This window comes from Quercus robur, chromosome 10 (assembly GCF_932294415.1).
Source record: "Quercus robur chromosome 10, dhQueRobu3.1, whole genome shotgun sequence".
NCBI classification, from domain to species: Eukaryota; Viridiplantae; Streptophyta; class Magnoliopsida; order Fagales; family Fagaceae; genus Quercus; species Quercus robur.
Window position 1 is genome coordinate 51,051,896 of NC_065543.1, and position 72,089 is coordinate 51,123,984.

Consider the following 72,089-nt stretch of genomic DNA (forward strand, 5'->3'; position numbering starts at 1 on the left):
ATTTAAAGTATGCACAGCGAAGTGAGTTATATATATATATATATATATATATTTTTTTTTTTTACAGAAAGTAAAAAGGATAAGAGAAATCTGGAGAAATTTGACTCTTGCGAGGGAAAAAGGATTAAACTTACGCAGAAGCTTTAGCAATTAGCAGCCATTGTTTTTTACGTACAGCAGCTTGCAAACCCAACAACTAGATCACTTTAACTATGTTTATGAAAGAGCTTATGTTCGGAGATCAAGTACGAGCTAACGAGCTTATGGTTATACATTTGGTTAATAATGTGCAAAAAATATAGATAAATTTCTTTGTCATTAATTTATTATTTTAGGAGATATTTCTCACTATACTTAATGTACGCGTAATGGCCACATAAAAGCGAATATGACAAAGAAAGAGACACTATTGGCTCCGATAACATGGGTAGTTATGTTATGACCTAAAAGATTTTTAAATTAAATGCACTTTCATGCTAGTTTCCAAACTGGACTTTCTAGACGGAGAAAATGGGTAAATGCCTCTTTAAAAAAAAAAAAAAATTCAGTATTTTGCTTCCTTTCTCAAACTAATTAGGGAAATGCCCCTCTTTTGAAACTCGATTTTCTCAAAATCAAGTTATGAAAAAAAAAAAAATTTGGAGCCCTATAGTAGCGTTTTAAAGAGTTTATAGTGACGTTTTAAGGACCTATAGTTGCGTTTTTTAACTCGATCTCCATAAAGTTGAGTTACATGCAATTTTTTTTTCTTTTTTTTACCTATAACTCGATTTCATAGAGATCAAGTTACAAAACGCTATTATAGGTCCTTAAAACGTCACTATAAGCTCATTAAAAATGCCACTATAGGGCTTAACTCGATTTTGAGAAAATCGAGTTTCAAAAGAGGGGCATTTCCCTAATTAGTTTGAGAAAGAGTGCAAAATACTAGATTGTTTTTTTAAAAAGGACAAAGGCCAATTTTTTCCCTTTCTAAACTCAAGAGATTTGTGTCTGTGGTCTACACCATGCTTTGCTAAAGTCCTGTTTTAAATACGATGGTAAGGGTCATATTTTATGTAATTGGCATATCCTACTGATAAAATGCATTTTATATGATATTATTGAAAACACAAGACTGCCTAAGAAATTGCTCAAGAAAAACTGAAACGGTAGATCCCGATACCCTACTCAATACCTATCGATGAGTTAATGAACCTCAATACCTTCTTGACACCTCTCGATCTATTGACTCTTAGAAATTGAATTTAAAGTTTAGTTTTTGATACCTGCTCGACCTGTCGATTTATATATCAAGAGTAATAAGTCTTAATACCCTCTCGACACCTCTTGATTTATCGAGTCCCATGAAAGTTGAATTTAAAGTTTAGTTTTCAGCCCACGATGACTTGGCTTTCTAGGGATTTGTGTACCAAGGTTCCAAAACATATAAAAAAACATATTTTATAGAAGTCATCAAGTACACAAAGAGACACACGCATAACAGGGGTTGTTGCGACGTTTTGTGCGCCTAGGGTTTTGTGCCAAGTTACTTCTGGTTCATCTAAGTGCAGATTAAAGATTTATACAAAACTACAACAATAAAAAAGATTGTTGTGGAGTTAGTCATGGATGTGAGATTAGTGCAAAGGAGAAGTCTTCTACAAGATCAAGTTCAATTGGTGATTGGAGCTGAGAATGTATAGTTCAGTAGGTTTTACTGTAGGTAGGTACTTCGGAATAAGCTTATAGGGTAAGATTTCTTATACTTGTAACCGCCTTTTCTTGTTAGTGGATTCTTTAGGAGTGGCGACATGACTTGAAGTTCACCTGGTAGGGTTTTATCTATGAGGGTTTTCCCATTGTAATCAAATCGTTGTGTCAAACTTAATTATTTTCCAATGCACTCTATTTAGTTTGGTGATTTAATTATGCCTTGATCTGATTTGCATGTAATATTAACTAATAAATTAACTTGAGTAATTGTTGGATTATTAATTGGGGTCAATTTATAACCAAAAAATAAGGAATACCAAGACTCCACAACGAGGAATGCCAAGACCCAACGCACTCAAACCAAAAGCCAACCATCATCTTCTCCTTTTCCAAAAGAAAAGACAACGTGCAATGAAATGATTGTTCACCCAAATTTGTACAGGTGCACACCTAAATTTGTATACATTCCCAAATGTGACCTCAGGTTACAAGACCATGCATAGAGGCATGCAACAAATAATGATATTACTCACATATATATTCACAAAATGCCCAAAATGACATACATATATTTACAACTCTAGGAGGAGCCAATTAAATGTGCAAAGGTAGACGTTTGAAGAGAATTTGAACTCTACTGAAAGTCTATTTAGGCTTCATCACCTTTAACCAGACTTTTATTTTAAGATGATTTAGTATACATTCTTTTAAAACCTATGTTTGGATAAAAGAAGATGAGAGAGAATGAAGAAAAGACGTTTAAAAGTTCGTATATTCCAGCCACCTCTTTTCTTCTCCAATCTCTGACCCCCATTTCTCTCTATTCCGAACACACAAGTGGGTTGATTCATCTTCATCTACACCTTTTTTTTGAGACCCTCTCCATTTGCCTTCTCTTAAAGCGGTTTCTGACTTTCTCTTCCTTTTCTCCAAGAAACATAAGAAATTTCTGAAAAAGTCCAATTCTTGAGCTTCTACCAGAAGACTCAAAGTGCTTGTTGAACTTCCGAACCAATATTATGAAATATACAAAGAGAGCAAGAAAACAAGCGAACCCACATAGACCAAAAAGGCTCCAAAAGCTTTTAAGCTGAAGTCGGTCTACTTCAATCGTGGTACCTTGTGCAGTACAAGCACTTCTCATAAGCAATTTGTCATGAATTCTTTGGAGTTCTCCATTCTCTGACAGTCTTAAAATAGCAGTTGACATGTCAATTGCTAAAGGTGAGTCTCGTGGAAAGGCCTGGTGATAAATGGAGAATATAAACAGGTTATTATAGCCAACCACTGCGATTAAAAAATAGAAACACACACACGCATACTTTAATTTGTATGATTAATGCGTGGTGCATGGCATAACCTAGTATGATATATTCAAAGATGTGCTCAAATAAATATGACTCAATATGTTTGGATTTAAGGTACTTGTAATAGCATGTTGAAAGAATTTGAAAACTTGCGGAGTCTTTTAGGACATCTTTAAGTTAATGCTTCCCAAATTCCTCAATTTGCAACAAAAGTATTGAATTGATGAAATACTTCAATATTTTCCGTTTTTAGAATTGATGTTGTGATTAATTATGAGTGTGAGAGAGAAATAGAAACCAAATTTAGCCTAATAGCCTATGTCTACAACTAAAACCATGAATTGACTCCATAAATTTATGATATTGAATTGTGTGTTATAATAAGCATATTGGAGGTTTATATAAAAAGACTAATTTTAACGTAATCAGAGATTAACCCTAGGCTACACAATTTATGATGAGTCGAAAAATGGTACAACTTGTATAGGTACATTGAACTTAAACTATGAAAGCATATAAAACCCTAATTTGATTAAACAACATTAAAAGCATCTAAAAATGTTAGGACATATGTGGATCATATTAAGAACATATCTCATTTAGAATTGGCTAATCTTTTGACAAAACGCATTTTACTTGTAATTTGGTAGATCTACGATGTGTTTAATATTTTAAGGAATAATAGTTTAAATCCAAGTATTGAAGCCATGCAAATTTGTCCAAGAATCAAGTGAAGAAGTGTTGTTCTTTAAAACTCAACAAATAGCTCAACAGATGTATCTATCGAGATTTAAAATGTGAAGCCCGACAGATAAGCTCGACAGCTGTATCTATCGAGAATAACGAAAATCAGTTTTTCAGAACTGTTTTTCACATATATCCAAGCTATGTGTTTAGGTTTTCTTTTCTCACAATCCTAGACATATATAAGAATTATTTTTAGGGCCGCCATAAGGCGGTTGCACTTGTTGTAACAAGCATATTGTGACTAGAGACATATGCCTTAATTCATCTTTCTTTTAAAGAAGGTGCTGCGTTTTTTATGCCGTAGGGTTTTGTGACCAAGGAGCTTCTTGATCTTCATCGTATGGATGAATTGAAGAACTTTGCAACCAACATCCTTCTCGAGTTGGTGTGTTAGTCACGTACTTGGATTCGTGCATCGATTGGTTAGCCATGTACTTGGAGCCGTGCATTGAAAATGAGAGATTGTCACTACATTACAAGTCCAATTGTATATTGGGGTAAGGGTTCAACTGTAGGTTGGTATAAGGTACTGTGATTCCTTTACTTATAACCGCTTGTTTTGATAATAGTGGATTTTCGAGAATAGTGACCTTAAATTTACTCGGTGGGGGTTTTTGCCTTGGAGGTTTTCTCCATTTGTAAACAAATCACTGTGTCAAATTTATTTTTCCTCTGTATTTAACTTAGTTGGTGATTTGTTTGTGCTACCATGCATATTGCATGTTAATTGACTTAATTAATTCACTTGACTAATTAATTGGTTAATTTACCATAAGGGGTCAATACATTCTTGACCTTTCAAAAAATAAAGAAATAAATGCCCTAAACCTAAAATAACAAAAATTACATAAAAATACAAAATATATTAATTACAAAAATTAATTTGAATATTCTATCCTACATCAAGAAGGAAAGTATCACCAACTGAGCATAAATGATAAGTTGGAATGAAGGCTAGATGCCATGTGCCCATGCACATGGTGATCAAATCTTAACGTTTCTAAGGACGATGCAAATCATATATACAAAATTAAAGTGGCAAACTAGGAAGAAAACCAATAAAGGTTAAAACTACCAATGAGATGCGTGGTTCTAGAACTCAACCAAGGTGGAAATTAAAAGGCATGATTAGAAGAAGAGTAAGATACCAAGTAGAGAACGACACTATACATGTGCATTTAGTGTAATTAGAAACATTAAGACCTCCTAAATTGGCTGAGAATTTTTGTTTTAGGCCATTTAGAGAGCCTATAGTCTATTGATGGAGAACTTGACCTAAAATTTAGAATCTATGCCAAAAAAAAAAAAAAAAAAAAAGGAACCAAGTATGGGGGACCAAATTAATCGACACGTAGAGATGAAGTGGATAATATAGCTAGAGTGGCGGTTGCATTGGCTGAACAATGATGATAGGCAACAAAAGACGAGAACTCTAGTTGTTGGACAATAACAAGGTCGGTATGGTGCGTAATACTAGAGACAGTTAGGCGTGTGGAAGACTCAATGCACATTCCTCCCCCATGCATAAATTGCTTGGGGTCTAGAAAGAAAAAGATTTGAAATGGAAGATTAGTAACATATTGTAACTATTTCAAAAAAAAGACTCACTTGTACAATTCAGTCCAATTAAATTCACGAAATCAGGGATATCACAACTAAGTTGTTTTGGTAAATAAATAAGTATAAACAAGCGCAGATCATATCATATCTAAACCTAGATGGAAGATAGCCCTTATAATTGGAAAGAACGCATGGTAGCGCATATGAGTTTTTTAAGGACTTTGTACACAGAAAGGAATGTATTAGGATAGTTAGGCTTGGGGATTGGATGGAATTGCCCTTTATCTAACTACACTAATCCTTGTAATTAATAGGGTGACAAAGTGACAGTAACATCTAACTATGATACCATGTTAGAATAAGAAAAACAAGAAAATTGTTATGATGAATTAAATATAAATAATAAATAAAGAAATAAATGAGAGAGAAAAAGAAAGCATTGAATTTATATGGTATAACCTTTATGACCTACGGCTGCGGAAACCATTAGTCAACTACATCTTTATTATTGAACATAATAAACTACATGTATTACAATTTACAATGAGTATGTTGAATGGTAAATTTTAGATGATCATATACTACTAATCATGGATTACCCCTAAGGTTATTAGTATAGTTAGGACGGTGTACAATTAGGATTAAAATTCCTAGCTAGTACAATTTTGACTATGATAATACAAGGGACTTTGACCTTGACTATATGTATGAGATATAACACTAAAAAAGATATTTTAGATTTAAGTAGCACATGAATCTATGTCCAAGCATTACATGTAAATGAATTATCAAATGACATGAAACAAAGACTGGTAATAGAACATGTTCACATTCGAGCTCAAAATTATAAACTCTAGAAGTACCAAAATAAACAATAATTGAATATCTAGATCGATCTAAAACTGATATACAAGAGAGAAAAAAAAAAAAAAAAAAAAAAAAACCCCAATCATGGAAGCTTTGACTAAGATGAGCTGTGACTTCTGTTGATCAATAGCCAAAACCTTACAACACCGAAACCAAGAATAAGACACGGCAAAACAGTACCAATTGTGAGCGAAAAAGAGTTAAACTTACACAGAAGCTTTAGCAGCCATCGTTTTTGACCCACAGCAGCAACCCCAACAACTATATATAGACCTTTAACTATGTTTATGAAAGAGATTGAGTTCAGAGAACAAGTATGAGTTAATGAGCTCATGTACTTATACACCTGGTACGTAACAGTGTATGGGATTGGCAGTGTTGGAACATACTAATGAGCTCATGTTTATATATGCACTTGGTACAACTACAAATTATTTTACAATATTTTTACAAATTGTTAGTATGACCAATTTTTATTGATTATCATCTAAACTCATCACTAATATTGCCTTTTCACTTATCCATAACTATTCACTATATCAACAGTTTGTAAAATGTTGTAAGATAGCTTATAGCTCTAGCATTTTCCATATTAATTTATATATGATGATTGTTTTTTTCAAACATTAGTATTAAGTAGAATTAGTTAAAGAGATACATCATATGTCAGTCTCCTGCGCACCTCATTATAGAGAAAACGAGAATTTATTTGATATTTATTATTTCGGGGCTATTTTTCTCACTATACTATAAATGCACTTGTAATGTCACATGGAAGCAGATAAGACAATGAAAGAGACACTAGTGGCTTTCATAACATGTGACATTACTAGACTCTATCAGGCTAATTAAGAATATTACAAATCTAGCTTAGTTGATGGTGTCTAGAATCAAACCCCTACCCCCACAAACTTGATTTTCTCACGGCAGTCAGGCTTTCATCCCTGGTAGGTGGATTTGTGGATAACCAAGTAATGGTCTAGGAGGTGCTTCATAGTTTCAAAGTGAGAAAAGTAAAAGCGAGACAAATGGCTATCAAATTAGACTTGCAAAAGGCCTATGATAGAGTTAATTGGAATTTTCCCAAGGTGGGTTGTTGGTTCAATTTGGGTTGATGTCTTCATCAGTTGGATTCTTGTGTGTGTATCCTCTATCTCTTTTGAAGTCTTGGTTAATTATGGTAAGTCGGAACATTTTAAACTGAGTAGACGATTAAGACAAAGAGACCCTCTATGTGACAAAGGAGGGTTAAAATACTTAAGAATTGGTCGAAAAGCTAGGGTTGGAATAGGGACTTGAAAGGTCAAATAAATGGGTGGGAAACAATGGAAAAAGAAGGATGGGGTAGCTTGAAATTAATGGATTAAATGGGATAAATGTAGGATGTCAAGATAGGTGAACAAGAGGAACATGTGTATATCGGCGTGTTTCGTCATTTCTATTACTCATGTGCACATTTTTAGGGGGATAAATTCTACCTCGTGCACATTCGTAGGGGGAGAAAGCCATAGGAGAGATGCATATACTAAGGGGGAGAAGACACATCTTTTTTGAGAAAACCTTGTTTTGCTTTGTTTTTTTTTTATGCTTGTTTTCTCGTTGCTTTATGGTGCTTTGTGTTATGTTTAGTATCTATGCTTTGTTGCTCTCATCGCATCGTGCTTATATGTTGGACATGCATATATCCTTATGCCATTGTGCTTTATTGGTTGCATGTTCGGATGATCATTTGCTTTGCTATATGGTCATTGTGGTCATTTCCATATAACTGTTTTGTGTTTAATCAAGTTGCTCATATGTTTCACAACATGTTTACTTTATCACATTTTACTTGTTACATTATACTTGTCCTTTTATCACTTGATTTACCTTGAGGGTCTAATGCGTTTTATACAAGTGTTTCAAGTTACAGGTATATATGTTCTAAGTTCATCACAACTTCTAGATTTAGGTGTGAGTGAGTTTTGCCATTGTTCCCAAACTCATGTTTAAGTCTAGAGTTTATTTTAGGGTGTTTTGTCACGGAATAGCCAGATGAGGAGATTGTAAAGTTGTGATTTACAACTATGTTTTATGTTGGCTTTATTCTATGACAAAAAGTATTGTATTTGCTTTAATTTTGTTCCTTGTATTTTGTGGGATTTTACTGTATTGGGTTTAGCATTAACTTGGTGAAGAATTAAGCATGAATTGAAGAACAAGTGGATTTTGCGAGAAGCTAACCCACGAAAAAGCCACATGAGAAGCACATGCGGGAAACTGAAGAGTCATACCCGCAAAACTCTCTGCCTAGAGGATTTTTAAGTGTGACTTTGTTACCCTTCACCCATACTATATAGGTTTTCTACAACACACACACCCATCTTTTGAGAGAGAGCTACTCATTCTTAGTGAAAAAACATTCTAGCCTCTTTTCTTTCCCTCTCCCATTGACATACCTTGAGAGGAGATTTGTACCCAAACACAACTCACACATTTTCAGAGTGTAGAAAGTGTTTTGGAGCTTGGGAAGCTTTAGGGATTTGCCAAAAGAAGCTGGTGAGGCTTGGCGGATGCAATCAGGCATATTGCGATATCTGGAAAGTTAGACAAGACACGGTTCCGAGAAACCTTGTTGGAGTAGGAGCTTGGAGGGCTTAGGTACATTGGGTAGATTAGGCTTGGAGGGTCTTTTGCTATTCGTGTTTCCCAACTTGGCGGAAGGTTTTTTGCAGAGTTCTTTGGTTTCCTCTTTGATAACACATCGGCGTGTTATCTTGTGTTTGCATTCTCTCTTCCCTTACTCTTATGCTTTACTTTTATTGTTTGTTATTCATGTTTATGAACTAGAGTAGTTATTGGTTTATTGCGCATCATTTACTTTTGTTCTGCACTTAAATAAATTAGAGTAAAAACAATCTAACCGTAATTGGGGGGTCTAAACAAACTCGTGTTTTCACACAAATTCGAGCTTTCAATGTGCAACGGCTAGGAGGAAAGAGAAAGGTGTGCGAGTTTATGACACGTCAATATCTAATTTACTTATTGCCTTATGATAGTATCTACCATCACGAAAAATGCTAAACCCACAATAAATTACACAACTTTTGTCACATTTACCTCTCACAACTCGCCACATGGCGAATTGTGGCAAAGGTTGTGTAATCTTTTGTGGTCCTACCATTGTTGCTATATTGTAACTTTGTAAGTTGTAACCCTTAAACGAAGCTACTCTGATGGGCTTCCCCCTAAAATAAATCAATTTAAGATCATATGACCCAATGGGCCACTTATCTTTCTTTTCTTTTTTTTTCTTATCTGACCAGTGACCCATGGGCCTAGCCCAAAAGGCCCATTGGGCTAGATATTAAACGGATAGGATGAATAGATTCTTCACTTGGTCTTAGCCCAAAAGCACTGGAAAAAGTTGCAATAAATACTAAATAGTACGAGTCTTTTTCCTCCTACAAACAACATATGGATATTGAAGGATATTGATAAAAAATAAGGTTTTATAAACATTAAAGGATATGCAATATAAGATTAGCAACAACAACAAAAAGGATATGCAATATGGTTTTCACTGAATGGATGCACAAGTTAAAAAGAATCAGAAGTTACCTCATTCTTATGAAAGAACCAGAACTAGAAGTGTCCTCATTCTTATGAGAGAACCAGAAAACAAGTTAAGGCTATGACATCAATGGTCTAGATTTTAAGTTAATTGCCATACAATTTTAAGAGAAGATTTCACAGTCTCAACAAGAATGACTATTTATTTTCCTAGGATCTTCCAGTGAGCCATGAAGAATGTAATTCAACTAATACAGGCATACAGCTTGTGAAAATGAAGAATGTAATGCTATGGACCAAAATTGTGGTACAGACAAAGGACTATCTAGCACTACCTCTTGTGAAATATGAAGAATATTTTTCATTTCAAAATTAAGCATAAGGATACAAGATAAGGCGTGCTTCATCAAATTCACTTTTTCGATGATGTTCAGTTTTACAATCACTTATTTTTAGATTGAGAAAAGCTATTTACCTTCTCTAGAGTACAAATTAGTGGCGGACTGATGTCTGTGTATTAGCTAGGGAGCCCCAAATTCAAGCCTTAACACAAACATATATATATATATATATATATATATATATATATATATATATATATTTGAAGCTCAATCCCATTACGAGAGCATTCGCGACTTTTCATTACCAGTTTTATCATTTTGTCCTAGAGTTCTAAACAGGAGAACCTTCTATGTTTTAGAAACTCTACAATCTTATTTGTACTCATGGCTTCAGCTAGCCATAGTAATCAAAATGGGTTGTATTTGTTTAAGGGTGAATTACATTTTTCCACACAAACTATTACTCCGATTATACTTAATCCCTGAACTATTAAAACGCAACACTCAAATTTTTAAAAATAGTAATCCTCTTTTGTCAATTCTGCAATTAATTCTAACAAAATTTAGTATTGAAAAACCAATTTATCCATATTGAAACATAATTAATTAATTATAACTTTAGGATGTCAATTGCGATGTATCTTATGCGTTTTAGTAATCCAAAGGTTAAATGTAATTGGAGTGATAATTAAGGTGAAAAAGTGTAAATTTATTTTATTTAAAAACAAATTGTGGTTAGTGGGTATTGTATTTTTATTATTAGTATTATTATATTTGTACCCAACTTTCCGCTAAACTTAATTATCTATCCCCTTCTCCTCCCAGCTTCACTTCATCAACCCTTCTCTTCTTTCCCTCTCTTTGTCTCTCTCTTCAATTCAAATTTTCATTGTTTGTTTTTAGACCCCTTACAATACAATTGGATTAACCTAGTTAATTAGCCATGTGATTACTTAGTCCAAATTTTAGATCTAGGTTAACACAATCATATAATCATATCAATGTAAAGTGCGGAATATAAAGAACACAAAGATATGATGACCCAAGAAACCACACCGGTAAAAACCTGAGGAGGATTTAACATAGCTATCCTCAAGGTAAAAAGCAAATCCACTATAGAAGAATTGAAATTTGTACAATAGAACTTAGACCACTAACATTCTATTGCTACCTTGAGTAGATAACTTACTACCACCACCCCATGATAGCTCCGAGTCCACGGATTACTTCTTTCTTTAGCCTTTGCAAAACACAAACACCCACGTTTGTGACTTTAAGATCCCACTCAAAGGTTTAGCAACACAAGCTCTCCTGTTTGTGACTCCAAGACCACCCTTGAAGGTTTAGATCATCAGCACCTTTGATAACTAGAGAAGGCAGCAACTTCTACAACACCGGATCTTGAGATTCTTCAAGTAATAACACCGGTAGAAAATATGAAAGAGCTTTTTAGGTATAAAACTCTAAATACAAAAGAGACACACTCTTCTCTCTCTAAAAAACCTTATAAAAACGTGCTTAAGATTTCTTTTATATACTAGGAGAAGTAGATCTGAAACCCTAATCCTTAATGGGCTTGAACTGCTGTTCGGGCTTAATTAAAATTCTGCAGATACGACTTTCGATCAGTCGAGCCTGTTCTTTGATCGATCGAACCAGGCAAATTTTGAAATCTTCTTTCTGCAGCTTGTATGTTCTTGTGTGTTCATGATTTGCCAATTGTTCTAATCTTTTAGTACCTAACAATCTCCCCATTTGGCAATTCGTGACAAAACTTTCATACAAAATGAAATGCTCAAATACAAGAACAACCCAAAACAATAAAATGCCCAATTACATCACAAATCCCAATCTAAGACTCCTAACCTAGAAGTTACAAGAAGAGGTAGAAGGTCTTGATCAGAATGTACCTGTCTTTCCTGAAACACTTAACAAACACATCACCGCATGTGTGGAAAGAAAGACATATAACCAATAATATGAAACAGAATATAAAAAACAAAAGTAAATTTTAACTCTCCCCCTAAGTTAGATACATTAAAAAGTTTTTATATTCTCCCCCTTTGGAAAAAATTTTATCTCCCCCTAAACAAAACAAATAGGATTCCTACATATTCCCACATTTCATCTAAATCTCCCCCTTTTTGTCACGTATTGACAAAGACAACTCATACAAAGATTAAACAGACAACATACACAACAAAAGTCAAGAGAAAATAGAGAATTAAGGGAACACAAAATTATTCAACTCTATAGAAAATAGAGACAACTCCCCCTATGAAGAGCAAAGGTTAAAAACAAACTTCTCCCCCTATAAAAATAGGAAAAACACAACAAGTTTTGGGAAAAATAGTTTTGGGAAAAATTTAGGAGGTGAGGAAAATAAAGACACGCAAACGAAACTTAAAAACTAAGTTGAGGATACACATGAAGAAAAATATTCTCTCTTTCAATAAATGCAAACTTGACACTATGTGACCTATAAAAAGTTGCATGAGTAGAGAAAATATTTGCACATTAATTATCCATCATATCTATTAAGAAAAATATTTTATGCAGTTCACAAATAAAAATAGCATATACTAAAAAGTACATAACTCAAAAATTAATCAATCAATTTTTAAATCAAGTTGAGTACCCAATTTAGCAAAGTGTATGCATGTTATGTGTGAAACAATGAGAGATATGACTGCAAAACTACAAGATGGATACAGAAAACAATGCAATGCATGTGAATCCTAAACATAAATGATGCATGAAAAAAAAATTTGGTCAAAAACTTAAAAACTGAAAATTTTTCAGTTTCGATCGGTTGAGCATCAATCGAGCACCGATCGAGCTAGGCAGATTCAAACCAAAATTTTTATCACAATTTGGATCGGTCGAGCAACAGATTCGATCGATCGAAAATCTGGAAAAATCAATTTTTTTGAAAAACAGAGCATTTTAATACAGAAACTCCTCAAAGTACAATGTTTTATGAATAAAATGCATAAGTATGAGATGAAAAGTTTTTCAAAAACCCTTGAATTTAACCCAGATCTTCCAAAAACAAGATTTTTAATCAATTTGTCCTCAAATCTCAAACTTTAAACACATTTTGCATCAAAATCAAGGAATTTTCAATCTTGGATGGCCAAAACAAAATCACACACAATCACATGTACAAAGTTTAGCAATGAGTAACTTGTGTAGTGTGTGCAACTAGCAAAAGTTTGAGATACATGTGAGGTGATATGTGAATAGCAATCAAACACAAAGTCTACAAAATTTATCACATAGAATTTGAAAGAGACTATCACCTAAAGAGTTACATCATATAACTTCCACATCTCCTAGATCATAAGCTTACAATCATGTAAGTTTTTTTATTTGCCTCATATTGTACACACCAATTTTAATTGAGCAGAAACTTATTAAAATAGCCGGGATAATGTACACACCAATTTTATTATTTAAACGGAGACTACACCTTATGTTCTTTTTGTGCATGTGTTACACTTTCTCGAGTACAAAATCTTACGATATGCACTAAGGTGTTCATGATTGACTAGTAAACAGTGGTAAGATAGTTATTTATGCCTTTCTCAAAAAGTTCAAGTTCGACAATCAAAGGCATATGACTTCAAGATTAAGAACAAGTGATCAAAAACTATAAACATCTCCCACACAACATGCACCACAAAGCTCAAACTAGTAAAGTGCAATAAAAGAAGCTCATCCAGGCTAAACAAGGTACATAATCATGTTATGTAAAGATAAAATGGTCAATCCTTGATTATAAATCCAAGATGTGAAATACAAAACACAAAAATCTTTTTGGTTTAAAAAAAAATTTATGACCAAAACTAAAAGCACACATTATGCTAAATGAACAATGCAAATGCAATGCATGACAGTGCTTAACTATGCTATAGAGGATACACAAACAAGAAATATCAATTTCTTAATTAACCATTAAGTACATGTACAAACTAGTACATACTCACACAAAATCAGAAATAACTTAGGACGTATATAACACATACTAATCAAGTTTCTCCACAATGTCAAGCATGTTCCAGATCAAGAGAGAGATATCACAATTCATGTAATCCTCAAGGAAAAGAAAAAACTAGACACAAAATAAAATATTTTTGCCTTTTTAAAATTTTTCAATGTTTTTGGATTTTTTTTTTTTAATAAAAAACAACCAAAAACAAAAACAAAATATGTCCATAAACAATTGAAAGAATTAAATCAAGGACAAGTAAACAACGCTCACCTTAGAGAATCTTTTCTCACCCATATAGCACGAGTCTTTGGCTTTGTAAGTGAAAATCCATGAGAGGCAGAGTGTATTTGAGGGATTACACCAATCTTCTGAGAGAGACTGAAATCCTGCAAATTCCTTTCACAAGCCAACAAGCTCATATTTTTCAAAAGAATATGAAACAATTTATATGGACTTATGGTAGGAGAAATATCATCACATATCCTAGACTGAAACACAGAATGCTTAAATTTCAATTTATGACAATTAGGACGAATGTGACCGAAGACACCACAAAAGTGACAAACAGGAACAAATTTAGGAACATCAGTATTCCTAACAGCAAATCTAGTCTTAGATTTTGGTTTTTGCCTCAACAAAGAACAATTTGGTCTAATATGACCAAGAGCACCACAAGGTGACAAGTAGGCACAAAAACAGATTTATTATGCTCTCTAACAGTAGGTTTAGACGTAGGTTTAGAAATATTAGCGTCTACATCAGAACTTTTACCTTTGTCTAACCTAGCAAAATAAGTCTTTTCTTTATTATTCCTCTTGAAAGGAGGGACATAAACTTTCTTAGTTTTAGGCTTAAGAGAAATAGAAACACTTCTATTATCAACAGCAGGCTTGGTACTAGTCAAATTTTCAATTTTAGCTTTAGATTCAACTAACTCTTGTTCCAAGCTTTTCATCTTCTCATCTTGAGAGGAAATTTGATTTCTCAAAAATTCATTCTTTTTATTAGATTCATCTAATCTAACAACCAATTCATATTTTTCAAGATTAGCCAATTTTAACTCTTCCTTCAATTTCTTAGCAGTTTTCATAGATTTCAATAATTTCCTTACGAAGAGTTTCATAGGCATCAATAAGATCAACAGAAACATGAGCAAAAACATGATCAAAAAGACACTTCAATTTATCCATGACAATAGGGGTCAAGGATCAGCTCTTAGATCAAAAGATCTAAAACAAAAGAGCTACCCGCTCTAATACCACTTGTTTGTTTCTAGACCCCTTAAAACACAATTGGATTAACCTAATTAATTAGCCAGGTGATTACTTAGTCTAAATTTCAGATCTAGGTTAACATAATCATATAATCATATCAATGTAAAGTGCGAAATATAAAGAACACAAAGATATGATGACCCAGGAAACCACACCAGTAAAAGCCTGGGGAGGATTTAACTTAGCTATCCTCAAGATAAAAAGCAAATCCACTATGAAAGAATTGAAGCTTGTACAATAGAACTTAGACCACTAACATTCTATTGCTACCTCGAGTAGAAAACTTGCTATCTCAAGTAGAAAACTTACTACCACGGCTCCATGATAGCTCTGAGTCTACAGACTACTTCTTTCTTTGACCTTTGCAAAACACAAACACCCACGTTTGTGACTTTGAGATCCCACTCAAAGGTTTAGCAACACAAACTCTCATGTTTTTTACTCCAAGACCACCCTTGAAGGTTTAGATCATCAGCACCTTTGATGACTAGAGAAGGCAGCAACTTCTATAACACCGAATCTTGAGATTCTTCAAGTAATAACACTGATAGAAAATATGAGAGAGCTTTTTAGGTATAAAACCCTAAATACAAAAGAGGCACACTCTTCTCTCTCTGAAAAACCTTATAAAAACGTGCTTAGGGTTTCCTTTATATACTGGGAGAAGTAGATCTAAAACCCTAATCCTTAATGGGCTTGAACTGTTGTTTGGGCTTAATTAAAATTCTGCATATACGACTTTCGATCGGTCGAGCCTGTTCTTCGATTGATCGAACCAGGCAAATTCTGAAATCTTTTTTCTACAGCTTGTATGTTCTTGTGTGTTCACGATTTGCCAATTGTTCTAAACTTTTAGAACCTAATATTCATCATCGTCGAAGACTTGGGGGAGGAAAAGAGAGACACACCCCATAAGGTACTTTACTAAATTTCCATGTTTAAAAGTAAGAGATTACTTCTTCCTCTGTTTTTCTCCTTCGTTTGTTGGAAGGAGATACATTTACTGATATCTAGTCCACAAGTTTTGACCTTTGCCTTTGCTTGTAATGTTGGCATCAATTTGTTCTCTATCCCATAATTAACTCTTTCTTTTGTTTCCCTAGTTTGCAGCTCTCTATTCAAATTCATATCTAAATGGAGAAGACAATGCTGATTTCCGACAAGGTAAAAATCATATCTTTCAAAACACACACACACACACAAAAAGTTACTTTTTTGTAGTGCTGAATTTGAAGTTCTGTACAATTTCTAGGATTCTTAACTCCTATAAATAATAGTAATAACAACCTAGCTCCATGTTAGAAAAACTGTTTCTAAAGTTGAATCCTTTGACTAAGATATGCTTTACTTACTTTGTCCTTGTGTGTACTTGCCTATTTGGTGTCTGCGAAAGAAGTCGACAGAGGAGGACTGGACCTAGATAAGTCAGTTGCCAAATGAAATGCTTATATCTGTTCTTTCTTTCTTGATGCCGAAGGAAGCATTTAGAACTAGTGTTCTTTCCCATAGATGGAAATATTTGAGCCCATTCTTGACTGGTAGTTTGGACTTTGATGGTCTATATACAATATGGGAAATTAAGGAAGGAAAGAAAAGATGAGTTTAGTGATTTAAGACTTTGATTTATTTTGTAATTCAACAAGTGGTTATGAGTTTAGTGATTTAAGACTTCTCTCATGATTTATTTGTTTGTTGTGGTTTTATCACGAATTGTCAAAGGGGGAGATTGTTAGGGACATATTTATGTAATTGGCTAATCCTTTAACAAAACACACTTTACTTGTAATTGGGTAAATCTAGGACGGATTTAATACTTTAAGAAACAAGTGTTCAAGTTAAGTATTGAAGCCATGCAAGTCTAACCAAGAAACAAGTGAAGGAAGTGATGTTCTTTAAAGCTTGACAACAATCTCGATAGGAAGACTTCTATTGAGATTTAATGTTGACACTCGACAGAAGTTCGACACAAGCTGTATCTGTCGAGAATTACGAAATCAGATTTTCCAAATCTGATTGCACACATATTCCTGTGTATTTGAGTAAGGTTTTTTTTCTCACAACCCTAAACATATATAATGATTATTTTAAAGGCCGTCACAAAGTGATGCAAAAGGATAATACATGCATTGTGTGACTGGAGACAAAAATTGCTCTAGTTCATAATTCTCTCTGTAGAAGCTACTGCGTCTTTATGCCAAGGGTTTTGTGACCAAGGAGCTTCTTGATCTTCATTGTTAATGAACTGAAGAACTTTATAGCCAACAATCTTCTTCAAGCTGGTGGAATTAGTCACGTACTAGGATCTGTGCATCATTGGTTAGTCACGTATTGAGATTCGTGCATTGAACGGAGTGATTATTGCTATAATACAAGTCCAATTGGGTATTGGGGTAAGGGTTCAACTGTAGGTTGATATTTCGGGATAGGCCAAAGGGTTTGGAAAGATTCCTTATACTTGTAATTGCTTGTGATTGATAATAGTGGATTCTCAGAAGTAGTGACCTTAAATTTACCCGATAGGGTTTTGTCTCGGTAGTTTTCCTCATTCGTAAACAAATCACCTGTGTCAAATTTAATTTCTACTGCATTTAGTTATTTGGTGATTTATTTGTGCTACCACGCTATTGCATGTAATTTGACTAATTAATTAATTTGGGTAATTAACTAATTTGCAAGGGGTTAATTCATTTTAACCCAACAATAGTAAATTTATTCAGAATTTGTTCCATGATTTTTCCCTATAAGGAGAAATGGTTTTCTAAAGAAATATGTATTTTTGTGTGTGATTGATATTTTGATTAATTTTTTTAAAGATAATGCTTAAGGAGATCTATAAAAATTGTTAATTATTTAATCTCTATATTTTATAACTAACCCACATTAGGTAAAATCCTAAAATAACAATAAAAAACCAATATTACAATACTTATATAAATATATATATATATATATATATTTATAAAATAGAATTTCTACTCTAACCTAATCTAAGTGTATATGTGTGTGAAACTCCCTCCTAGAGACTTAAACCCTGACCCTTGCCCCCCACACCCCACAAGCATTTACTTAAACTATAAGTACAATTAGGATTAATTCATCACTTGTACTTCAAGTAAGACTAAAAAGCATAAATGGCGGAGCTTTTTTGGGGGCAGGGGATGGGAATTAGTAAGGTTTTATATATTCTTTTCTAAAAAAAATACAAGAGGAAGGAAATTTTAAAAGCAAGATCCTGTGCCCGCCCACCCCCTCTCCCTCTCCTGGTGGAGACGATATATCATGTGCTTAGTGTAGGTTTCACATGTTAGTGAGACATAAGTCTCATAGGTCGGGCGCATACAAAACTTTCGCCTCCCAGTGGCATGATGATATTTTTCTCCTACTAAATGAGTAATAGCAAAATCTTAGAAGAGCTTATTTGATTAGCACTTGAGAGATGCTCAAGCAAGACAATCAGTTGCCATATATTAAAATTCTACAGAATTCTATAGAAAAACGAGTGAAGAGAAGGTTTTTAGTCCTTAATCTATATCTATATATATATATATATATATCTAAAAGCTGAAGCGTAACATTTATTGTTGCTGCGTTCCAGTTAAGCCACATCAACATCCATGTCATTATCATTTTTCTTTCCAATTTTCCTATAATTTTTTTAACACTTAATTTTTTTTAATAAATATTTACTCCTTCTCCAACATTTCTCCTTCCCTTACTTTTTCATCTCCCCACTACTATTTACCTTAATATCACTCTTCATCTTTCCCTTTATCTTCCCCTTTTTTTGTCTCTTCTTATTCACACCTCTTACTATAAATTTGTCAATCTCTTTTCCATTCTTTACATACTTTTCTCTCACAAAAAAAGGTTAGTTCTCTCTCCCTCTCTCTCTCTCTCTCTCTCTCTCTCTCTCTCTCTCTCAATTTTTTGGTGGATTTTTTATTTTTATTTTTCTTACATCTATGCTTTAGGTTAATAAATTTATGTGTTCTTTAGAACTTTATTTTAAGCTAATGCGAATTAGTTTTTTGTTTTAAGTTTTTTTTTTTTCTCTCTCTCTCTAATTGTTAATTTATTACATGTGTTTTTCTTTGAATTCTCAGTTTGGGTTGCTTTGAATTCACTTATTCAATTGTTCTATATATGTTATTTTTGTACATCATAGCATTTGTTCTATGAAATTCCTTTTAGACTTGATATGTTATCTTTTCATTTGATTTTTTTTTTTTTTTCGCTCCTCATGTCATGATAAATATGAAGTCAATAACTGATTGACTTTGATCTAACTATAATGTGTGATATCTATGTTGGTGAATGAGCGTGCAGTCCTACCTCAACCTAAACAGCCAGGTTTCTTCATAGAGAGAATCTCCAACAATGCAGATGCAACAATTTTTAACTTTAAGTAATAGAGTATCACAGAAAATTTAGTTACCATAACTATGCCAGAAGATAGATAGACCAAGTTGTAAGTGAAAGCTTCACTTTTTTTTTAATGGAAGCAATCGGGTTTTGGTTCCTTGGCCTCTTTTTGTTTCCTCTAGAAGTAATATTATTAATATTTTCTCTCCTTTTTTATTTTTAAAAAATTTAACATATAATGTTTTAATTTCATATGAATAAATAAAATTTTCCTTATAAAATTGTACTCATTTTTTAACATTTACACCTTCTCCAATATTTCTCATTATTGTCACATTTTCACCTTCCCACTACCCTTTACCTTAATTTCACTCGTCATCTTTCCCTTTATCTTCCTTTACTTTGTCTTTTCTTATTCTTATTCTCTTATTATAAATTTTTCATTCTGTTTTTAATTCTATATTTTTACATAATTTTCCCTCACAAAAAATGTTATTTCTCTCTCAATTTTGTTGGTGAATTTTTTTATTTTTCTTGCATCTTTGCTATAGGTTGATAAATTTTTGTATTTTCTATAACTCTACTTTAAGTTGATGTAATTTAGTTTTGTGTTTTAAGTTTTTATTTATTTATTTTTTCTCTTTGATTGTTAAATGTTATCTTATTGCATTATAAAGAATTAAATATAGTATATAAGACTATTATATTATTCTATTACATAGTATGATTTGGATAATTTGGTGTTTATTGTTATTTTTTTTTTCTTCTCATCTTAGTTTATTCAACATGTAAATTCAGACAAATCTTCCATATCATTAAATTGTTTATATTTTCTCTCAGTTTTTTATTTTTAAAAAATTAAACATATAATATTTTACATAATTCAATAAATAAAATTGTCCTCAAAACAAATTCCAATTTAGAAACACTAAATTAAAAAAAAAAAAAACTAATGATAATATCAAACCAAATATAACATAGAGAAACTAATAATGCATATTTAATGCAATAGAATCATCATCAAATTTTGGAAAACAATAGTTGCCAATGGAGAGAGAGGGAGGGAGATTGTAAATAAATAAATAAGAACAATACAAAGTAATGAATAGTAGATAAAGAAAAGAAAATTCAACGTCAATTAATAACTGTTAATTGGAAAACAAAGAAGCTGTAAGAAGAAGTAAAAAAAATAAAATATAGATGATCATATAGAGAACATTAAAAACTTTACAGTGCAATAAAATAAACTTTTACATTCACTTAAAAAATTAAATCAATAATAAAAAATTAAATACAATCATAGCAATGCATTTAAACTAAAAACTATTCAAACTCTAACCATAGAAACCATATTTCCAATTATAACTAAAAGGAAATATTCTCCAATAATAATAGAAATTACACAAGAAATAAAATTTTAAAATCCCTTTTTTGACCTTTCATTTAACCATATTTATAACAGAAATATAAAATTTTCATTCACCATTTCTTTGGAAAATCAAATGAATGATGCTACCTCTCATTTAAGGTCTTTGTTATGCAATGCATCAGCCAATAAATATATGATAATGGTAAGAAACGTTACAAATGAGATCATGAAAAAAAAATGATAAAATTATTAGTCACCACTCTCATTATGGAATAGTAGTATATGGTTTTACGCATCTAATGAAGTGGAATATATAGAGTTTACTTAAGGTTTGTTTGTATTGGGCGTCCGCATTTCAGCCCTTTTTTTTTTTTTTTTTTTTTAAACCAGCGTGTTATGCACTGTTTATTGGCCATGAATAGTGTATTTAGGCCAATGAACAGTGCTAAACAGTAAAAAAAAAAAAAAAAATTCTTGTTTTCAGTAAAATAAGCTGTATCTAAACGCACACTTAAAGTATATGTAAAGATTCATACAAAAAAAAAAGTATATGTAAAGGTTTAAAAAAAATGTATATATAAGGTTTTAATTAACTTAAAAGATAATGAAAAACTAATTGTTAATAACTAAAGCAATAATAATAATAATAATAATAATAATAATAATAATATATTTAATGAGACCCTCTAAAAAAATTATCACATGCAACGCGCGAGTCTGCGACTAATGGCTAGTAATAGCCAATGCAACATTTTAGAGTCTTTTTATCAACCAAAATGACCTTTTAAGCGTGCCTTTTCAAATGAAATTCTTCATTGTTTTTTAATAGATTTCCATTTTTTACATACTTAATATTTTGCACAACATTTTCACAACAAATTCTAAGTGGTAGGTTGTTATGGGTTGTTATTAGTGGGGCAAAAAAGTAATTTCAGTAATAGGTTCAAATTAGAACTAATACAACTAACCACCTATAATATGTTGTGAAAATATCGTGAAAATGTTGTGGATGTAACACTTCTTTCTCTCATGAGATGTAAACGTATTTTTTAGTTAAGTAGCCACATGACTGAATTTTAAGAGATGAACTTAAGGAACAGCATCTAAAGTACTATATATAATTTTTGTCCTAAAAAACATTACTGGTTCTATTTTTTACGTTGTGTTTCTAGTTACATATAAAAATTTGCATTCTGAATTTTAATTTGTTTCAGATTTTCCATCCGTCTTATTTCAAATAAAATTATATAAAAAGTTGCTTTTTGAATATCAATTTGTTTCAAATCTTTTATCAGTTTTGCCACATTGAAAATTATTAGATGTATGTCTTAAAGGGAATTGATTCCTCTTCTCGGCCTCAAATTTTAAAAGTTGAATTGACGCTGCATGCCACAAATTTTAAAAGTGGAATAGGTGTTACATGCTTCAACTTTTAGGAGTGTTTTAAATATATATATATATATATATATATATATATACATACATACTTTAACTTAATCTAAGTGTAAATGTGTATAAAACTTTCTCTTGGAGATTTAAACCCCTAATCTTACTCCCCTCCCCTTTACACCACTTGGATCCTGACCTTTGCCTCCCCTCACCCACAACTTTGTATTTGTAGAATGACCATCATGCCAATAATGCGTGGTGGTTCAATTTTTAAGAGTTGAATAGGCATAAATGAGTATAATGTAATCATATAAATAGATGCTTCCAAATTTTGATAGTATTTAATTATTCTATCTATTTTGTCAAATTGAATCGCATGACAAATAGGCCAAATTTATGTAATTGATTTGTCTACACGGTCATCGATTCTTAATTCACACTCATTTTTCAATGTGGGATTAATCCACTGTTTTTTCTTTTGAAAATACTAAGTATTTTAACACACACACACGGAGAGAGAGGGAGAAGGTCTTAAAGAAACAGACAGTGATGTATATCCAAAATTGAAACAAGTGTTAGGCGAGTCATATAAAATAACGTAAAAAATATCATTTCTTATCTCAGTATTAATTTCTATAACCAAAACAATCATTGCATGATATTCAAATAAATCATATGAAACGATGCTTTCAAATTTCAATCTGTATCAAATTTACCATCAGTTTTGCCAAATAAAATGTTGTCTAATGCGAAATTGGTTTTCATTCTTAACCTCAAATTTTAAAAGTTGAATAGACATTACATGTCTCAAGTTTTAAAAGTTGAATAAATCACAATATGGATCTTGTGAATTGACATCAAGGTGTTTTTTTTTTTTTTTTTTTTCCTTCTTATTTGCCAACTTTGGTGGTTTTTTTTTTTTTTTTTTTAACTTGGATAAGAAAAGGCCTAGAATAAAAAGAAAACTTGGTCCTTTAGCTAACATTTTTTTTAAAAACATTTTAAAGTTTTTTCTTTTTTGGTTAAAAAGAAACTTAAATCAAATCACTTAAACAAGACCGCATTTAGGCATAAAAGAAAAAAGGAAAACCAAATCCAAATTAAACAAACTGTGGACTTGAATATTTAGTAAGCGTTTGGATTGGGCTGAAAGTGGCGTTGTGTTTTCAAGCTTTTTTTTTTTTTTTTTTCCCTCCTGCGCATGAACAGTAAAATCACATGATTTTACTATGCAGGGGACAAAAAACACTGTTTACGCACTGTTCATGTATTGTTCACGGGTCCCACGACACTATTCACACATTTAAAAATTATTTTGCTACAGTGTTTTCAGTTTTCAGTTTTCAGTTTCAGCAATAATAAGTTCAATCCAAACGGACAGCTTTCCCTCTTTGTAGTAGTTGATTATCCCCCATTGCTAACTTCTCTCCCTCTCTCAGACACACAAAAATTTCTTTTTTGAAAATTGAACAAACAAAACAACCACCCCAAAGTTGTAACGTTCAATGCAACTCAGTACAGTATATAGTACAAGGCGGTGTAGTTGGTTACTTTGGGAGACCAATTAGGTCAATATGGAAGGAAAAATAAAAACATACTGAACACCCCAAATATTATATTATCCAACTATTGGGGAGGAACTTGAGTTATTTTACTTTCTAAAGTTATCATGCTATTAATTATTAAACTAAAATGCAAATTGCACATTTTCAGTTTGTAATCAATTTGATTTCAATCTCTAATGTTTGACAAATTTGATTTTAGTCCCTCGTGTTTGAGACTATTTTTTAATCGCTATATTAAAATGTTTTATATCATTTTGAAATTACAAATAAAAAATGTAAAGATTTTTCCTCTTTTACCAACAAAAAATATCATTTAACAAGGTATAGGCTCTAAGTAGAGGCATGACTGCTTTTATCAATTGGATTATGGCTTTTATTATTCATACAATTTCAGGCACAGTTGGTGATAAGAAAATGTTTATATAGTTCATTGTATCTTCCAATGAGTAAATGCATATAATATATCTATAGGCGTGCATTGCATTAATAATTTATATAGTTTTTTATTTGACGAAAATATTAAAAAAATAACTTATATGGTTATTTATATAAATTTGATATAAGAAACCATTTTAAGTTAGAGTACTTATTATCGAAATAATATTAAAAATAAAGATAAACATAGAAATACAATTAAACATAAATATAAACATAACAAATAATATTATCTCTATAATTATAATTATTGATGATGCTAAAAATCTTCAATAAGCCACACAGTTCTCATGTACTCTAGACAAAACCTGCACAACAAAGAAGAAGAAAAACCCTACAGAGAGCACTGGTGTGGTATCAACCAAAGACCCTCCGAAGGTTAAGTTAGAGAACTTTCACAACTCTAGAGTGTCAAAGTTGGGGTAAATTATGCGTACCTTGTTTTTTGAGGGCTTAGGGTTTTTATAGTGGTATAGAACCGACTTCTATTTCTTGGGCAAAAATGTATTTCCTTATGGGGAAGATCCTAATAAATGTACGTATTTTGCGAGATTCTTCTCATATAAGGATTCCATTTACTAGGGTCAATCGTAGGGTGCAAGATATTTCCATTTAGGATTCCTTGGAACTCACTTAAGTCGCGTGGGTGCCACGTGGCCTTGATACCCGTCAGCCTTGTGCCCTTGTACCTAGAATCCATCCATCATGGAGGATCATCCGTCCACTATGGGGGACCATCTGCCATGTGATCTCTCCGTTCAGTACCTCAGTACATCGTCTTGTTTTTGATTACCCATTATCTTAGTACCGTCACCTATGGCAGGTTTGTTTGAACAGGTATGTCAACCTTAACTTTTATCCTCTTCAATTGCCCCCTCACTCCATGGGTCTGTTGCCTTATATTATGGACGGAACTGTGGAGTGACAGTCTAGCTCACCCCTTAGGAAACACGCTCTGATTGACAAGCCATCCTAGAGCCATTTAATGCAGTAGGGACACATAGCATGTTTTTAGTGGTTACTCACTTGAATTGAAGCGTCCCTTCATCTCCCGCATCGTTCCCTCTATATATATGTTGCTTCTTTGTTTCATTTTTTTACTTTTCGCAACAAATTTCAAGTCAGAGCGCTACCGTCTTCTTTATCGCACCATCATTCCGTTTACTTGGTGCGACCATCCTTTACGCCTTCCCCGTCGCCTTCTTCGCATCGTTAAACTGTAAGTATCCTGCACTTTATGCTAAATTCTCCCTTTTCATTTATTTAAATATTGTCTGCCTGTCGCCTGCGTAGACCTCTAGAGTCTTAGGGTTTTACCCATCACGTATAGGTCACAGATGTCTAGTGAGGCGTCGAGTGAACAATCATGTGTCTGCGAAGGAGCAGGCTACAATAAAGTGTTTCCATCTGGTCAAGATGACCCCGGCACCTCTTATGATGAAAGGGATCCGTCAGCCAACTCACCTTCCACATAGGAGGATGAGGACTTGGATGTGGACGGGTCAAAGGGAGATTCAAATGATGATGATCTAAACATTGGTGAACCCCCCATTCAGTCCGTCATAGGTCCTGATGGTTTTAGGGAGTTCATTATGCTTCCGTTGTGGACAATAAATGATTTAAACTCTTCCATCAAACAACAACACTTCAACACGCTTAGGGAGAAATACTAGATTCCCATCGGCATCCCAATGCGTCTACCCTTTAAGCGTGAAAAGTGTTACTACAAGGGTACTGAAGACGTTGGAGTGTATGAATAGATGTTGAATGTGGGACTAAGATTCCCTCTAAGTGCTCTTCATCGTTGTTTTCTTCAATATCTTGGACTAGCTGTCACCCAAATCTCTCCAAAAGCCTGGAGAGTCTTCCTAGGTGAGAAAGTTTTGATTTGGGGGATGTCCGACGGGGCACGTAGGATAACGATGAAAGAGTTCTTCCATTGCCATCGTCCATCTGAGATTACCTAATCAAAAGGCATGTATAGTTTCGTACCAAGGAGTCCGTTGCTTAGCCTAATGTGTGACATCCCCGACTCAAACAGAAACTAGAAGAGTCGTTACTTTTTTATCCAAGGGGACGACTAGATGTGCCACCCTGGTGATCAAGAGTATCTGCCTATGGACAAAACCTGGGGTATAATGCCCCCGTCTGGTATGTGTCCGTTTGTCTTAGGTTTTTATTTCCTAGTGTTTATTTCGTTTGGTATTCTAACTGTCTCTTATTGCAGCGCGAAACCGCCTAGAAGTCACCCTTGAGGAGTGGAGCTTCTTGGAGAAGATTTTCACTACTACCAAGCTGTTGGAGAGGTCGTGGATTAAGTTGGTTACCTTGGACACCCTCCATTGGTACTGTGATGGTCCTGAACCAACTGAGGTTGCCCATCACTACAATAGACAAGTGCACAAACGTAAGTCCTTTGCCCAATACTTGCTTTCCCTTTTAGCTTTTTAGTAGCTTATCTAACTCCTTTTATCCGTCCATCTTTATGCAGAAATGGAAGATAGCAAGAAAAGGCTTTTATCAAGCAACAAGTTGTTGCTAAGAAAAAATTAGAAGGGAACTTAACTCCTAAGATGGGTCAAGCTAACCCGTCCAGCAAAAGGAAACCGTCCAAAAAGGTGGACCGTCCACCTAAGAAGCCCAAGGTGGTGACAGAGTCAATTGTTGGTAAGAACCTTGCCACTAGTAAGTTGCCCCCTAAGCCTGGTCTGGGGAAGGGGAAAGGCCTGATGAAGGGTCCTAATCCCGTCACAGAGAAATGCCCTATCCTCCTCCATGAAGACTCAGGGTATGCGCTCAAGCAGTTGTCGTCCATCATCAAGGACGACGACTATGAAGACTTGGACAATCATGCTAACGAGGCCATGGGGGAGACAGGCCTATTTAGTTTGGCACAAGTATGCTCATCCATCCCCTTTTCTCTGTTCCGTCCCTTTTTTTCTGTTCCGCCTTATTGTTGTCGTTCTAACCTTCGTCTTTGATTCTTGCAGGGGGTCGTCATGATGAAGGGTTTAATAGACCGTTATGCGTCCCACAGGACGGTGATAAGCTATCTGAAAGAGAAGGTAGAGGCAAGGGAGACGAAGTTGCGGGAACTAATGGCCTGGAAGGAGGTCCAGGTTAACAAGCTTAACCTAACAAGGCAACTTTTGGAGGAGTCAGAGAGGCAAGTTGAGGCACTGAAGAAGATTCTCAAGGACAAGAAGGGAGAGATCTTGAAGGCAAAGGGTCACCTCCATCAGGCTATGGAGGATGCGATATAGGAGTTTCATGACTCTGACGCCCTCCTAAAGGAGCTTGGTGGCTCCTTTGCCAACGGCTTTGACGATTGTTTCCATCAGGTCAAGGCCTCTTTCTCGAACCTGGACCTTTCCCACATCTCCATTGACACCCAGGCCCAGACTCCTGCCCAGCATGTATGCTTCGAAGGAACCGACGAGCTTTTTGTTGATGAAACCAACCCCGACCCTCAAGGTGACGGGGATGCTGCCCCTGCTGACCAAGAAAAATCAGTTAGGGATGGTACCCGTTAACTTAAAGGGGACCAGACGATTGAGAAGAATGAAGAACCTCCCACCAGCCAGTAGAAGTTTTTTTTTTTTTTTTTTTTTTTTTTTTTTGTATATCATTAACTTTTTATTCTTGAGAAAACAGTATCTATTCCTTCTGTCACCCATTGTTTTTGGGTTTCTTTGGATGTAAACATTTGCCCTTCATAGGCTTTTTAATCTATTGTTTCTTGTTTTGTTTATTGCTCGAATATACTTCGCATATATTTATTTGTTAATCTTGATGTTTCCATCCTTTATTAATGGACCCGTTTACTTGTGGACCTGATACTGGATTCGTCCACTCTTGGATTTGATACCGTCCTACAGGATGAATCATTCCTTTAGTTGGACTTGATATTTTTAGCTCAACTTCTGGGATGAACCCATCCATTATTGGACTCATCCACCTTTGGACTTAACGCTCTTTCTGAATTGGATTCACCAATCTTGAATCACCCCCTTTGGGTGAACCCATCCACGTAGGAACCTATTAATTACCAACTCACCCCTGGGGATAAACTCGTCTACTTATGGACTTAATAATTTTGGATCACCCCCTAGGATAAAGCCATCTACTTATGGACTTAATAATTTTGGATCACCCCTTAGGATGAAGCCATCCACTAATGGACTTAATAATCTTGGATCACCCCTTAGGATGAAGCTGTCCACTTGTGGAATCAATAATTTTTTTTTAAATCATCCCTTGGGATGATCTCGTTTACTTATGGACTATGATTTGGGATAACCAGTCCACTAATGGACTTTAAGGCATCCCGTTCACATAGGAAATTGGTTGTAGACATGGTTTTGTAGAGATGCACATATGCTCATGATACTTCTGAATAACTCCTCTTATTATGTGATAAATACGCATAGAAATTGTTCTTTAGAAATGAAAAATTGCCCTTCGGGGTTAAAAGTAATGTAAATAGTAAAAACTAACTAAAGGGAAATAAACTAGAAATGAGGAGTGTCGTTGTTCGTGCCCCTATCTACTAGTAGTACTTCTTCAGGTGCTCCGTCTTCCATGGGTGATGCAACTTTTGCCCATCCAGTGTCTCCAGGAGGTAGGTTCCCTTCCTATGCCATGATGCGATCCTATACGGTCCTTCCCAATTAGGTCCTAGCTTCCCTTGAGTGGTGTCTTTTATGGAGCTCGTCACCTTTATCAAGACAAGTTCTCCAACTTGGAAGTCCTTGCGTCTGTCCTCAGAGTTGTAGTGCTTGGCCATGAGGTCCTGGTACCGTGCTAACCTTTGTTCAACCGTTACTCTGATCTCATCCACCAGATCCAGCTGCAAGTGCATAGCTTCATCATTGCTACTCTTGTCATGGTTTCCCACTCTATAGCTTGTGAGTCCCACTTCGGCCAAGATGACTGCCTCACTTCCATATGCTAGTCGAAACGGTGTCTCTCCTGTAAGCATCCTTGTCGTCGTCCTGTATGCCCATAAAACACTTGAAAATTCTTCCGGCCATATACCCTTTGCCCCCTCAAGCCAAGTCTTGATGATTTTGAGCAAGGATCGATTCGTGACCTCAACTTGTCCATTGGCCAAAGGGTGTGCGGGTGATGAGTAGTGATTCTTGATCCCTAGCTATGAGCAAAAGTCTCTAAATGCATCGTTGTCAAACTACTTCCCATTGTCTGAGACTAGTACTCTAGGTATACCGTACCTGCAAATGATGTTTTTATATACAAAGCTTCGCACATTCTTTTCCGTGATGGTAGCCGGGGCTTCAGCTTCTACCAACTTGGTGAAGTAGTCTATATAGACCACCAGGAATTTTAGTTGTCGAATTGCTATTGGAAATAGACCCATGATGTCCAATCCCCACTGAGCGAAAGGCCATGGGGCCTTCATTAGAGTGAGTTCCTTTGTTGGTTGCCGAATGAGTTTGCCAAACCTCTGACACTTGTCGCAAGCTTTGGTATACGCAATGGCATCTTTCTGTATGGTAGGCCAATAGTATCCCGCCTGGATTAGTTTATGTATTAAGCACCGTGATCTAGAATGGTTTCTGCAGACTCCTTCATGTACTTCTCGCATGACATAGTTTGCCTCTTCGGGGATAAGACACTTTAGGTACGGGCAGGAAAAGCCCCTTTTTTATAGGACATCTTTAATCAGCACGAACTGTGTTGCTTGAACCTTCAGCTTCCTTGCAACCTCCTTGCCATCAGGTAGCATGCCGTCTTTCAGATAGGAGGTTATTGGCATCGTCCAATCATTCTCGGAACCTATCTCATGCACATTGATACTGTTTATTAATGGTGAGATTTGAACGAAGGACAGTACCTAATTAGGAATAAGCATATGTTCTGCTGATGTAGCCTTGGCAAGATGGTCGGCGTGCTTGTTCTCCTCCCTTGGTATTTGAACAAACTTTGCTTGAAGGTCTTTTACCTGATTCTTCACTTGCTTAAGGTACTTCTTTATCCATTCACCCTTGCACTCATAGTCACCGTTAACCTGACTGGTGACTACTTGAGAGTCGCAATATACTACCACATTCGCGACTCCTGCTGCTTTGGCGAGATCTAGCCCAACTATTAAGGCTTTGTACTCCGCCTCATTATTAGTCATGGGGAAATCTAGTCGAACCATACATTTGACCTCGTCCCCCTCTGGGCTATAGAATACCACACCAGCTTCGCCTACCAGCTTGTTTGATGATCCATTCGTTTAAACACTCCACCTTGGACACTCTTTTGCCCCCTGTCCTTCCATGTTGGTGAACTCTATGATGAAGTTTGCAATAACTTGTCCCTTAACGGCCGTGTGTAGGCGATACTGTATGTCAAATTCTCTCAACTCGATTTCCCATAGTGCCATCCATCCGGTGGATTTAGGGCTGCTCATCGCTCTCTGTAGAGGTTTTGTCCATTAGAACAATCGCCGGGTGTGCCTGAAAGTAAGGTTTGAGCTTGTCAGTAACGATCACCAGAGCGAAAGCTAGTTTTTCCATTGGAGGGTACCTCTCTTTTGCGCCTCAGAGTGCTCGGCTTGTGAAGTATATGGGTTTCTATACCCCTCTCCTTTCTAATTAAGGCAGCACTGACAGCAGCTGGGGAGACGGCTAGGTAGAGGAACAATTCTTCTCTTGGCTTGGATGGGCTCAACAATGGCAGAAAAGAAAGATATGCCTTCAGGTCTTCGAAAGATCAATTCCAGGCATGTCTTCATGGCTTTAAGCGAAGATGTCCTAGTTCTCCCTCAAAAATGCTGTAAGCTCCTGTCATGTTGGTGGACTGGCAAGAGTGTCAATCCTGGTCGTTTGCTTTGGCCTAGAATTATCAAAAAGTACTGCTTCTAGCCCTTCCATGGATTCTGCCACCGTCCGTTGTTCTTTTATACACATTGTTTGTAAACGATCATCCATCTCTAACATGGCAATGTAGCACTCGCACGTTGCTACTTGGTTTCCTTGTACCTCTTCCACTCTGTACTCGATGGGGAATTTGATCATCAGGTGGTAAGTTGAATTTACAGCCTTCCACGAATTAAAGGTAGGACAACCCAGGATGGTGTTGTAAGCGAACGAACAGTCAACAACCAGGAATGAGACATCTTTGGTAATTTGTTGAGGGTAATCACCGACTATTACAAGCAAAGTGACCGCACTGAGGGGGTATACTCTTGTTCCTCTGAATCCAACGAGCGGTGCGTTGGTAGGAACCAACCATTCTCTCTCAATCCTCATTTGCTGGAACACTGGGTAGTAGAGGATATCAGCAGAGCTTCCATTGTCCATAAGGACCCGATGGGTGTAGCCTTCCTACTCGTATGCTAACTACGAGCGAATCGTTGTGTGGGTGATGAAGACGTCGAGCATCTTCCTCTATGAACCCAATTACAGGGTTATCGATTCGTGCCATCTTTGGGATGAAACCCATCAGCTAGATGTTTTGCACCATCTGTAGGTAGGTTTTACGTGCCTTCCTAGATGAACTGGAAGCTATGGTTTCCCCTATGATCATCCTTATGTCTCCTAGGGGGGCCTAGGATGCTCGTTTTCCCTTTGGGCAGCCTGCTCTTATGGTGGGTCTGTTCTCTCTTTGCTAAAAAACCTTTGCAGCTTTCCTTGTTTGATAAAAACTTCTATCTGTTGCTTTAAGTCATAGCAATCGGACGTATTGTGGCCATGATCACAGTGAAAAGGCAGTACTTATCTCTGGACCTCTTACTAGGATCTCCTTTCACCTTGCAGGGGAATGTCAAGGCTCCTTCATCCTTGATCTGTATTAGGACTTGGTCAATCGGGGCAGTTAGCAGGGTGAAGCTTGTGAACCCTCTAGTAGGGGGTTTGGAACGTCTATCCTCCCATCGTTCTTCGGTCCTAGCCATTTTCTGTCCCCTATCTTGTCGTGCATTCTCTTGTATTTCCCTCTTCTTAGGCTTCTCTTCTCGGGCCAGCAATGCGTCTTCCACATTCATGTACTTAGTAGCCCTGTAAAGTACATCCAACATGGTTTTTGGGTCATTTTTGTATAAGGAAAACAAAAATTTCCCCTTCCATAACCCATTATTAAAGGTAGCCACTAGTATCTTATTGTCAGCTTCGTCAATCGAGAGGGCCTCCTTGTTAAAGTGGGTTATATAGGATCTCAGTGTTTCCTCCTCCCATTGCTTGATGCTCATTAGGCACACAGTGGACTTCCTATACTTGTGCCCCCCCTATAAAGTGTGAGGCAAACTACATGCTTAGCTCCTTGAAGATACTGATGGAGTTAGGCGACAACCTACTGAACCATACCCTCGCAGGACCCTTCAGCATAGTTAGGAAGGCTCGACACATGACTTCGTCTGCCATGCCTTGCAAGTGCATGAGGGTTTTGAACAACTCCAGATGATCTAAGGGATCCTTTGACCCGTCGTAAGCTTCTACCTGTGGCATACGGAACTTTGGTGGAAGGGGGAATGACATGATGGGTGCGGCAAAAAGCAAGTCTATCCGATGGACTAACTCGTTAGGTCGCTTGACACCCCTCCTCTAAGGCCGTTCATCATGAAGTCCATCCATTCTTTCATCATCTGCATCTTTGCGATCACGTATGTGGAACAGTATCCGCGGCGGATGGACAGCTTGTATCATGTCGCTCTTGTCTGCTTGAGGCGTTGCTACCTTCCGACCCCTCTTGGTTCCTTCTCTCAGCGCTGGTACCTTACTAGTTCTCCTCCTGGGTGTTAAGCACATCGTTCTTTTGGCACAACTACTCCTCTAGGTCATGATTTTGCTTAGTAAGGCGTTCTACTACTGCTGCGAGAGTCTAAACTTGTCTCTCAAAGGCAGTGGTGCATGGTTCGTCCCCTTGATTATTATTGGTGGTCGCCATCAAGCATGTAAGTACCATGCAACTTTTTGTTTGGGAAGTGGTAGTATGGCTTACTTCCTATTTTCCCATAGACGGTGCCAACTGATAATGCCGAAAATCGTCAGTAAGCCGCATAATCCTCACGTGCTCTAAACAAAACCTGCATAACAAAGAAGAAGAAAAACCCTACAGAGAGCACCAGTATAGTACCGGCCAAAGACCCTCCAAAGATTAAGTTAGAGAACTTTCACAACTCTAGAGTGCTAGAGTTGGGATAAATTATGCGTACCTTGTTTTTTGAGGGCTTAAGGTTTTTATAGTGGTATAGAACCGACTTCTATTTCTTGGGCAAGAATGTATTTCCTTATGGGGAAGATCCTAATAAATGCATGTATTTTGTGGGATTCTTCACATATAAGGATTCCATTGACCAGGGTCAATCGTAGGGTGCAAGATATTTCCATTTAGGATTCCTTGGAGCTCACTTAAGTTGCGTGGGTGCCATGTGGCCTTGATACCCGTTAGCCTTGTGCCCATGTACCTAGAATCCATCCATCAGGGAGGATCATCCGTCCACAACGAGGGACCATTTGCCATGTGATCTCTCCGTTCAGTACCTTAATCTGTCATCTTGTTTTTGATTACCCATTATCTCAGTACCATCACCTATGGTAGGTTTGTTTGAACAGGTCCATCAACCTTAACTTTTATCCTCTTCAATAATTATTATTGTTATTAGTAATGGATTTATATATGAAGAGAGTGGATATAAAAATGCCTTCAATAAAGATGGTCCTATCACCAACTATACTTGAAATTGTACGAATAATGAAAACTGCAATCCAATAAATAATGTAGCATGTACATAACAACAAGAAATTCAATAGTCTATCCTTATTGGAAAACCCGGTCATAAAATATTCTTCCTTCATCCATGCAAAAAAAAATGACTTGCATTGAATGAATTTTCTCAACATGTGGATTGAAGTTCACATTGTACAATAAATTAGCATAGGTTGTAGCCTACATTGTTCATGGATTTTTAAATATACAAGGAGTATATAATCAGCCTTTTGCAACCTAGCTTATCAACTAATACCCCATTAATTTTTCATAAATTATCTCCTTCCTTCCAATTGCTTATTAGATGATGTGGACAATTAGAACACAAAAAAAGGCATTTGTAACAACATGCCTTCCCAACCTTTTTAATGAATTTAGTGCAGTGACTATACGATAATACCGTTGTTGTCTTAATAGGGGGGACATAATAACTTAATATATGGAGTGAGTTCTTCCTATAACTTCCCTGGTTTTATCTTCCCTGCCCAGGCAAAAGAAATTAGTAAAAAAAAAAAAAATGTAAACCATTGCAAACCCATTTTAAATTATTTATATCTCATCCTACCTCAAATTTGTTTGAATCTACTTCTAGACCAAGTTAATGTTTAGTTGGCTTATGGAAATATCATAGAAAATTTATGATGTAAAATTTACGTTATTAATTAAAGTATGATAGTGGTCAATTAAACACTCAGAGAAATAGTAATATCCTACTAATTGAATTTTATTATAATTTTAACATATTTTGCCATAAAATATGTATATTTAAATGTTCATATATATTTTGAAATGTTTGCCAAAGGCCTTGTAGCTGAATTGGCACCTCCCCATGCACAAAGTGCTTGCAAGTCTAGGAGGGAAAGGGTTCGAGCTGCGAGGTTAGCAACATGTTGTAATTATTTCTCAAAAAAAAAAAAAAATTGAAATGTTTAAAAATTCTTGTTAAAAATAATTTCTTCCTCAACCTAGGTTGTATTGTGGAGTTGTTGAACACATCCAACTTGTTTAAATACAACATGTTTCCTCTCTTTGTTCTATCATGCTTGTGCTTAAAGCCAGCATGTATCCATAAAAATATTAGTTCATTTTTTATGTTTAATGGGCTTGAGTTTTATGAAGGATGGTCTTTCACCAAAGCTAATTCAAATAAAACAAAGAGGACTTTAGCCAATATATATTTTGATGAAGAGTGCAATGAATATAAGGTGGAAAGTTAAATGAAAAAAAATACTTTAACAAAGTGCCACATGGCATTATTGCATGGTCTCCTACATGAGATTTTTTCTTTCCTATTTAAAATTTTAAAAAATACATATATATTTAGTGCACATCTATAGATAATTAATATATGCATGTAATCCACTAACACATTCAATGAACTAAAAAGCTCACATAAATTCAAACTTTATTGAGTTGGAAGCCTAAATAAAAGTCTCAAGGAATATGCTACTTGGCAGAACCTTATGCTCTACAGGCGTGCATTACATTAATCATTTATATAATTTTTATAAAAAATATATATAAAAATAACTTATGTGGTTATTTATATAAATTTGATATAAGAAACCATTTTTAGTTGAAGTAGTTATTATCCAAATAATATTAAAAATATAGATAAACATAGAAATACACCTAAACATAAATATAAACATAACAAATAATATTATTTATATAATTATAGTTGTAGGGTCACAATTTGTGGCCCAAGCCCAAAATGTATGGAGCCTTGGTCGAATAAACCCAATACAATGAATTTGTAGATAATGGGTCAAAGAACTAGATCCTAATGACTTGGACAACGGCTAGTCTTGAATTGCATGACGATCAAACACGGACAAAGAATGCTGTTATCAATAAACCTTCAGTCCGAGGAGGTTAAATCTGTATATAATGATCACCCTTGGATATCAGAATGATTTAGATTGCTATACTATTTTTTCTCCCTGTTTTTCAATCCCCCTTCCATGAAAAGTCTTTCACCTTATATATCCTCTTTTCAATCTGATGGTTTTTAGACCTCTTAAAAACACGATTGGATTAACCTATGTAATTAGCCAAGTTGTTACTTAGTCCAATTTAACAAATCTAGGTTATCACAATCACAACAATCACATCATGCAAAGCAGCGGAAAGATAAATAACACAAAGATATGATCACCCAAGAAACCAAACCGGTAAAAACCTGGGGAGGATTTAACCTAGCTATCCTCAAGGTAAACTTGAATCCATTATCTTGAAAGAATCGAAGTTCATAAAATAAGACTTACAAGCCCCCACGCTCAACTTCTTATTACTACCCACCAGTAGAACTTACTGACACGACCACGTGCAAACTCCGAATCCACGAACTCCTTCTTTCTTGGATTCACCACCAGATACAAGCACACCCGCTTATATTTCTTTAAGCTTCAATGGCAGCAACTGAGTTGATCATCAAGGTGTAGATAAAATCTCCTCCTTGAAAACCATAAGTTTGTGTAAAGGAAAGCTCCTCTAGATCTTACAAGAGATTTACACAAACAGCAATATGAGCAACACTAAAACGTGGTTAGGGTTTGCCTTTTATACTTAGGACAAATTAGAAAACCCTAAACGTTTTAAACAAACTAGGGCTGAGTTAGAAATCTACAGAAAAACGCATTCTGCTCGAGATTCGATCGATTGAGCCTAAGTTTCGATTGATCGAGCCAGGCTGAAATGCATAGTAACTTCTGCATCAGCTCGATTCCAACTTTACGTAAAAGATACAACTTTGAGCAAGTTTAAACACTACTAAACACATTGTTTTGATCATGGTTTGCCAATAATACACATTAGAGTTCTAAATACATAAAAAACCTAAGTCTTTAGAACCTAACAGAATCATCTTCACCCTCCACTTGTTGATCATCTGAACCCCTACTTGAGTACTTGTCCCATCAGACACCTTCTCTAACTCTCTGTGAGTTGCGGTAGCCAAGGTAGCACTGTTTAGAGGTCTTCTCCACATAAATGTGGCTAGAAAAGTAGCTGCAGTGCATTTAATGCGGTGGTGTTAGCCTTCCCTTAGATATTTTTAGGTTTTCTTCCTTCTCATATGTCCATGAAGCACATTCCTGTCATTGAACCTTCCTGGAAGGTCACTTTAATTGTTGGATTATATATTTTGAACTATATTCATTAAGTCCGAGGAGGATGTACTCCTTGGACAACCTTTCATTTGCTCTCTATTTATGGAACTTGGTCTGGGAATATCTAATAATTATTTGCTTCTCCTCGAACCCATTTATATCCTCGGATAAAGCCCAAGGCCCAATTTACGATCTTGGGCCCTTGCCCCTACAATAGTTATTATGAGAAATTACACTTTACTCCCTAAATTATATCCCATGTTACACTTAACCCCCTAAACTATGTGATTGCATGCTTAAAGCATCAGCAGTGGGGCATGTATATGCCAAATGTTAGGAGCATTTGGAATTTAAGCCCCAAAACTGCTCAACAATGGGAAGGCCAAATGCTAAAAGGCCAAATTTATTTTCAAATATAGCTACAGTACCATCTCAAATGTAAGATGGTACCGTAGCTGAATTGCATAAAAAATATTTTTTTAATACTCTCATTCCTCTCTCCTCTCTCATTTTAACTCGGCAATTTCTCTTTCCTCTCTCATTTTTTCTCTTTCTTTTCTATCTCTTCCTTCTCTCTCTTTCTTTCTGCTCTCTCTTCTTCTTGCTTTCTGATTCTTCTCAATATCTTCACTCTCTCCGACAACTCTCTAGATCGGCGTTGGGTTTTATAGATCGATGGTGGGTTTCTAGATCGGTGGTGGGTGGGTCTCCGCTTTTTTCCTTCTTCGGTAACTCTCTCTCTCTTTCATTTTTCCTTCTCTGCGTGGGTCAACAAAATCAACTTCCTTCAAGCTTCCCAGCGGCGAATCCGCTTCCTTCGAGCTTCGGCGGTGGTGGGTCTAGTTTTTGACCATGGGTTGCTGTGTTTTTTTTTTTTTTTTGTGTGTGGTGTTGATGGGCAGAGAGGGTGGTGGTGGTGGTGTTGATGGTCGGAGGGCAGTAGGTGCAGCGGTGTGGTTCTGGTCTTTTCTCTGTGTTTTTTTTTTTTTTTTTTTTTTTTTTTTTTTTTTTTTTTTTTTTTTTTACGGTAGATTATGGGTTGCTAGTGGTGGTGGTGGTGTGCAGCGGTGGTGGTGATTGTGGTTCTTGAACAGGAAGAAAGAGAGAGGAAGAATAAATAATGTTCTTGGGCTGTGGTGTTTGGTGTTTGATGGCCTGGGTTTTTTTTTTTTTTTTTTTTTTTTTTTTTTTTTTTTTTGGTGTTGATGGTAGATTATGGGTTGCTGGAGGTGGTGGTGGTGTCAAGTGTGTGTAGTGCAGCGGCGGTGGGCGGTGGTGGGCATGTGCTGATGGTGTTTTCTGTAAAATTTGTTGTTGTTGAACAGAAAGAATGAGAAAGAAAGAATAAATCACAGTGATTGGAGGATATATTATTTTATTGTGTAGAAATATTATTTTATTGTGTAGATATATTATTTTAATGAGTAGAATAAGAAATAAAAGTTTGGGATGTGGAGGTATTGTAAAATGGTATAGTATAATTGATAAAGTAACTTTTTGGGATGGTAAAATAAGATGAGATATGAAAACCGGATGGAGATGCTCTTAACCCCCTTAAACTATTATCCTCTGCACACTTTGCACCCCACCATTAGCTAGATGTTAATTTAGACAAAATTTAGACTCACGTGACTTGCACATGACAATTGCAATAATGAAAAATACCGAATTGCCCCCATTTTAATTTATACAAACATCATAAGACCCTCTTGTGTTCTCTCTAAAATCTTCCCTCACGTATACGTATAATATTTTGTTTATCTCCTTATTTGTCTTACTCTATCCCAAATTAGTTTATGCCTTAGTCCCAAATCAAGTCCAAAAAAAACTAAGACCCATAAAGACACAACAAAAAAATGCCACACGTAACACAATATAATACTCATTAGAAAACAATTGTACATACAACTATACAAGCAATATTCTATACCATAATAGCATGTGGGGACGAATTGAACACATCATTCCAGCCCACAACTAACTTTGTCAACAGAAGTTAATAAATCTACCCAAAACAATTCACCATGCGTCCACACCACATAAATTGTTATCACCCAATATACTGAAATAATATTCACTTTACATAGAATTCTAATGGTTCGTGTTTTTCAATTTGGAAACGAAAGACTGGGAGGGACTGAGGAATTGATGAGAATTGAGAAGTTTGCCTTTGTAGTTGATGAAAGCGAGAGACTTGGACTGTGGGAGTGAAGTCAAAGACGATGAGGAAGAAGAAGCTAAAACAGAGAAGGAACCAAATTAGTTTATGAGCCAAGGCAATTTGATATTTTTTATTATTGCAGTTGTCATGTGCAAGTCACGTGACTCTAAATTCCATCTAAATTAACAGCTAACTAACAATGAGATGTTCTATCTTTTCAGTAAAAAAAAAAAAAAAAAAAAAAAAAACTAACGATGGGATGCAAAGTATGCAGGGGATAATAGTTGAGAGGGATTAAGTGTGCAATCACATAGTTTAGGGGGTAAGTGTAACATGAAATATAGTTTAAGGGGATAAAGTGTAATTTTCCCCAAAATTTAAAGATAAACCTACCATTTAAACAAATAAGAATGAAAGATGTTTGGACTTTGGAGTGTAAATATGTATAGTTCTATATACCCCCTCTAAGGTTCTTCTAATCTAAGTTTTTGAAGTGATATTCATGTGATTATGTTTATGAGTTTGAATTTGGTGGACTTATTTGATGAGTGTGTTTATGGTTTTTATAAATGGTTGGACATTTAAGGTTTATTTATGATGAAAATTTGAGGTTTTGGATTTCTAATTTTTATTGTTATTAAGTTTATTTTAGAGTAAGTTGAGGAATTAGAGTAGCTTTATCATGGTGGATATGGTGATATATCTTGTTTCATGGGTTCCTTTTGAATATGTTTTGTAAATCATATGGGAGAAAACTTTTAAGGTGGATATAGTGATATATCTTGTTCATGGGTTCCTCTTGAATATGTTTTATAAATCATATGGGAGAAAACTTTTAAGGTGTTGGGAGTCTTGGGACTTTATTACAAAGGAGTGGATAGGATGGACCCCCAAATTTTTATTATTATTATTTTTTAATATTGAGGTTTGCCTAATAATCATGATGCGGGCTTAATAACTCATGGACTTCACTTCATGTTATTATGGGCCTTGTAACCTGGATCATCTTCTACTTCATAAATTGAGTTTATGACTCATGTCTTCTTTTGCCTCACAAACCAGGCTTACGACATATGTTCCTCCATACTTTATGGAGTGGGCCTTATGAGTTATGATTTATGACCCTTGTAAAGTTGTGATTTACAACTATATTTTATAGGCGTAAATGCACTTTTAGTCCCTACATTTTGGTTTTTTTCCATTTTAGTCCCTACATTTTATTTTTTCCACTTTTAGTCCCTAAAACCAATTTACGCTTTCCGTTTTGGTCCTTTCCGTTAGCTCACTGCCGGAATTTGCTTAGGTGGCAGACGGACTATTAAAATAATAATAAAAAATTTTATTTTACTATTAAAAATGCCACGTCAGCTTATAAATTAAAAAAAATTATTTATTAATTTTAACTAAATAAAAAAAATTAAAAACAAATCATTTAAAAAAGAAATTAAATTAATTAAATCTCAGAATTCAAACAATAACACCACAACCAACCATGGTGTTCATCACAATCCCAAACCACAAAAGCCTATCCCTAACCCTAGACCCAAACACCACCACTCTCCATTCCCTCAAACTCTCTCTCCACCACCACACTCACATCCCAATCCACCACCTCCATCGGCTCTACCTCTCCCAATCCCACCCTCTCCCATCTCAAAACGACGCCGTCCTCCTCTCCGGCCTTCGCGTGGTACTGGACGAACCAATTCATTTCGGAAATCGTTTTCCACAACCGGCTCTTGAAGCACAAATGCCGGGTTATGGAGCCGGAATCGGCTACGGCGTTTTACATTCCGTTCTACGCTGGATTCGCGGTGGGGAAGTATCTGTGGTCGAATTCGAGTGAGGAGGAGCGCGATTGGGTTGGAGGTTGGGTGAAGAGAGAGAGATCGTAGATCTGGGTTTGCTTACCCAAATGAAAATCTCTAAAGATCTCTTTCTTAGACCAAAATCTCCCTCTCTCTTTCATCTTTCTAAAGCTCTAAAGTCTCTCTCTCAGATTGTGGATTTGTAAAAATCTCTAAATCTCTCTCTCGGATCAATGGTTGTGAAGTGGTGGTTGGTCTGGTGGTCGGTGGGGGTGGATCGTTGGATGGGTTTGATGTTGGTGTGGGTTGCAATGGCTTGATGGACTGATCGGTGACAGTGGAGGGGCTGAGGTCGGCGGTGGTTTGGATTTGGGTTTAAAGTGTATTTACCTCCAATCTCTCACAGATCAGTGGGTCTCTATTAGATCGATGGGTTTAAAATTTCTGGGTTTGTTTACAGGTTTCTCGAATTTGGGTTTGAAATATATGGGTTTGATGTTTGTATGGAGGGTTTGATTTTTCATGTGATGTTCTGGGTTTGTTAGAGATTGAGGGTTGGGTTTGGGTTTGTGTTCTTTGTGTTTTGAATCTTTGAAGGTCTTTGTATTTTGTAAATATGTGCCCTTTGATTTTATGTGTTCCGTGTTGGCATGTTCTTGATTTCTTTTTTAATTTCCTCGGCAACCAAACATATTATTTGAGGAAGAACATGAACATGTTTTTCATGATGACTGGAAGAACATAATGTAAAGAATTTTTTTTTTAATTTAATTAATTTAATTTCTTTTTTAAATGATCTGTTTTTAATTTATTTTAGTTAAAATTAATAAATAATTTTTTTTTAATTTATAAGCTGACGTGGCATTTTTAATAGTAAAATAAAATTTTTTATTATTATTTTAATAGTCCGTCTGCCACCTAAGCAAATTCCGGCAGTAAGCTAACGGAAAGGACCAAAACGGAAAGCGTAAATTGGTTTTAGGGACTAAAAGTGGAAAAAATAAAATGTAGGGACTAAAATGGAAAAAAGCCAAAATGTAGGGACTAAAAGTGCATTTACGCCTATTTTATATTGGCTATATTCCATGACAAAAAGTGTTGTAATTGCTCTAATTCTTTTCCTTGTATTTTGTGGGATTTTATTGTATTGGGTTTAGTATTAAGTTGGTGAAGACTTAAGCTTAAATGAAGAATCAGTGGATTTCGCGAGAAGCTTGCGAAAAGCTAAGCTTGCGAAAAGCTAAGCCACGAAAGAGCATGTGAGGAGCACATGACTGGAAGCTGAAGAGTCATGCCAGGCTGTCGTTTTCGCGAGTGTCTCGCGGGTAAGGCCTTCTGGAGAGACAATCGCAAAACATTTTGCCTGGAGGATTTTTATGTGTGAATTCCTTACCCTTCACCCATACTATATATACTCTCATTACCCACAAATGTAAGTTAGGCTATTCAGAGAGAAAAACCTTAGATAGAATTTCTACAACACACACACCCATCTTTTTGAGAGAGAGCTACTCATCCTTAGTGAGAAATCATTGTAGCCTCTTCTCCATCCCTCTCCCATTGTCATACTTTGAGAGGAGATTTGTACCCAAACATAACCCACACCTATTCAGAGTGTAGAGAGTGTTTTGGAGCTTGGGAAGCTTTGGGGAATTGCCAAAAGAAGCCGGTGAGGCTTGGCAGATGCAATCGGGTTTATTGCGGGATCCGGAGAGCTAGACAAGACACGGTTCTGAGAAGCCTTGTTGGAGTAGGAGCTTGGAGGGCTTAGGTACAGAGGGTAGATTAGGCTTGGAGGGTCTCTCGCTTACCCATGTATCCTAACTAATTGTCTAGTGGATCGATTACCGCTTGGAAGGCGACAGAGAGGTTTTTCGCCGAGTTCTTCGGTTTCCTCTTCGATAACAAATCTCGGTGTTATCTGTGTTTGCATCTCTCTTCCCTACTCTTGTTCATTTCATTTTACTATTGTGTTGCTTTAAATATAGATTAGAGTAGCTCTATTGCTTGTTTGCTTGCATTTACACTATTCCGCACTTAGTATTAAGTTAGTGTAAAATCAATCAAGCCGTAATTTGAATTGGAGGTCTAAACAAGCTCGTGTTTTTAACACATTTTTGAGCTTTCAATTGGTATCAGAGCGGGTACACTTGATTTGGTTTCATTACCTAAGTGTGATCCTTGACCCCTTGTGTTTATTTACCATGGATAGTGCTTTGTATGCTTCTATGGATGTTGTTGATTGTAACATGCCATGTGTTTGTGAAAATGCCTCTATAAGTGTTTATCCTCATGATTGTGATGCCATGTTACATGATTCTATGGGTGTTGTTGATATTCCTAACATCAAACTCTTGAAGAAAGATGCTAAAAAGTTTCAAAAGAATTTGAGCAAGTTATTTTGTGAAAATGATGATTTGATTGCTAAGCTCAATGAATCCAATAAATTGGTTGAAAAATATAAGAAGCTTATTGAAAATTCTCTTGAAAAGCTAAATGAGTTTGAATGTCTGAATATGGACTTAGATGCTAAACTTGTTTTGTCTAACAAACTAGTTGATGATCTTAAATGTGAAAATGAATCTCTTAAGATGCATGCCAAGTGTTTGATTGCTGAACCTATTGATAAAAATGATGATAATATCTATTGCAATCATGTTGTGGTACCCAATTTTGTGCCTATTGTGTGTTCTACCTCAAAGAACAAATCGGTGTACATTCCTCCACATAAAAGAAATCAAAAGGTGGAGAGTAAGGCTGTTAAGTCAAAGCCTCTGTTTAAGTCTCAACCTAAGGCTTTGGATGGATCTAAGTTTATTCCAACTTGCCACCATTGCGGTGTGATTGGTCATATAAGACCTCAATGCTCCAAGTTGAAGAGAGAACAAAACCATGTTGTTAGATCCCTTCCCAAAAAGTCTAGTGGACCTAAACACATTGTTTGTCACCATTGTGGTGTCTTTGGTCATCTAAGACCTCATTGCTCTAAGTTTTAAGCTCTTAAAAGAATTAAAAGAAAAGAGAAACTTGAGCTTCTTGGAAGTTGTGCTAAAAAGGATAAACCGAATTTGAGTGATAATAGCATGTTGTTAAAGAAAGTGTTTAATGCTCTTAACTCCTTGTCTATGTGCATCTCCAGTTCTCATTCTTCCAACCCTCGTCTCACTTCTCATGAGACACTCATTCCAAACAATTGTTCTGTTTGGATGAAGAAGGGTTCCTATAGTTGAGCTTTTGCTCCTTTGGTCCTTGATCTAATTCTTTCGATCTTTGTAGGACCCTTCATGCATTAGATGCTTCATTGTCATGCATTTGTGCATCTTGCATCTCTTTATATGCATTGTTTTGTTTTTGTTTTGATCTTACTTTTATGTCTTTGTTTTGTGTGTGTAAAAAATCCAAAACCACATAAAAAGTGAAAAATTCAAAAAATTTGATCATATATGTTTGAGCACTTTTCACATGTGAGTTTGGCCTAGTACTTTCGTACTAATGGCGTAATGCATTTACGAGCTTAGCTTGTTATGTATGCACATATATCTTTGTGGGAGAAATCTTGAAATTTATGTGTGATTGTTGTAAATAGATCTTCAAGCTTGTCATGAATGTTTGATCAATAGTCTTGTTTGTCTTGATACTTGCATAGACTTGTGCCTATATATCTTCCCACTTTTATTTTTATGTTTTTGCAAATAGAGCTCACCAAATGTAAATCTCAAAATGAAAAAGAGATTATGAGCTGCAAAAGTCTGTCGCACATACTAGTATTTGACTAGGAAAAAGGGAAAGCGGCCTTTTAAATTGAAATGTATGGTGCTCAAAAAGCCAAAGGCTAAATCACAATGTTGAAATATCAAAAATTTCAAGCACTGATCTCAAAAGGAAATGTATTATCCAAAAAGGATCAAATGTCATGAATTATGCAAAAGCCAAATGAAAAGCTTCTAAATTTTCTAATCATTCTTGTGGGAGGTCATATATGCTCATTTCTATAATTGAGATAAACTACTTGATTTGGTATCAGTTGTGTACAAGGTTGTCAAAATCGCGATCCGGATCGTAAAATCGCACGATTTTACGATCCCACCTCACCAAAAAGATTAAAATCGTAGCAGGATCGCAAAAATGTTAGGATCGTTTGTAGGATCGTGTAGGATCGTATAGGATCGTAGGATCGTATGGGATCCTACCGATCCTACCGATCCTACCATTTGGCTTTTTTGGCTTTTTTTTTTTTTTTTTTTTTTTTTTTTTAAGTGAGATTCATTTGGGTCATTTGGGTAAGTCCAGTAAAATAATCCCCGATCCACCTAAAGGTCCAAAACCCATAAGCCCAATGAATTGAAGTCCCAAATTTACCCCTCTCTCAAAATAAAATCTCAAAAAAACCTATACTACTTAAGTTAAGTTTTCAAAAACAAAACCTAAATATTTTAGAAACACTAAGCTCCAGCACGCAGTAGCTCTGTCCACGCCTCCACAGTCTCCTGTCAAAAACCCAGCACCTCTCAGCCCTCTCAATGGTGAGCCATCGCTGCTTTCAAGCTTTCTTAAGTATTTAGATGATTACGATGATTACGCCATGGATGTTGATACTAGGAAGGATATAGATGATGAAATGAGATATGACAATGATAGTGACTAGATTAGAAGAACTTTAGAATGAGAATTCTCTTTTGGATTTCATATTTGTAATTAGCTAGTTTACCTTAAATTGAGAATTCTCTTTTTGAATTACGTATTGTAAATTTGTAGTTAGCTAGTTTTTATATGCTAACTAGCCTAACTTATTTTGGATTTGGAACTTAGAATTTGGAAAACATTTTCCATATGTGTAGATAATATTTTGGTACTTAGTTGCTAATTAAACATGTACTGAACTTTTTAGATACATTATGTCAAAAGTTAAATATATTTTGTTTCGTTAGAATAACATAAGAACAATGTAGTGCGTGCAAATTACATTTTATGATGCAATTTTTTTTTTTAATGGATGGATTCATATTTTAAGTGATTATATAACATACAAAGTCACTATCAATAGGATTTTTGCTTAAAATTTGAAAATAGGTAGGATCTTACGATCCACGATTCGATCCTACGATCCACGATCCTACCTACCTCCCACGATCCTACGTAGGATCCCGATTTTGACAACCTTGGTTGTGTATGACTTGATTGAATTGATCATTGAAGCTTCACTCTAGTCTAAGGACTATTCCACACTTGATCGACACACACAACACACAAGTTTAATGTTCAATGAATGCCTATTTCATTTGTGTGGTTGTACATGTTCAAATGTGATATGTGTGTGCTCAACCATATGTGAATCAAACCAAAAAGATTTTTTTGTTATTTTTGTTTGCTTTTGGAAGTGATTTGTATCACCTATATTTTTCAAAGTTTTTCAAGTTGTTTTTGTGTGAAGAAACATGTTTTCTAGGTGTTTTCCTAACCCATTTCATTTGTAAGCTCAACTGGGAGTTAAATGGTCCAAATCTCATGTTTTTCAACTTTGTACAAAGAGTTTCGCGACTATTTCGCGAGTAACTCGCGACTGTTTCGCGAGTAGCTCGCGAGTAAGGCTTTTCACCAAATTTTGCTACATTGAACAGGTTCACCGCTCACGCTTTCTTTCTACATGAATTGAGCCTAGCAAGCCAATTGGGCTGGTTAGGCAACAAATCTATACAGCCCATCAACATTCTTGCAAGCCCAAGCTCTTTATTGTACAAGTACAGCCCAAATCAGTTAACAAGCACCAAGCTAAACCGCTAAGAACATGTCTATTAAACTCTTATGCAAAAAGAACACTAACATTTTTCAAAACACATCCAGTTAGTATGAAGTGTTTGCTTACTGATGTGGCTAAGCCCTTGTGTGTTTTTCATGCAACATGTAGTCATTTAACTCTTGGCATTGTGGACAAAGGTTTTATTGACCAAAATACATTAATTTCTTTGAGCTAAGGGTGCTTTTATTTTCTTATTCTTAGACTATGTATTTAAAATTCAACATGCAATGAAACTACCATTCACCCAAATTTGTATAGTGCAAGCCAAAATTTGTATTTATTCCCATGTGAAATAAGGTTACAAAAGCAAATACATATACAAGCAAGGAAAACTTTAAAGAAAAGCCAATCAAAAGTGTAAAAGTAGACATTGGAAGAGAATTTGAAGTCTAGTGAAAGTCTATATAGGCTTCATCATCTCTACCCAAACTTTTATTTTAAGATAATAAATTATATGATCTCTCTATTGCAAACACACTTGTAGGTTGATGCACCTTCATCACCTCTCTTAGAGGGGTCTTTGTCTTTCTTTTCATTTTCCCAAACATACATAAGAAATTTCTGAAGATGTTCATATATTGAACTTTGACCACGAGGCCCAACTACACCTGGGAACTTGCACGCCAATGTTATGAAATGTACAATGAGAGCAAGCAAGCAAGTGAACCCCCATAGGGCAAAGAGACCCTGAAAGCTTTTAAGCTGAAGCTGGTACACTTGAGTAGTTGTGCCATGTGCAGTGCAAGCACTTCTCATAAGCCATTTGTCATGAATTCTCTGGAGGTCACCATTCTCTGACAGTTTTAAAATGGCAGTTGACATGTCAATTGCTAAAGGTGAGTCCCGTGGAAAGGCCTGATGATAAATGAAGAATATAACCATGTTATTATAAGCTAGCGGCTACTAGCTACCATTAACACACACACACACACCCTTTTGGTTGGTTAACACATGATGCTAGGAATGTTAACATAGAGAATGATATATACAAAGATTATGCTCAAATAATGCTTGTACGTTTTTAGACCCCTTAAAACACAATTTGTTTAACCTAGTTATTTAGCCATGTGATTACTTAGATAAATTATTCAGATCTAGGTTAACACAAGCAAATCATATCATGTAAATAATGTGGAAATATAAAGAACACATGTTTTGGTAACCCAAGAAAACCAAACCGGTAAAAAAACCTGGGGAGGATTTAACCTAACTAGCCTCAAGGTAAAACAGATCTACTATGAAAAAATTAAAGTTTGTACAATAAGACTTAGACCACTAACATCTTATTGCTACCTCGAGTAGAAAACTTACTACCACGACCATGTGACAGTTCTGAGTCCACAAACTACTTCTTTCCTTGATCCACTGCAACCACAAGTACTCTCACTTGTGACTTTGAGACTCCACTCAAAGGTTTCAGATCTTCTTTAAGTTCTTTATGTAGCAACTAAAGCGATCACCAAATTCTTGACATGAATCTTGATCCTGATAACCCTAAGTGTGTATGAAGGTAAACACCTCTAAATCTCACAAGAGATTCAACACACAGCACATCAAAGACTTCTAAAACATAATCTGCACGAGGTTCGATCGATTGAGTATAATTTTCAATCGATCAAGCCTTGCAAATTTAGACCAATAAATCATGCAATCACTCGATTCCAACTTTACAAATAAACACTCTTTGAGCAAGCCTAAACCTAGACTTTATGTTTTGATCATGGTTTGCCAACATAATACATAATGAAGTTCTAATACATTTAGTTCCTAAAGTCTTAGAACCTAACAAACTCCCATTTCAGCAATCCATGACAAAACACATCACAAAATTGAAATGCCCAAATTATACTATATAGTAATCAATCACAATCTTATGATATGCACTAATGATTGGCTAGTTAATAGTGATGAGATGGTTATTTATGCATTTCTCATTAAGTTCAAGTCCAAACAATCAAAAGCATGTGCCTTCAAAATCAAGATCAAGTGATCAAAAACTATAAACCACTCCCACACAACATGCACTACATAGCTAAAACTAGCAAAGTGCAATAAAATAAGCTCATCCAAGCTAAACTAGGTACACAAGTAGGTTATGTAAAGATAATATGGCCATCCTTGATTACAAGTCCAAGAAAAATAATGCAAAACACATTTTTCCTTCCTTCCTTCCATTTTTTTTTTTTTTTAAAGAATAACAAAAACAGCCTATTATGAAATGCATGAATGTTATGCAATGTAAATCCTAAAAGCAAAAAAAAACAAAACAGCAAAAGAAGAATAGTCACAAAGAGTATTGAGATGAAGTATAAGAACCATGCTAGAAAGACTCAATTGGATTAAGCTTTTTGCATCCAAAACTTTTTAGATGCAACTCTTGCATTGGAGTTATTATTCATATTAGAATGATGAGCAACTCTAGGATTAGTATAAAGGTTTAACGCTTTTACCAACTCACCAATAACTACCATAAGATCTTGTGCTTGAGGCACAGGTACTTTTGGCTTATTTGCTCGCTTTGCAACTTGCAACTTGAAATAGTTAGGGCGAATATGCCCAGTCTTTCCACAAAAATGACAAATCTATAAAGGTCTATCATGTAACTTATCCTTAGGGAAGGTAGGATTCTTAGGCTTAGACTCTTTAAGATCAACCCTAATCTTCTTAGGAGGTGGTGTGACTTCTACTGGTTTGACAATCTCACTCTTGGGGGGCTCAAAAGAAGTAACAAAGTTTGTGGAATGAGTTTCAAACACAGAGATGCTATCTGTAAAACCTAGACCAATTTTTTCTAAGACAGACTTCTGAATACTCAACATGTGATCAAGTTTAAAACTAGCAGATCTATTTGATTGTTCTCTAGCAACAGATAATTCTAGTTCCAAGTTCTTAACCTTATCAAGCAACAACATGTTTTCAATCTTCACCTTATTAATCAATTCATTAGCATCAAACAATTTCAACAACAAATTTTTCTTATCAAGCTCAAGGGAAGCAATTTTCTTTAAACCTAAGTCAACGTTCATTGCATCCTTTGTAGCAACCTTGCAAAGCTTATTAAAAGCTTCTTGCAAATCAACACTCTCAGAGAGTTCTCCATCAGAAGGGTTTTCTTCAACCACAACACTTTCATCAACTACAGCAGTAACTGTGAAAGTAATGAAGTTTCCATCCTCATCACTACCAAACTCATAATCAGAAACTTCATCATCACTAAGGGTTACAACCATAACTTTACCCTTTGATCTCAAGAATGTAGGATATTCTGATTTCACATGACCATACCCTTGACAACCAAAACATTGTTGACCCAAAGAATTATTAGAGGTTTGACCTACTTTCTCTTTAGATTTATCAGTATTGTTTACTTTAGTGGGTTCATTCCTCTTAAAATTCCTAGGTTTGGCATTGTTTTTACCTCTTACCCTTCTATTATTGTTCCTAAGAAAGTTTCTAAAGTTCTTGGCAAGATATGCAATCTTTGTAGAAGAGAGTTCATCATCAAATCCATTACTATCAACATCATCAACTGACTTAAGAGCCATTGATTTGGATTTGTTTGTCTTAGATAGGTCTAGCTCATAGGACTAAAGAGATCCTACAAGCTCATCAATAGGGATGGAGTTCACATCCTTGCTTTCAGTAATGACAGTCACTTTGGGTCTAAAGTCCTCAGTCAAGGATCTAAGTATTTTCCTAACAGTCTTAGGTAGATCATAAATTTCATCCAAATTATAAGCAGAGTTAACAATATCATTCAGTTTAGCATAAAATTCATCAAAGCATTCATCATCAAACATTCTAATAATTTCAACTCTAGAAGTTAACTGCTGCAGTTTGTTAATTTTAACTGCCTTTGTGCCTTCATGCACAGTTTGGAGAATATTCCATGCAGTATAAGCAACCTCAACATTTGAGATTCTCTTGAATTCCTCCATAGAAACAGCATTAAAAATAGAATTCATGACTTTGCTATTAAACATGGCTGCTTCTTTCTAAGAAGTTGACCATTCACTTACAGGAGTAGTCGGTTTCTTCCATCTGTATTCAACGAAGTTCCAAACTCTCTCATCAATAGACTTCAGGAATGCTTTCATCCTTACTTTCCAATAAGCATAGTTGTTCCCATCAAAGTGAGGTGGGATCACAAGAGAGTGACCGTGTTCCATGACAACAGGGGTCAAGGATCAACTCTTAGATCAAAGGATCTAAGTACAAGAGCTAACCTGCTCTAATACCACATGTACGTTTTTAGACCCCTTAAAACACAAGTTGTTTAACCTAGTTATTTAGCCAAGTGATTACTTAGATAAATTATTCAGATCTAGGTTAACACGCAAATCATATCATGTAAATAATGCGGAAATATAAAGAACACACGATATGATAACTCAGGAAAACCAAACTGGTAAAAAAACCTGGGGAGGATTTGACCTAGCTATCCTCAAGGTAAAACAGATCTACTATGAAAAAATTGATGTTTGTACAATAAAACTTAGACTACTAACATCCTATTGCTACCCCGAATAGAAAACTTATTACCATAACCACGTGACAGTTCTGAGTCCACTGACTACTTCTTTCCTTGATCCACTACAACCACAAGTACTCCTACTTGTGACTTTGAGACTCCACTCAAAGGTTTCAAATCTTCTTTTAAGTTCTTTATGCAACAACTGAAGCGATCACCAAGTTCTCAACATGAATCTTGATCTTGATAACCTTAAGTGTGTATGAAGGTAAACACCTCTAGATCTCACAAGAGATTCAACACACAGCACATCAAAGACTTCTAAAACGTAGCTAAGGTTTTTCTTTTATACTTGGAGTAAAACATAAAACCCTACATGTTAAACGGGCTTGGGCTGAGTTGGAAATTCTTCCAGAAAAATTAATTTGCACAAGGTTCGATCGATTGAATCTAATTTTCAATCGATCGAGCCTTGCAGATTTAGACCAATAAATCCTACAATCACTTGATTCCAACTTTACAAATAAACACTCTTTGAGCAAGCCTAAACCTAGACTCTATGATTTGATCATGGTTTGCCAACATAATACATAATAAATTTCTAATACATTTAGTTCCTAAAGTCTTAGAACCTAACAATGCTGACTCAACATGTTAGGATTTCAAGTAAGCAAGCATGTTGGTCAAATTTTGAAGATTGTCAAAATCATTTAATTAGGACATTTTAAAGTTAATACTCCCCAAATTTCTCTTTCTTCCATGAAAATAATGAATTGATAAGATACTTCAATATTCTTTGTTTGTTTTTGTTAGAATTTATGTTGTGATTATGAGTGAGATTGATAAGAGATAAAGATAGAAAGTGAAAATAAAATTAACTTGATTTGGCCAAACAATCTACATCTACACGAACCTCTACATACGTACTATATTGAATAGGGTGTTACAACAAGCACATTAAGAGTTTATATAAATAGATTAACATTAGACTAGCTATAGAAGCTAATTATAGACTAACCATAGAATATGGCATAAGTTAGGATATGTAGTACAATAGTACGAGTACATCCAACATGGACTAACATCTCTAACATACCTCTGCAAATTAAGGGAAAAGCTTGAGAACACCATAAGTTTGGAAAGAAACTTAATGTGTAGTAAAGCAAGCAAGACAAAATCAATTGTAGAATAAATTGGCCTTGACATGAAGTGGAACGTTGGAGATAATTGTTGACATTAGCGGAGGAATGGTGGCTCAAGGATGACATGATTAAAGATGATGTTGATAGTAGAAGAATGGTACTCAAAGAACAACAACACTAACAATAAGAGACCATTTTTCAAGAAGACAGAATTTGATCATTATGTTAGTTATTAATACACATTATGATTCTACTTATATATGAACCTTTACCATTTAAAGGAAATATGAAAGTGGTAAGGTTCTAATGGAATATGTAAATTTAGGAAATTTTATAGAGAATTTTTATAGAATTTAAAGTTGATTATATATATATATATATATATATATAGAGAGAGAGAGAGAGAGAGAGAGAGAGAGAGAGAGAGAGAGAGAGAGAGTAATTATGTGAAAATTGTGAGTTTTCGAAAGTTTATGTATCAGTAATTTTCTTATAGAAGTAAACTGAAAGCTTGAAATTGTGTGAAAACACAAGAGCTATTTAGACCCCCAAATTAAAATTACAATTCGGTTGATTTTACTCTAACTTAAACTAAGTACGGAATAGAGTAAATGTGAGCGAACAAATGATATAACTCTAAGCCATATTCATCAAATATCAGCAATAAAATAAAAGCTAAAACAGTAGGGAAGAAGAATGCAAACATAAGATAACATCCTGATGTGTTATCGAAGAGGAAACCGAAGAACTCGGTGAAAAACTTCTCCACCGTCCTCCAAGCGGTAAATCGATTCACTAAAGAATGATTTGGAGTACACGAATAACAAAAGACCCTTCAAGCCTAGTCTACCCCATATACTTGAACCCTCCAAGCTTCTGCTACCAACTGACTTGATGAAGTCTTGTCTTCTCTAGCTCTCCAGATCATGCAATTCAACCTGATTGCATCCACCAAAAAAATGGCTTCTTTCAATACTTCCTAGCAACACCAAAACCTCACTTTACACTCAGCATGGGTGTGGTAAGTGTTTGGACTATCAACCTCTCAAGGATTTGGATATAAAAAGATAGGAGTTGAGGAAAACCACAATGGATTGTGTAGAGGATTGTGGGTATGAAAATCTCTAACTTTCAAGGGTTATGGTTAGAGTTTTCTCTCTAAAAGCACTCCTCTCAATATGTGGATAATATGGGTATATATAGTGTGAATAAAAACATGGTGTATCAGATATGACAAAATAGCAAAACAAAATGTTTCCCGAGTATCTCGCAGGAAGGCCTTACTTGCAAAATACTTGCAAAAACCAGCTGTCACCATTTGTCATGACTCTTCGTATTTCAGCACATGGCTTCACTTCACGGGAAGACTTCTCGCGAGCTACCCGCGAAAACTCCTTTGATCTTAAATTTGTCTTAAGTCTTCACCCTCTCTTTCACACACAACCCATACAATGAAATCCCACATAAAATACAGGGTACATAAGATTGAACAAAATTACAATCAAATTTAGCATGGAATTAAAGTCAACACAAAATAGTTGTAAATCACAACTTTACATAAACTAAAAGTAAAAGATTTTGGTTTTATATAGATGGAGAAAGTTTGGCTCCAAACATGTTTGGAGGTTTTTTTTCAATCAAATATGTGACAAATTATAAGACTATCCATGTGTATTATTTAAACAAGTTATATATCTCATTAAAAAAGTTATGTGACTAAAACTACAAATGAATAATCTCTTCAATTGCCATATAGTATGTTAGAACAATATAGCTGCAAACATGTTTGGAGTCACTTTAGACTATTTAGATTACAAATAATAAATTATAGTTGCACAATATGAAAGAAAAAGTTTGGCTCTAAAAATATTACCAATAAGAAGATGACTTGTTTGTCATATGCTAGGGACATAACCCACTTAACCCAACCAACTAAATGAGTCATGTGCATTGTGTATGATAGGACATATGTCATTTTCCTATTAATAATTGAAGCTTAAGGCTCCAAACATAATTGGAACTAAACATTTTTCACAAGAGACGAGCCTAGCTAACATGAATTCCAAAAGCAAGTAGTAGTGCAATACCAGGAAGTGCAGTGTCATTGATAAAAGAGATACTTACAAATCCCCAACCAGCTTTGATGAACTCTTGACCTTCAATACTGAATTCACAACGAGTTGAGAGGAAGAGTTCTACATATGCACGGTCATCAACAACAGCAACAACACCACCCCTTTGTGGACCGTCTTTTAAGGCTTTGGCATAATCTTCAGCAGAGTTAAGAGGAACAAGTCTGGACTCATGAATACCAAGTTCCTCAACTAAATAGCTTCGGGCATATGAACCTTGCTGGTAGCCAATGGGATCGTTGCTGTTAATCAGAGTTTTAATGCCTTTAATGGGAGAAGAAAGTTGTTGCAGTGTAAGTATTGAGGCCAAACTTGCAGTGTAGCTTGCGTTTATTATAAGAACAACAAATAACCATATAAGTAGCACAATACGACTAGGGTTTCTTTCTGTTTTTACCACTACAAAAAACAAGAAAGAGGTTACTTGATAAGTGAAAGACAAACTACCATTGCTATACCTATGACCATTAAAAAATACAAGTAAATTAGAGCCAATTCACTTACTCTGGGCATAAAACATTGTTGAAAAGCTAAACCTGCAGAATCAAAGAAATGTAGGTGATAGGAGGATTAGACTAAGAAGATGCAATCTAAAAATGATTGATTCATTAAATAGGCATATCGTAAGAAAGAAAGAAATTCCCAACACAAAAGACTATTTCACATTATGAATAGTTTGATCTCTATAGCAAAAGATAGCAAGGAGTTTTCTACTTTCCCTAAATCAGAAAGAATTAGTAATCTACATTGTACAATCAAATAAAAAAGATTGTACCCAGTGCACAAAAGTCCTATTATTTTGAGGCCTAGGAGAGGTGATTGATAAGCAGTTTTACTACCAATTTTTTAAACAAATAAAAAATTATAGGAGAAGTTGATTTGTGGACTTGAGCTTGCCTCTTTCAATCGAAGGCACTTACCATCACACCAAAGTCGGACCTCCATTGTTACAATCTTACGTCAACAACAAAATTACATAAAAAGAAACTTTGAATCAATTTAATGTTGAATTGTTTACACTAATAAAAAGTAAAACTAGTAGGATGAAACTTATCTTGATTATTTTTCGCTACGCAAAAAGCGACAAAAGGTATTTAAGCATTTAGCTCGGGGCCATGATATGTTTAATTCCTTACCATAGAACAGTGGAAAATTGTTTTTTTGGGGTACCCTGGAATTCTTCATTATTTCTACGCTCCAAAAACCAAACAACTGCTCCCACAACGAGGAAAGAGATAGTTGTGACAAGCCACATCATTGGAGTGAATGGCCTAAAAAATGCCCAAGCATTGGAATTCAACTCCTTAACTGAGGCCACTACTACTAGCCCTGACTCAACATATGGTTGTGTAAAATCCACCATTCTTGTTCGATCAGTAGTGATTGAGATGTCACCTATTGCTGCATCAAAGGCCTATATGGAAGAAGAAAATTAGAGAATCATAAAAATGGCCAAAATATTCTTTCGTCCTTGAAAAATAGTATATGTTCTATTTTCATTTCTAAAAATTTAAAATGTCACCCATTCATCTATTTCTATGTTTCCTCATCCATGTTGTATTTATTTTGTTTCCATCAAACTTACTCAAAGTGGACAGAATGATGAACTGTTGAAATTCTAAGTTTGAAGGGATAGAAATAGAGTTTTTTAAGCCTTAAGGATGAGGAAAGAACCTAAACTATATTTTTGGAACAAAAAGAATATTTTGGCCTTGGAAAATCAATGAAAACTTCACAAAGTTCTGAAGCAAATTTTTTTTTGTAGTACTTACACCCGTCGTGATCAAACGCACAAGCTCAGTGCGACTTGAGTTATTACGACCATCCCCAAATGGAACTAATTTATATGGGACAGCGTATGGCAATAAACTCAATGCAGTAGTAAATACATCAATGCAGTATCCTTTGAAAATGTCAGTGCCTTCTACTTGTGACACAAATTCACGAAAACTAACTCTTGTTGGGACTCCAATTCTCAATTTCCTTCCATTTTTTGGAAAAGCCCACCCTCGAGGAAGTTGTGTAGTTTGTCCTGGCCAAATTACACTATTTAGTCTTTGATTTGCACTGGAACGATTAGGAGGCTTTGTGTAAAGCACTTCTGGAGATAAAACTGATAAGCCAGAATAGTTAGTCCAATAACCAACCCTTATAAACCCTGTGCCAATGACATTGATGATTTCAAATGCAGGATTAATGAAGTCCTTATCGGGAGTAAACTCAATTGGTCCTGTTACACCACTCATATTGACCTGTAAAATGCTCTTAAGCAACAAATTCCCTCCATTAAAGATGTTTAAAGAATCAAGTCTCAAACTCCCTCCATGCAACTCAGTTAACCTCGAATCATTTGAGAATGAGATAACTCCTCCCTGATTGAAAAATGCATCAATTGCATGAGCAAGCAGCCAAACTGTGTCATAGGCATATAGACCATAAGTATTTAGCCCAAAAGAGGCATTAGCACTTTTTCCCTTGGTCAAGTTGTTCCATTTGGAAACAAATTTTCTTTTGAGTTTTGAATTTGGTGCATACATACGCAATGTAATAACTCCTTGAAAATCATCCATTACATCTGAAGCTAGGGGAGAATAAGTATCCAATATGGTAGAGAGCCAATTAGTAGCTATCCACACAAACCCAGATTCCATCATTCCAAAATACTTTGCTAAATTAAGCACCATCGAACCCTGACCATCGTAAGTGTGAACAATAATTATCCGAGACTCTGTTAGAGAAACCTGTTACAATAACCCCAAAAAAAAAAAGATTTAAATTCAAATCTTAATAATTTAAACATTTAGGATAATAAGTAATTTATCATATATAATATCAAAGCTGGTATTCCTAATTTTAAATTCTGTCTCTACTCTATCTCTCATTTAAAAGGTTAAAAATCATATGTTGAATCCTATTTATTAAGGGTGTGGATTAGCCAAATAGTTAAATGATTATATCCATCCATTTCTAATAGTTTAAAGTTTTGTTAAGTAGTAATCTATCATAACCTTAATCAACACATCAGTGATGTCATCCCGGGTCGCTTCAAAGGGCATGGGTGCTTTGTATGAGATCTTACATCGTTTCTCAGCAAGCTTATCCCCTAATGCAACAATCCCATTTCTGCCATAATCATCGTCAACATAGAGTGCAATCACCTCCTTCCATCCATAGTAGTCTACAATTTCTGCTACTGCAGCCATCTGAAAAAGATCACTTTGGGAAGTTCTAACAAAGAATGGGAACTGAAGTGAAGACAACGTTGGGTCCGTTGCTGAATATGACAATAGAGGAACTTGGAGCTCATTTGAAATTTGAGAAATTACATGAGCTGTTACTGAATTTAAGGGGCCAATTATGGCCACCTTGTCTTTCTCCATGAACTGCAAAGCTGTTATGATAAGTTAAAGAAAGAAAATTCACAATCGATTGGTGATTCGAGGTAACCTACCTTAAGAGAATATGACAAGTGAACAAACAAACAAGAGTTATAAACAAATAACTTACTCTCAACAATGCCCAAAAATCCGTCGTAATTGGAGTCTTGCATTGTAAGTTGGATCTTAGTTCCAGCAAGAACAGTTGGATCAGAATTCACATCTTCAATTGCAGCTTCTATTGCTACTTTTGCAACCTTTCCAATAGTAGACTTGTAAGCGAGAATAGCCCCAATGTCGACAACACTAGGCCTTGTAGAGATATTTGTAACCACCCCATTTGAGAAAATCTCATGGCAAAAAACTACTAACACCATAAGCCAAACTCTAGTCATGGTAAATTATTTGACACAAACCCTAATTCTCACCTTTTTCTGCAAATAACACAAAACTACACCATCAAGAGATGAAGTATACAAAATAAAATAAAATATTAATAAGAATATATATATATATAAAAAATAAAAAAATAAAAAAGAGAGAGAGAGAGAGAGAGAGAGAGCATAAAGAATTAATATGGTTTGATCTGAGCGGCCAACATCAATCTCAAAAGGCCCAAATAACCATTATTTTACAATTGATTTCTATATGTTGCAATGAACTCAATAAAGAGTGCATATATAGTAGACTAACCTTGGAGTAAGCCTAAGGTTATAGTAATATAATTTCAACTATGTATATAGTAAGGATTATGATTCTTAGTACAATTTGACTAGGATGCAGTACACTTGAATCTTAACTATATCTCTAACAATCCTCCTAGGTAGTAGAAGATTGATGACAACCTGAGTTTAAAAGGAAAGTGTGTCCAAGTGGAGTGAAAATGATATACTGAAATGAAGGCAATGCCCATCCGTATGCATGATTTGAGAAACTTGACCAAAGATAAGAGAGATGCAAAACTAGAAAGAAAGTAAGATGGCAGGTAGGAAGTACTGGTTAAAGGAGTGGTTAATAAAGAAACCCGGTAAATATAGATGTTTAAGTCATCCCATCAAAAACAAAAAAAAGATGTTTGAGTCATGTGACAAGTAAGAAAGTCAAATAGAGGCTACTGATCAACCAAGGTAGCTGTTGAAACTAAAAAATTACTTTATAAAAAGTAATGCATCTACACAGCAGCTAGGATTAAACAATAGCATAGGTTCAAAAAGTATGGTCATGTATGGTCGGCATCTAGCCAATACTACCCCAAAAAAAAAAAAAAAAGTATAATAATAATATGAGCCACGTTAATAGCCTGCTGCCTAGTACAAAAGCAAAAGATAGACACAAATCAAGTAAAAAAAAAAAAAAGGCTGAAAAGTGAATAGGGAAGTGGCTCCACCAGAAAGTAAGGAACACGGTTTGATGAAAGTAGGCTTGAAATTTTACCCAAAAAAAAAAAAAAAGTGGGCTTGAAAAGTTGAAAAGTGGGGATGTCACAAGCTAAAAAGGGGGAGTTTAAAAAGCAATCAAAAAAAAAAAAAAAAAAAAAGCTGAAATGTGGGTCACGGCTGAACATGAAATTAGGAGTTATGGTGGAAAACAGGACGAAAACTGCTTCAGGAACTGATCAGTTGAGAGAAAAATAAGGGAACAATTTCTTTGGAAAATAAGGGAACAGTTGAGAGGCACGCACAAGAAAAAAAAAGGCATATACACAAAAAAGAGAGCAAGTACACACACAGAGCAAAGACATAGAGAGAAGAAAAAAGAGAGGCACGGACAGAGAGAGCAACATCAAGCAGAGGAGGAATACACAGCATAGGTTTGTATATGAGATTTCATCAGTCCCTCTCTTCTTTAAATCTCTCTCTCCCTCATTCTCAAATCTGAATTTTTGCTTGGTAATGCAAATAGGATCGGGTTTCATGGGGAGTTCCTAACTCCATGCATGAAGCTTTAGATACGAGTCCTGACTCGTAAATCCTATTTGAACATTACCAAATAAAAATCCTCTCATCTTGACACTACCAAAATCTCCCTCTCACCCTTCTTCAAATAATTTTTGTTTGGTAAAACAAATAGGGTTGGGTTTCATGAGGAGTTCCTAACTCCATACATGAAGCTTTAGATACAAGTTCCTGACTCGTAAATCCTATTTGAAAATTACCAAATAGAAATTCTCTCAAGTTGTGGTGCAATACCATTTTAACGAAGTCCTTAACTCTACCCAATTAATGAAGTCTGGAGTCCTTGACTTTACCATTTTAATAGAGTCCTTGACTCTACGCAATTAATGGAGTCCTTGACTCTACCATTTTAATGGAGTCCTTAACTCTACCACATCAATAGAGTCCCTGACTCTACCAAATTTATGGAGTCCATAACTCTATCATTTTAATGGAATCCTTGACTCTACTAAATTAATGGAGTCCCTGATTCTACCAATTTATTGGAATCCTTGACTCTACCCAATCAATGGAGTCCTTGAATCTACCAAATTTATGAAGTCCTTGACTCTACCATTTTAATGGAGTCCTTGACTCTACGCAATTAATGGAGTCTTTAACTCTATCACATCAATAGAGTCCCTGACTCTACCAAATTTATGGAGTCCTTAACTCTACCATTTTAATGGAATCCTTGACTCTACCAAATTAATGGAGTCCCTGATTATACCAATTTATTGAAATCCTTGACTCTACCATTTTAATGGAGCCTTTGACTCTACCATATTAATGGAGTCCTTGACTCCCTTAAATAAAATGAGAATTCTAATTCCTTCAAATTTCAACATTACTAATTCTTTGGGATTCGTAATCCCTTAATCAATATTGGAATTAATGATTCTCAAAATAAAATGACCATAAAAAGTGATTTAAGGAAATTTTCTAATTCCCAATGTTCATACAAAATAAAATTGCTTCAAAGGAGTTTTCCTTCCCTTAATTAAATTTGGGAACCTCAATCAAAATGTCATCAAAATTCCTACAAAGAAGCAAATGAAAGAAAGGGAAATTGCTTGGACATTTAACTTCTCAAAGATAGAATCATTGGTTCAATTTCCATACAAACATGGTCCATGACTTATCCTTGAGATTAAAATTAATTATCTCACCCAAAGCAAAATTAAGTTGATACAAAGTATTTGACTTAAATATCCATCATTTAAATTGGGCAAAATCAATTTGAGGACTTTAAATCTAAAACCTCAAATTAAGAACTACTCAGTGGCTTGATCCCCGCCAAGAGTACGTAGGCAACCTAAATAAATTATTAGGTGCAACCATAAATAAATAAAAACACATATCCCCTTAAACATGAAAATAAATGAACTTATGTGTAAAGATGACGTGGTTGGAATCAAAGGGTCTTCCCTTGAAACAAGGGATTGTAATTAAAAGATACATTATCTTGAATGGACACTACTCACATCAATAAAACTCATACGCCAAAAAGGCCTATGGGTGAAATTATGTTTGATGAATTAGACATAAGTTGGCAATTTTTGTTAAACATAATTTGACAACGTTTGTTAAACATAATTTGACAACATTTGTTAAACATAATATAACAATTATTGTTAAACATTGATTAACAATTTTCGTCAACAGTAGCAAACTTCCAAGGCGAGCCAATAAAGGCAACAAAGGTGGTAATTAAAATTAGGGGTGTGCAAAATATCCGCTTAACCCGCCGACCCGTCCGACCCGCAACCGACCCACCCGCCATGTGCGGGTCATTAAGTTAGGTGGTTTAGGTTGGGCGGGTTAGACCCCAAAAATTGCGGATTGGATTGGGTTATGGATTGAAAAATTGCCAACCCGCTACAACCCAACCCGCCCGCTTAATTAATAATTTTACATACATAAAAAAAAAATATATTAGTTGAAATTGTTAAGTATTTAAAGTTAATCAATTCACCTAATAAATTTTTATAGCTAATTAATCATCAATTCCCTAAACAGAACCAGCCTTCGAAAAATTCCTTAAACAAAATCTGAAAAGTCAATATTGAAACCCTAAACACTCTTACCTACCACCCACCCCATTTACTTCAGCCGTATATACATTATATTTATACTATTGGTATTTATAAGCTCTAAGTCTCACTTTTTCTTCTCACTGCCTACACCTTCAATTCAGCCACTGTTTTGCCCTTTTTCTTCTTTAACCTTTTTGAAACTTATTTTATATCCTTTCAACTCTTCACCGATAGCACAAAGGTAATTGCTTATTTGCTTTCTTGTCTTGTATTGTTTAGTTTTTGTGTCTTTCTTATTTCAGTTTCCATCATTTGAAATATATATAATATAAAAAGTGATAATAGAAACCTATTTTATATCCTTTCAACTCTTCACCGACAGCACACTTGATATTGTCAATTTGCTTTCTTGTCTTGTATTGTTTAGTTTTTGTGTCTTTCTTATTTCAATTTCCATCATTTGATTAATTTATATAATATAAAAGGGTGTTAATATATTACATGCAAAGCCATTCTATTTCTGGCAAAGGCAATTCATTGTATATTCAAGTATTTATTGTTCATTGTATATTCAAGTTAATATGTTATATTGTTATATATTACATATTCTTACGGTTCATCTTATTCTTTGTCTTTGTCTAATTTTTTTAATAGGTGATGGAGGGTGAAACATCTAATGCCCACAATGAAAAACCCAATGACAAAACCGAGTCTCCAACCACAGGTAATACCAATGCACTTCCTCCTAAGCGTCCTAAAAAGAAAAAATCTGAAGTTTGGGATCACTTTTCAATGATGGGTGATTGTGATCCTAATAACCCTAGAGCAGCATGTAATTACTGTGGTAAAGACTATGGATGTCGTGGGAAAAGGGATGGGACTAGTAATTTATGGAATCATCTTTATAATCAATGCCCCACATCCCCTTATAAGGTCGTAGACAAAAAACAAAAGACACTTTGTTTTCTTAAAAAATAAGAAGGGCAATCTACTCTTAAAGCAGTGGGGTTTAGTGAAAAAATTGCTAGGAATGCCCTAGCAAAGATGATAATTGTTGATGAGTTACCTTTTAGGCATGTAAAGAAGGAAGGCTTTAAGTTTTTTGTTGAGGTTTTGGAACCTAGGTTCACTATCCCTTGTCGCACCACTGTTGCTCGTGATTGTATGAATCTTTATTATGAAGAGAAGAAAAAATTGAAAAAAGCATTTCAAAAGCAACAAGTATGCCTAACCACTGACACTTGGACATCAATTCAAAATCTTAACTATATGTGTCTTACTGCTCATTGGATTGATAATGATTGGAACTTGCATAAAAGAATCTTAAATTTTTGTATTGTTCCTAATCACAAGGGTGTCACAATTGGTAAGCATATTGAGAAGTGCTTGCAAGAGTGGGGGATAGATAGGATATTTACAATCACACTTGATAATGCAAGTTCAAATGATATTGCCATACAATATCTGAAAAGAAAAACTAAGGATTGGAAGACCACCATTTTGGATAATGAGTTTTTGCATATGAGGTGTTGTGCACATATTGTTAATCTTATTGTGTGTGAGGGCTTAAAAGATCAAAATGAATCAGTTGTTAAGATTAGAAATGCAGTGAGATATGTTAGGTCTTCTCCATCTAGGCTTCAAACTTTTAAGAATTGTGTAGAGTGTGAAAAAATTCCTAGTAAAAGTCTAGTATGCCTAGATCTTCCAACTAGGTGGAATTCAACCTATATGATGTTGGAGGTAGCTGTAAAGTTCCAAAATGCTTTTGAGCGGCTACAAGAGGAAGACTCACAATTTGACTCATATTTCAATGATGATGATAATGATGAGAATGAGGTTGGGGTTGAGGATGATAATGGGAGAGGAAAAGGGAGGGGGAGAAAGAATATTGGGCCTCCTAATGTGCTTGATTGGGGAAAGGCTAGAATCTTTGTGCAATTTCTAAAACTTTTTTATAAGGTGACTTTGCGATTTTCAGGCTCTTTATATGTCACATCTAATGCATTTTTCCATGAACTTGTGTCAGTGCAATCTAAATTGTTCACTTTAAGTAGAAGTGAGGATAATATGCTGAAGAATATGGCTGCTAGCATGAGAAAGAAATATGACAAATATTGGGAGAATATTAAAAATATCAATTTTTTGTTGTATGTTGCTGTTGTGCTAGACCCTCGTTATAAATTGAGATATATCATGTTTTCCTTTAAACAAGTTTATGAGAAATCCAAGGCAGAAGAACTAACAGCAATGGTGGAGGCAAAATTAAAAAAATTATATGAGCACTATCTTCAAAAGGATACTAGTGCTAATATTGCAAAACCTAGTGTAACTCAAACTTTTGAAGAGATGGATGTTGATGATGAGGAGGAAGATGATAGCAAGTCATTTGCCTTTCAATATAAGAAACACTTGGAGGAGGCAGAAAGTTTGGAGAATAAATTTGAAGTGGATAGGTTTCTGACAGAAAATTGCGAGGGTCTAGGCAATGCTGAATTTGATATTTTGGCATGGTGGAAGCTTAATAGCCACAAGTATCAAATTCTCTCTCAAATAGCACGAGATGTCTTGGCTGTTCCAGTCTCCACAGTGGCCTCTGAGTCAGCTTTTAGTACTAGTGGACGTGTACTTGATCCATTTCGAAGTTCTCTAACTCCAAAGATGGTGGAGGCTCTTATTTGTGGACAAAATTGGTTGCGGTCTTCACCAATTCCAATCAACCTTCGAGAGGCTATGGATGACATAGAAAAATATGAAGAAATTGAGTCAGGTAACATTTTTTTTTAATTATTTGTTGAAGTTGGTTCATGGATACTTTAATTTAGTTCGTTTTGAATAATTGCAATAACATGTTTATTATATGTAATATTTTTATTTCAGAATTTGCTATTTTAAATATAAAAGATGTGGAGAATTGATTTAGTTGATTTTGAGGAACTTGGTTTAGGAAGGTAACATCCATTCTCTATCTTCATTTGCTTAAACTTGATTAGATTGATTACATTATAAATGATAACATAAACAATATAATAACAGAGTAAAATCAAGTGTTCAAATGCTTGCTGCCAGTGTAGCTCATAGGGATTTACCATTGCATCATTATATTTGGCATTGTTGTACTTAAAGCAACTTAGGATTATGTGCAATTTTCATTATCTTATATAGATAACAGTAACATTCCAAATTTTATCTTATGTTGTGGATGATTGATTAGGTTGCTACTTGCTTTGGAGGAGTTCAACTTAACTTTTGGAGTGGTACCAAGCTTGAAGTTGATTGATGAAGTCTATTTTGTGAAGAACTTTTGTTAGAATTGAGTTTATTTTCAGTGGGTTTAATTTGATTACATTATGGCTTTTGAGACCATACCATTTTGAAGTTTATTTGTTATGTTGGTATGTTATTATTTTGAATCCTTGATGTGACTTTGGGAATGTTAAGACTTTGAGTTTGTTGATTTAATTCTACTATTTTTAAATTTCCTAAGTTGTAAGGCAGAGCCTACTTTTGTTAGAGATGATATATCTCTTTTTCATTGACTCTATGTTTGTGTTGGAATTGAGATTATTCAATGAAATCTACCTTTAGTTTTTTGTGTGCATTAGTTATATTTTGAGATTATCAATAACAAATTGTAGTTTGTGATAATTAAAAAAAAAAAAAAAAAAACGTTGTTAATGCCAACCCGCCTAACCCACTGAGTTGAAACCGCCAAAATTTGTAACCAATCCGCCGGATTTAGACTTTGGTGGGTTGGTGGCGGATTGGAATTTTCACCCAACCCGCTAGTGGCAGATTGGATAGAAATATTGGCCTTTACCCGCCCAATCCGACCCGCGCACACCCCTAATTAAAATGCATGATTAGAAGGAAATTAAGTCAAATGCTGAATACAAATCTTCTGTAACATCTTTTTATGTTTCACTTTGTGATCCACTAGTGTGATTATGAGAAGCTTCAACGTAAGCTTATATGGAGGACGACTTTTCTAATTGGGGAAGGATGTGTGGTAGTGTGTATGGGTTTTTTTCGAAGGACGTTGTCCAAAGAAGGGAATGTATCGGGATAGTTAGGCTTAGAGATGAGATGGAATTGTGATTTAATGTTCACAAAAGCCTAAATCTAACTACTCTAAGATTAAACTCTTAAAAAAAAAAAAAAAAAAAAAAAAAAAAAAAAAAAAAAAAAAAAAAAAAACCTACTCTAAGACCTATAATAGGCTGACAACATTGGTAAGATGGTGCACCAACTTTGATCCCATGTTAAAATAAGAAAAATACATCAAGAAATAAAGAGAGAGGAAGAACATAATGAATTAATAATTAATACAATATAATTAACTAGGAATATAATAAAAGTTCACAATAATTTTACATTCTTAAAAATTAGCTTACTGTCTCACACATGACCCACCACAATGTATAATTACTTTTTTTATAATTTTAATTTAAAAATATTATGAAATTAATATGAATTTTTGTTGCGTCCCTGACATAACTCAAAATAATATGGTTTAGCCATTGTGACCAGCTACTTCGAAAAGCATTAAATAACTACTATATCTTTATTATTGAACTCTACCTATTATAATGAACCTATTGAGTGGTATACAATAGAAAACTCTAGATTAATCCTGCGACAAACATATACATATATATATATATATATATATATATATATATATATATAAATCCTAGATTAACCTTAAAGTTATTAGTATAAATAGACTGTGTACAATAACGATTAAAATTCGTAGTTAAATTTTGACTGCGATAATACAATGGACTTTGACCTTGACTAAATGTCTAACACCACAAAAGATATTTGTGATTTAAGAAGCAATTGAATGATGAATCTAAGAACATGAAGCAGAGTGGTAATAAAGGGAAAAATATAACTATGTTTCTCAATTAAATTGAAATATGCGGCCTATTATTTTATTGGTCAATACACTTCAGTTGTGTGTAACTTACAACTTTTAAGGCTATATACTTGAATTAAATTGAAAGTGTAAGCTAGAGTACCTATAAAACGATATCTAAATTTTATCCAGAAATAAAGGGTGCGTTTGGATGCTGCTTATTTTGCTGAAAACTAAAAACAATTATAAAAAAATATTTTCTGGTTACTGTTCATTAATGAAATTATAGTGCATTTGCCTAATTGCACTATTCATGTCCCATGAACAATGCAATAGGCGCTAGTTAAAAAAAAATAAAAGATTAAAAAAAATAGTGAAAAACACAAAACGTGGCCGTGGACACCGGATCCAAACGCTCACTATATGGAATATTTTAAATGGAACTTATTCAAATTACTGTTCCCAATAAGTGTCATTTTCGTCACAATAAATCCCTCGTACTACTTAAAAATTTTCAAACTTCCCACTTATTTTTTTCAGCTTCCCACCACTTTGGCCTCTCATTTTTGGTCTCCCACTTCTTTACTTCAGATATTTTCCTCTTATCCACATTTTCTCTCCCTCTCTCTCTCTCTCTCTCTCTCTCTCTCTCTCTCTCTCATGGATCTTCCTTAACCCACTTTCCCTCCTCCTCTCTTCTTCTTTACTCAAAACCCACTATTTCTTTTTGATAGGCTAAGAATGTATTGACCGCTTATGATAAATTAACCAATTAATTAGCCAAATTAATTAATCAATTCAATTAACATGCAATAGGCATGGTAGCACAAACAAATCACCAACTAAATTAATATGCAGTGGAAAATAATGTTGACACGATGATTTGTTTACAAATGGGGAAAACCTCAAAGGAAAAAAAACCTTACCGGGTGATTTTAAGGTCACTACTCCCGAAAATCCACTATTATCAAAACAAGCAGTTACAAATAAAGGAATCTCAGTACCTTATACCAACCTACAGTTGAACTCTTACCCTAATACCGAATTGGACTTGTTCTATAATGACAATTTCTCCTTTTAATACTCGGTTCCCAGTATGTGACTAACCAATTGTTGCACGAATCTAAGTATGTGACTAACCACCAACTTGAGAAGGATGTTGGCTGGAAAGTTCTTCAATTCATCAACACGATGAAGATCACGAAACTTCTTGGTTACAAAACCCTACAGTATACAAATGCAGCAGCTTCTTGAAGAGAAAGATGAACTAAGTCATATGTCTCCGGTCACAATATACTTGTGAAAAAACTTTTGCATTAAGTTGCATCAACTGTGTTGGCCCTTAAAATAATCCTTATATATGTTTAAGGTTGTGAGAAAAGAAAGTTTAAACAAATATACACGGATTGGAGTGAAATCAGAACTGAAAATCTGATTTTCGTAAATCTCGATAGATAGCTTATCTATTGAGAAACTGTCAAGCATTGGGCTTACACAGCCTTTTAAATCTCAACAAATTCTATTTGTCGAGTTTTAAAATCCAACACTTCTTCACTTGATTCTTGGACAAATTTGCATGGTTTTAACACTTGGACTTGAAACCTTATTCCTTACAGTATTAAACACATCCTAAATCTACCCAATTACAAGTAAAGTGCGTTTTGTCAAAAGATTAGTCAATTCTATATTGACATATGTTCCTAACATGATTCACATATGTCCTAACACTTTTCCAAAATTTCAAACACAAAAAATACTACCCAAAACCACAAACCCTACCCAAAGCAAGGTAAGTCTCTCTAGTTCTCATTTCTATTTTGTAGCAATTTTTGTATATATATTTGCCATTAAATTTCTGGTTTTTTATTTTTTATTTTTTCTATGAACATTGACGGGGGGTGTTTTAGTTTTATTATTTCAAAGTAATTACTAAAGAATGACACCTTATCTTACCGAGAAAAATTGCATTGATAATCCAAGAAACACAAATCCTTCTTTTTTTTTTTTTTTATTTGCATCAAATTGAGCTCTAGGGTGGTGGGGTTTTGCACTGTGCAGTGAAAGTTTAGCTATGAAGCACGAGTGCGTTTCGGGACTTGGGTGCAGGTGCGGGACTCGACAATTTTTAAAAAAGTAAGGTGCGAGTGCAGTGGGACTTGGCGATTAAAAAATTATTAAAAATATTTTTATTTTTATTTTCTATATATTTTTACTATTAAAATATTCTTAAAAAACACATTAATATACCTTGATTCACAAAAAAAAAAAAAAAAAATGCAAGAAACACATCTGAGGTCAGAATTTCGACTGCTCCGGCGAGTTTCAAGGCCAATTTTAGCCTGTTTTGGCCATTTCCGGCCAATTTCGGCTGTATCAGTTGCCGGCCAATACGACCCGATATGGCCTGATTCTAGTTGAATCAGCCCGGTTCGGCGTGAGTCGAAGCCGATTCGGGGCGAATCGAGCCGCTTCGGCGCGAATCGAACTGAGTCAGAGCAAATCTGAGAAAAAAAAAAAAAAAAAAAAAAAAAAAAACCTTAGACGCGGCACCAACGCGCGGTCAACCGTGTCGGACGCCGCAGTCGGACGCCACGCCGCGTGTTGGGCCACGTTGGACTTGGGTGTGGCACCCTCCCAGCCGTGTCCGTGCTTTCTAGAAGTTTAGCAGGATTTGGTTGTTGAGGATAACTGAAATAAGCCTGCCACAAGTTAGTGCTCATTAGCTTGGATTCTTTTGGTTCCCACCAAAATGCAAAAAGCAAAATAAAATTGAAAAACTCTTGGAACTTCTTTGTCAATCTTGGCCTGATTAAGGTCTTTTTCATTGCCAATTCAAAAAAAAAAAAAAAAAATGGAGGCTGCTAAGAGCACTTGGGCAATAAGTAAAATTTATACAATAATATGCTATATTCACTGGTTTGTGTCCGTTGCATTTTGTTGATACATAGATTTTCATATTTGAATGTAGAACAATTTTGGATTATTGGACTTTCTTTTTATCATTTTATTTTTCATCTGTGATTATACTTAACGGGGTAGATAATTTGTTAATTTGCTGTTTATTTCACTGGTTGTCATCCATTACAGTATTATCTCTGCAATTTTGTGTGCTATTGCATGTTTTGCTTGGGATTCATCCCTTATCTCAATTAAACTATGATATCTTTTCAATTAGGATTCAACTGACTCCATTACTTGTTTAAATCTAATGTTTCAAAGCTCTCAATGAATGGATATAGGAGGGAGGAAAAAAAAGGTTGTACCCATTGCACAAGGCTCCTGTGTCTATGGAATTTGGGAGGACGTGACATTAAAATGAGCTCTAACGATGGTGACATCAAGTGTAATGGAAGCCAAAGCAGCATGGCTGAATAAGTAAGTACATAATCTATATCTTAAGCACACTAAAATGAGGATATGGCTTAGTATTTAGTGTGTGCATGTGTGTATATATATATATATATATGAGAAAAAGAGGGGGGGGGGGGGGTCATTGAGGATATGGCTTAGTATTTAGTATTAACTATTATACTAGGCCAGTATTAGTATAATAGTATAGATGATAGAAGGGTAAAAGAACTCTAGGTGTTTTTTAAATTGTTGTCAACTGAGAAGAATTAATGTAAAAGACTTTGCCACTGTTCTGATTTATTTTGACACTTTTTAGTCATTTTGATGTTTTTTTCATGAACAAGCAAAAAAGGGTTCTGTAGGTGATGCAGGTTGGTATACATTTTGTCGGTGATGCCCAACCTTACGGTAATTAAGTTGCAAATACAGCAGCTGGTATGGATTCAATCCAACGTAAAACTACTAGTTTTAAAGACTTGAGGTAGGTCAAATTTTTTTAATTGGTCAGTATGTATTTTTGGCTGTGAATATTCTAATTGGTTTTATTTTGATATTTATCCTAGCATTACTAAGAATTTCATGAACTACTATTTCCTCTCTATCCTCATTCCTTTTGGGAAAGTTTACATTTTTTTTTCTTAAGTTAGTATGCCTTTGAAATGTAATAGAGCTACTCTAGCTTTTGCTAGTGTTGCCAAAGAGAAAGGGAAAACATATTCTTGATTTGAAAAATGCCCATATATTCTCTTCCTAATTGTATGCTATGATATTAACTAATAAAGTCTACTATCAATTCCCTACCAAAAAAAAAAAAAAAAAGGCTGAAGTGTCTTCGTATTTCAAAAAAAAATTAAGTGTGGAATAAGGGTCTCACGAATAAATTTTATCTACATGACAGAAAGTTTTAGTTTTATAATCAAAACATTACCAACATTTTTATATAGGTAAAATAACAATGGATGACTTGGTAATACTTATATGTCTCATCCGTTTGTTAAGAACCCTAAAACTCAGTGATATGGTCTATTCTCATAACCAAACTTCAAATTCTCCCCTCTTATCATTCATGTATTTCTTAAATTTTTCCTTTACCTAAAATGAAAAACACATGGAATGATGACAATGATTTGTGTAGTTTCATGGACAAAGGATTGTGTTTGCATTGACGATATTTAGGATTAAAAAAAAAAAAAAAACATTCTAGTATATACTAGAATGGTTCTAAAACTTCTCACTATATAGTGAGAAGTTTTAGAACCATTTTAAATTCAGGGAGAAAAAGTAATCAATAATCATTATTACAAAGCGCTTTTTTTTTTTTTTTTTTTTTTTTACAATCTGTACCAGGAAAGCAAAGAGGGCTAGGTGGTAAAATAAATCATATTTCTCCAAGTCAATTTAGTTTTTTATTTGATCAAAATGAGGTTAGTGGTAATCAAAAAAAATAAACAAAAACAATGTTAGTGGTGCAAGTGCATGAACAAAACCACACCCTCATGCACTCCTTTTTTCAAGGCCAAATTTTGGAGGATCTACTCAACCATCAAAAGATTATTTTCATAAAAATTATCATTTTTTTTTTCCTTGGACAGTTAGACCTGTTCTATATATGCATACGTTTTAAATTAAAATAATAATAATAATCCAAAGGTAGCATTCTTTGCATGGGCTTGGGAATTATTTATTTTTTAATACGAATGTAATTATTCTTTTCAACAAGGACGCGAAGAGCACTTCA

General features: G+C 34.9%; 1 protein-coding gene across 3 annotated transcripts; it reads right to left on the reverse strand.

Annotated features, from left to right (window-relative positions):
• Nucleotides 1-2,491: 2,491 nt before the first annotated feature.
• On the reverse strand, nt 2,492-59,151 carry LOC126702818 (glutamate receptor 3.6-like). Of its 3 annotated transcripts, none has more exons than XM_050401677.1 (8): nt 58,863-59,002; nt 58,300-58,603; nt 57,801-58,183; nt 56,565-57,533; nt 55,929-56,206; nt 55,297-55,328; nt 54,785-55,191; nt 2,492-2,938 (listed from the first exon to the last, which is right to left on the reverse strand). In XM_050401677.1, exons 2-8 carry the CDS (start codon nt 58,562-58,564, stop codon nt 2,549-2,551), a joined length of 2,724 nt encoding a protein of 907 aa, XP_050257634.1. In that variant the 5' UTR covers nt 58,565-58,603; nt 58,863-59,002; the 3' UTR covers nt 2,492-2,548. The 3 variants fall into 3 exon arrangements, with proteins under 3 accessions (XP_050257634.1, XP_050257633.1, XP_050257632.1); XM_050401676.1 differs by lacking the exons at nt 2,492-2,938; nt 58,863-59,002 and adding exons at nt 47,287-47,902; nt 59,015-59,151; XM_050401675.1 differs by lacking the exon at nt 2,492-2,938 and adding an exon at nt 47,287-47,902.
• Nucleotides 59,152-72,089: the final 12,938 nt, after the last annotated feature.

Coding starts and splice junctions, on each gene's coding strand:
- LOC126702818 (XM_050401676.1), bottom strand. CDS start 58,564: ATGACTAGAGTTTGGCTTATGGTGTTAGTAGTTTTTTGCCATGAGATT. Junction 56,207..56,564: donor TGCGTTTGATCACGACGGGT/GTAAGTACTACA, acceptor TCTTCCATATAG/GCCTTTGATGCAGCAATAGG. Junction 55,329..55,928: donor CAATTTTCCACTGTTCTATG/GTAAGGAATTAA, acceptor TTGATTCTGCAG/GTTTAGCTTTTCAACAATGT.